General features: G+C 45.3%; 1 protein-coding gene across 2 annotated transcripts; it reads right to left on the bottom strand.

The window, feature by feature from the left end:
* Nucleotides 1-14,457: 14,457 nt before the first annotated feature.
* LOC139929651 (signal-induced proliferation-associated 1-like protein 2) lies at nucleotides 14,458-63,498 on the bottom strand. Of its 2 annotated transcripts, XM_078288719.1 has the most exons (21): nucleotides 62,046-63,498; nucleotides 58,958-59,091; nucleotides 57,004-57,192; nucleotides 52,568-52,742; nucleotides 52,211-52,314; nucleotides 50,447-50,604; nucleotides 49,149-49,725; nucleotides 42,842-43,116; nucleotides 36,213-36,467; nucleotides 32,765-32,911; nucleotides 30,995-31,098; nucleotides 30,771-30,859; nucleotides 29,082-29,455; nucleotides 26,894-27,151; nucleotides 25,650-25,703; nucleotides 23,927-24,065; nucleotides 20,193-20,412; nucleotides 18,498-18,629; nucleotides 15,846-15,963; nucleotides 15,565-15,643; nucleotides 14,458-14,604 (listed from the first exon to the last, which is right to left on the bottom strand). In XM_078288719.1, the coding sequence occupies exons 1-21, from the start codon at nucleotides 63,481-63,483 to the stop codon at nucleotides 14,458-14,460; spliced, it is 5,166 nt and encodes a 1,721-aa protein (XP_078144845.1). In that variant the 5' UTR covers nucleotides 63,484-63,498. The 2 variants fall into 2 exon arrangements, with proteins under 2 accessions (XP_078144845.1, XP_078144846.1); XM_078288720.1 differs by lacking the exon at nucleotides 25,650-25,703 and having other exon boundaries at nucleotides 62,046-63,483.
* Between the last annotated feature and the right edge of the window lie 8,591 nt (nucleotides 63,499-72,089).

Genomic DNA, 72,089 nt, shown 5'->3' with positions numbered 1-72,089 from the left:
GTATGGCTGCAGCATTTAAGACCTGAATAAGTCAACAAATGATGGCCACATATAGGTTTGCGCTGACAGATAGATAAGCTGCCTTCAGCATGGAAAACAGGGGGGGGCTTTCCTTTCAAATATTTCCTTGATCAACAGCATGATGATGATGTCATGCTTCTGGATATTCAGCTTCCACCACTGACTGAACTGAATTTAATTGTCAGTTTCATATTTAATAAGAACAGCTCCCCTGAAGCAGACAAAACAGTGCTGTATATTAAAAACAGAAAATGTCTGAATAACACAATAGAGCCCTAAGGCTTATTTCCATTGTGGTCCTCTCAGAAGGGGCGGGGCCCTTTGTCAGCTCCAGTTGCCTAGCAGTACCAACTATTTAGATACTAGAGAGATACTAGATAGATAACAGTGGGCGTGGATATGAATAAGTAACAACTTTGTTTTCCCTCACAAGGTGGCCAACGCAGACACATGCACATACACACACCCAGAGGATGTTCTTTTGTTCGTGGCTACTGACCTGATGTGCTGATGCGTCTCCTGAACCTTTCCAACCTAAATGAGAAGTGACAGAAAGGTGAGTGCACCGTACCTGTGGGCCTCTTCTGCCATTTCTGTCTGAAACAAGAAACAACTGACAACTCACAAAAAACAATTTACAAGCAGCATACACACAAAACAACCACTTTGGAGATAGAAACAGCAATAGGATTGTGACAGTGTGATAAATAGGGCAATTTTCCTCTTTTATCTATTTGTTATCCATCAATCACCTCCCTAAATGGTGATAGAAATATTTCTCCCTGCCCTCCTGAACTGCGATACGCATGCTGGGAGATACTTCTCATATAAAGGTTGTCTTTTATTCATCAAGGGCCCGTGGCAAAATGGCTGCCGTCTAGAAATATCACCAACAATAACAGGGCAGGAAGGCTACCTCGAGTGCTATTTACAATTCTCCAACCGACTCGTCTTCCTTCCTTCCGCTCTCTCCATCGCTCTGTTCTCGCTGCTTTGACTTTCCCTCGCTGGTTCAAGAGCGCACAAGACCCGGGGTCCTTGTGTTTGTGCAGACATCAGCTGATTTCTGCTTCGCCTCGGGCAGGGAAAGGAACTAGGAGAGAGAGAAAGACGCGGAGAGACAAAGAGAGCAAAGTCATCCACCTAAAACTAAACTGGAGGAGAGTTTGAATGCTTCCCCCCTCTTCCTAGCGTCCTTGAGTGGATGTCCGCTCCCTCTCCCTCTCCCTCTCCTCTCCTCTTCTCTCCCTCCTCCGCCGCCTCTGTCAGGCTCTTTGTGGGATTCGGCTGTGGAGGAGAAGTGCCTGTGATGCCTGATCACAACATGACACTGCCGAACATCGACTGCTCTTTCCAACTGTCTGCACGAGTTATTCTTGCTCTCCTCCTCCCTCGTTCTGCAGACCCGGTAGTGTCCGAGACGGCCGACTCCAAAGTCATTTAAAAAGGAGTTTGAGATGGGTGGACCGCTTTATCGGCCGCCCACCCTCCATTTTTGATCTCATTAGATCATGGTAACTATTATGTCAACTCATTATGTCAGTACGGAGAAATGGAGGCCTACTCATTTATTGAGGAATTATCTCTCAGAGGATCGTCAAACAAAAAACCCTGACAATCTCTTTTAATAGTTTGACCAATTTTACTGAGCAGCAGTCATGATAATCCCATCATCTTTTATTCGATTTTTTTTTTATTAGATTCTGTACTAATTCTAGTCCCTGTTACTGAGGTGCAATTACCAAACATAACCATCTAAATAGTTAGTGTCCAAGGCCTCATGTCTTTCATCAAACTAAGCTAAGGAATGTAACTTTCCCTGTAACTTTAATCTGTTTTATCTCATCATAGTGCGCTGGTTAGTTGCGAGTTCAATAAAGAAAAGACCGCACAGCTCTCAAATTCCTCCATTTGCCTTGATTTGAAAGGTTTGACAGAGAGAGAGAGAGAGAGAGAGACTGAGTTCTCCAGCTGAAATCAGATCAGTTACATAGTAATGCAGGCTAATTCTCTTGCCTTCACACAGATGCTTAAAATGTAACAAAGCCCCCATGAGAAACCTGCACCAAATAGATAGCAAGATATAATGTTAATCAGCCAACCACAATTAAATCAGGATTATCCTGGCAGAGGTATATAGCTTACACACTAATATTTTGCTGAACGTATTTGGAAAAATGCCCAAATATGAGCAATCACCTCTAAACCCATTGCTCAGAAGTGACGTTAAGCCAGCAGAAGAATTTGCTAATAGGTCTGCGTGGAAGGGCTCAGACTTACTGCAAAGCAGCTGCCAGAGACCAAGAAGTCAGGACAACTCATGTAACCATAACCACATTTAATCAGCAGCAGGCTCTTACACAAAGACAATAAGCAGTTCATTAGAGCCACTGTTGAGCCAGCGGTTTGAAAACAAAAACAGTGCCACACCCATGAGAGGGAGCAAGTAAACGATGAGATTTCTGTTCGTTGTTTCTATTACTGGACTTCAGTTAGAGTTGGTTCAAAATTGTCACTTGTGTTGTAAAGCATAGATAGAATCTGTATACATGCTGCAGAATATATACATACGGTAAGATATAATATGAGAGAGAGAGAGAAAGCCCATGTTCACTTTGTATTCCTGCTGTGAGATAATGCTAACACTGATAGCACTACCTCAACTACTACAACTATTAATAGTTATAACAGCAATCACAATAATACCAATAATAATCAGCGTCATCCTAATCACACTGATCATAATTCTTATAATCACAATGGTGATTATGATGATCGTCATAACACTTACAATCACGATAATGATCATAATCGTTAGGATGATGATACTGTAATGATCATCCTCTTAGAGTTGAGATGTACAAAGCTTTTCCAAATGCCACACACATCCAATGCCACAAAGTGCTTTAGAGTCAACATGGAAGTGAAAATTAGAACGGATATAAAAAGAAATACAAAGAATAAATATAAAAACGTCAAATAAAACATACAAAATTAGGGATTTTAAGATGATGCTGACTGAATCTGGCTGCTTCAAAAACTGAGGATCCGTGATGCTGATGACCCTTCCACCTTTAGTTTTCAGTCTATACTTTGGAAAGACTAAAAGGGCCTGAGGAGCGGTGGAGGCTGTGCTCCGGCTTGTAGGAATCTACAACATGGATGAGTGTGTGTGTGTGTGTGCCAGAGTGTATTGATTTGTATGGTGTTGCTAGCCAGACATGCCTCTCTGTACGGACAGAAGACAAAGAAATACGAAACAGAATGGCCACTCGTACTGTACAGCCTGACTAGCGGGCACATTTCACACCTCGGTCGCCGTGGAAACCCAGCATCGGCTGAGCCTGCAGGGTGGCAACAAACCCATATCAGAGACGGGAGTTCGTTTACGCCCTGGCAGCAGGGTAGGTAGACAAAAAGAGACCTTTCCATTCTGCCGCCACAAAAACCTCCCACTACAGTAATTCTTCAGCTGACAGCTCTCTCAGTGTGAAAGTCCGAATAAAACAAGCACGAATAGTCTGGATCAGAAGATTATTTGCCTCTCTGCGCTTGTTTTTTAATGAGAGATGCCATTCACATGCCATTCACACCTTTCAATTGCTATTCATTTCTGCTATCGCTCACATCTCCTCTCCACAATGCGCTGTCTTTGTGTGCTGAATTAGACCCATTGTATGTGCAAACCTTCAGCAGCCCGTATCATGATCTCTCATCGCTCTGCCTTTATGCACACAGAGAAATTCATTTCAGTTCTTTTATTAGGGTACAGCCAGGCATTGCCATTACCTGCCCCTTTTGATACAGCAGAATGGAATAAATGAGCATTTAGTAGCACCATAAATATGACACAAGACAAACATAAGCCCTTGATTGGAAACACTCCTGTTTTGTAGCAGCAACACCGGGCTTGTGTTTGATTTCCCAGACAAATAACTTGATAGTAACTCATAGATTAAAACAATATTGGATGTAACTCTTTAAAGCTGTGCTGAGAGCCAGCATTTGAAACCTAGCACTTATTGCCATTGCGAATATGTATTTTGGTGGTAATGCCACTTGGGAGCTTGTTTCTCTGAGTTGCCCGTGCGGAGCAGAAGCCCAGGTCTGTTGTAGCGCCAGATGGTGGTTCATTAGATCCTGTGTGTGTTGTGTGTTTGGTGTGAAGCGTAGGAGGAGCAGGGCGGATGTTTGTTCCCATCCACAACCAGACTTTAAGTCTGGCTTCGTCCTCAGAGTGTCTGAGTGCCTGGCGAGGAAAGTGTTACTGGACTGGAGTCTCACAAGAGGAGACGTGCATGGAAGCATCTCCTCGCCTCGTGTTTTGTTCTCGCTTCTTGCTCATTTAAAGAGGAATAACTTTTAATTCAAGAATTTATATGTTTAAATCCTTCGACCCAGGATAGATAGTGCAGTCAGTATAGGTAAACATGAGCAAAGCTGCAAGCCGCAGACCTGGGAGCATAATCTGACATTAAAGTATAGAGCCTGGATGTACGCCATTGACAATAAACAGAAGACTCAATTTGTGGACTTGTGAATGTTTGTTTGAGTGTTTCCACTATGTAAACTTTAATCTATAGAAGAGTTATGTGAACTAAATGAGAAATGCGCTCTTATCCTCCCAAAGCTGTCCTGGGAAATTCACATCAAAACACCTTTTCCAGCTCTGCCAGTTGTCAGTACAGCTGTAAATTAGCATGACCTCAAAGATTAGGAAAGAAAACAAACACTGTTCTCTTGTTATGGCTGTAGAAGACAGTGGAGGATGTTTTTTTTTTTAGAATTATCTACGCTGATAAGAATATATTCTTTAACAGCTGATATTTCATGGTATTTTCATTAAAGCTGAGTTCAGATAACAGACATGTTTTTTATCTACATAGCCTTGTATTCCAGCAACATGATACGAAAAGAGTGGATACAGAAGGCGTGACTGCCAATGCTCTCAAGGTAAAAATATTTACAGAAAACTTGGCATAAAGCGAAGTGATAGAATGTTTCTGGAAGTTGAATCTTGGCTTCACCGCAGCCATCTTTACAGGGCCATGGGACATATGGTATATATAGAAATTGGTGTAGAGGAAAATAAGAATAATTAAAGCAACACAGAAATAATTCCTCATCCACATTTCCCCTCACTAAACCAAGCAAAAGCACACTAAACTGACCTGTGCTGTTAGCTGTGCAATACACCAGAGAAAGAGACTGACAGGAAGAAATATGATGGGAAACAACAGGATGATTCTTATACATGCTCATAAATATTACTGCCTTTCTGCTCTGCTGTAGTATCTCAAATAAACGGAACATATTCATCAAAGCACAGTATACAGTATACAGTATACAGTATACAGTATACAGTATGCAGACTCAAAAGCAGGCAATCTGAACTTTTAGAAAAGAGTTCTGGACTAGGATGAACATGACCTGCAATAGAGTAAGGTCTCCCAAAATAGGGCATGTGGGCCGTATTTGGTCCTCCACAGAGTTAGGAAACTAGTTACATATCTAAATACTTTGTGTCACATAGTTTGACCCGTGGCCCAGCCGCCTCGTTACATTCAAGCCATTGGCCCTCCACGACTCCGGCATTGTGCAACCCTGCATCAGTGTGTTGTGATGCTGGGGGTTGGTGTGACAGAAACCTGACCTCACCCCTTACAGATGTTATTGTGGTTTGAGCCCCTCCAGCTGCGCACCAGCATACAAACTGCCATGAGGTTCACACACTAACATCGGGCTGTAATATGAGTCTGTAATGTGACACATTGTCATATGGTCTGCAGACGGAGGGGGGTGATTAGAAGCTGCACGAGGAAGGGAACAATTACAGGAACCATGAGATGAGAAAAAAACGGTAGTACCAGAAAAAAGAAGTTGATCACATGAAGCTAGTTTTTATCTCTGCTTGTCAGCGTGTGTGCTTGGCTGGAGAGTACATAACATTCAGTGCAGTTTGTCCAGGCGAGATGCCGCTCACAGAGGAATGCAGCGGGAGGGAGGCAGACTGGTACCCGGCTTTGTTGATAAGCCCAGCATTACAAGGGAGGGAGGAACAAAAAAAACCTCTCTCTCCAACCCCATCCCCTCTCAATCCCTTTCTCTCCTGTTTCTCACATCATGGTAGGTTATCTGAAAAGCCGCCCCCCGCTCCTGTCTTTGCACAAAAGGTAGCCTTACATCCACAAACGCCAAAGGCTCTGTTAGTGTGTTTTTACAAGGTTTTTTTACAGTACCTTAAAAAAAAAGACCAATACAACTGCAGTCCTCAGCCCTTCAGCTGCACCTGAATAAGTGCTCAGACTGGCAATCAGAAAGACTGGGTTCTTTCTGCATCATGTCATTCTCTTGATAGCGCATGACATATTCTGATTGTAAGCGTTTTGTTGAGAACAACTGAACACTGTGAATATGCCATGCCAGGTTTGTGCAAAATGCAACCCGAAATACTCTCCAAAAAACATGCTTTCCAAAGTTTGATCTCCAAATAGCACATTCCATCTAGCAATGTGAACTGGAGTGAGATACAAACATTGTATTGAGACAAAGAGAAAAGGCAATACAGTGCAGCACAGAGATGAAACTGAATAGAACAGATGAAGGGTGGTATGAAAAAAAGATGATGAGCGAAGATGCTAATATGATGGAAGCAACAGCGCTGTATAAATGAAGGAGATGAGAGCATCTCTCCAGCTGAGGGTCATCTCTCATACCTTAGGGACCTGCAGGGCTGAAGCTTTACTGTTCACTGGCTTCTCTTTGAGGTATAGATCACCAGTGGGTTGCGCTTCTGTTATTACATACATAAATTACACACGCAGCTGTACATCTGAGAATTCGAGCTCATTGTGATTTTATTTTTTAAGAGATCAGAGGTCCTCCATTTTGAGAGAAGTCATTACAAAGTCTATTTTATGCAAATACATTCAACTTTATTATGCCGTAGATTATACCGTCCCGCCCAACCTTAAACGTCTTGCCCATAAATGTAATAACCACTCCACTTACTTCTGTTCAGCTGAAGATTTCTGCAAATGAAGCACTTCACAATGAATAGGAAAAAAAAGTAATGAATTCACCGGATATCTCATCATCTTGTCTTGCAGATTAGTAGCTTTACATTTAATCAAGACTGGAGTACATTTTCCCCTCCCTCTGTCTCTCATACTAATTTGTATACTACAAAGTTTCCATGTGTGAGGACACATCATGCATTCAATAGAAGATTTACAATTTATTCATATTATATTACTACTACTAAATATAGTTATAGGAGAGTGTACAAATGAATGCTCTTGAGGTTGGACAGGTTGACATGGTAAAGATGTTGTAGTTTTGGACAATGAGTTAAAATACTAGTTCCAAAATGTGCTGTCAATACAAAATGGGACCATATGGCGGAAGGATCGATTTCACCACCATCCTGCAGCATTCAGCATAATTGTAAACAAACAATCTGTTAGAAGCCATTCCCATTCATGCTGAAAGGTATTAGCTTCTCTGGGTTTATCTGGGCTTTATCAGTGATCTGCTAAATACCATGTATCAACTTGCTTTTATTTGGAAAGAGTGGAGGGGACATGGCCACATCTCATACTGATGGCAAATTCAGCTGTGTAAAATAAGCCAAACTATCATTTTACTGATAAACTGATCCTTCATTATTATGGGATGTAATGATGGAGATTTGTTCGCAGATCATAAACAAAGATGTCACTGAGGAAAGAAGATGTGAACATTCATTTGTATTTATTGAACCAGTTAATGAACTATTCAGGAAAATACCAATATTCTCTGTTTGCTCCATTGCTCCTGGTGAATATAAAGCCACACTATAAAGTAGGCTAATTAAAATCACAAATCAAAGTCTTATGGTTTTTAATTTTTATTAGGGTTCATAGATGAGCCTTTATTACTTTTGCTGACGCGAAAAGAAGACAGAAGCCCGCGCCGCTGAATAAAGATGCGTGAATGTCAACATCTGGCACATGAAGCAGGAGACACTTCAAACAAACAAGCCACTAATCACTGATCAGCTTCGCTGTGAGGCGACAATGGCACCCAGACACAAACACACTGAAACCACAAATGAGGAATAAGGCTTTGTCATGTGAGACTCACAAGACAAGCGGTTGGAAATAAACACTCATGCAAAAAAATGTAGATAAACACTGACAGTTGACTTTAATGCAGAGGAGTTTCTGACCAGTGTTAATGTGTATGGGAAGGGGGGAAATGGATCAGGGGCAGAAAGATAGCGGCCTCCCAGTTTGATATCAGTCCCTCAGTGCAAAGTGTCCAAACATCGACATCTGCTCTTCCCACTCTATATGGAGAGCTGGAGAAAAAGCTGGGTGTGAATTGCATTATGGGATGGCTAGAAAACCAGAATGTCATGAATTTAGTTTTCTGCCTCCTCTATGTACCTGATCCACATTTCAGGCACATTTCAAAAGATCACCCATATTTTACTGCTGAAAATAAGCTAAAATCATGTGCAAATTACCCCAAAAATAAAAATGGGATTTACCAAGATGGATAAGAAGCAGATTTTCAACCATGAATGACAGCTGCTGACAGGAGCTCTGCTGTTTATCTGTTGCATATGGACACAGCATGCAGTTTCTGAAGGCTTTGAAGTGAGCGTGGCAGGCTGAAGGTAAACGCACTCCAGCATGGCTCATTCCTGAGCTCGCCGGGCCAGGGATAAAGGCTGCAACACAGTTTGTGTTTGACCTTCCAGTGTCTGTGTATCTCCTCCTCTCACACAGAGAATCGATCGCGGCTCCAGTTAAGCTTTTATTGCTGATGATGGGTCAGTGGGGGTTGTTTGTGATTCGGTGCTATACACCCCCCACACACACACCTACCATCCACCCTCCAGACATCAATATTCCCATGACCCCTCTGCAACGACCCCTCCACTCAGCTACACAGGCCAGGCCAGACTAATACAATTCTGCATAATCAATATCTTTTTTTTTCTTTCTTTTTTTCCTGATAAGTCCAAATCGCCGTACAGATCTGGGTCTGAACACCTCCCAGCCACCACCCACCCGCCCACCCACCCGCTTTGCCCCTTGAATGCCTCCTCACAGCCGGAGGTGTTTACACTGGTAGCAGCCCATTGAGAATCGATAGCAGCGCTCATTGCTCCGAGGCTGAAAAGGACAACAGACAAGGACATCTTGGCAAATGAAGATAATTCGGCAGCCTTGTCTTATCTATTTGTTCCTGTCTCTGTATCTAATTTGGCAGTGATACAATACCCAGGGAATACAAGGGACCGGTCTGCTTTTATTCCCACACCTACAGTAGAATAGCTTTTCTAGAGTTTTTTTTTGTTTTTCCCCCTGGATGTTGTGAGCCTTCAAAAACCTGGAGCTTCTCTGCCTGCACTGACCTTTATGAAAAAGCATCTTTTTACTTTTTTTTTTTTTTTTCATTTCTGTTGAGGCCAGGCAGGCAAGCGACTTATGAGATGCTGCCCTTCACTAGGCTTCGCTAAGAGGGTGGTCACCTGTGACTTGACTGACAGATAGTGACGGCCCATGGGGACTGGGGAGGGAGTTGGGAGGGGAACGGCGGTCTGCTGGGTTGGAGGGCCTTCCCTTCCCCTGTCCCCACCCCACCCCCCCACCCCTCTCCCCTGCTCTTTGTGTTGTGCGTGAGATGCAGCTCCCCAGTGTGCGAGAGGGAATTTCAAAGCGCCTGCGGTGGAGAGATGAGCTCCACAGATAAACAGTCCAGGTGAGAGAGCTAATCCTGCCGTCACGCCTCGCAGGCACACCGCACAATTGAGATTTCTTAACTGTCTGGCAAGACAGAAGGCAAGACTGTTAACTTATAGTTTTCCATCAGCCTCCAGGTTTAATAACTCTCTAGCGGTCCAAAATATGCTGTTTATATACATCTACTTTTCCAGTAAAAGTGGAATATTGAGATTATATGAGATAGCTAAATTTGACTATTGCATGGACTGAACTGTCTATGTTGTGTGAATCATTTCATGCTATCCTAAAGTTTTTTTTTTACAGTAATCATTGAAAGTCCAACAGAAAAATAATCTCATCATTCTTACTAAGGAAGCAAATTCCATTACTGATATTTGATATTATGCAAGCAAAAAAATAGAACTGTTGCGTGAAAATGGGAGAATAACAATAACCCATATCTGCTAGAGCCTGACCCACACACAGTACACACACAGTACACACACACACACACACACACACAGGTCTCCCTCCCTCTTCCTGGGCCTGTGTGCCAGCTGTGCTTTGGGCACGCTGAGCCCTATTCTGGGTAACATGATCCTGGCTAGGGTGGCATCCACAGCAGGGGAGCATCTGGTCTGGGACTGTGCAGGCAGGACAACTGTGTTCCAGTCACATGCTATTATATGTGATGAACAGCCAATCTCTGTTGCGGCGGATCGCCCTCACTCCCGAGCAAAGGAGAAACACCGAGTCTTCATATCCAGCCGGCCTCGTTCCTTTATCTGCTGACACAATCAAATACTTGACGGAAATCGATATGGTCTGTGTGACTGGAAGCCACAGCATCTGGTTAGAGTGGATTTTCAACCTACTGGGCTGCGGCTAACTTAACACTCGTCAGCATATTTTGCAAGATAATAAACCGCGCCAATGTGGCTTCGGCTTGGCCCGGTGCATCTTTAGTGAAATGCTGCAGCTTTCAGTTCCTGCTGCTGACCTGTCGCCCACACTGGGCCTCTGTCCACCCATTGTCCTGACGCCAAAGCCATTTGGCACCTTGTCTTTTAGACGCTGGTCAAACTCCTGATCTTTCTCTCCACTACACACCCTGGAAGCCGCCCCTCTCTCTGAAACAGGCAACACTTGCGCCTTTTCCCAGTGTGAGCGCCCATCTGCTGTTCTGGCACTGCCCACGCACACGGAGATTAGCTACTTCATCTCACTGCATGCTGCTCCTGGCCAAACTCAGAGCTAGCAACCCCCCCCCTCCCTCTGCACACACACACACACACACATTACTGTCCAGGCATGTTTATAGGCTGCTCTGGTGTGGATCGGCCTGCTGGGAAGGTCCGACAGAGAGACGGAGAGAGAGAGAGAGAGAGAGTGGCAAGACATACACAAATGACCAGAGTCCAATTACAATTTACTGAGATAAATAGACACTTCAACACTACATACTGCGCATCCCAGATCTCTCACACAGACCTGCATGAAACCAAAGTAAGTTGTAGAGAAACAGTCAGAGTGCATGATTTATGACTATCTCTGCTAATCACCATACAGAAAGAACTGAGCCTTCCTAGTGTGTCTGTGGGGTCAAAGGTCAGTATGCAGGGAGGAAACCAAACAATTGGCAATGGGTGTGTTGGGTGTAATATTCCACCTCCATCCATTAAGTGGTCAGACTGTTTTGACAAAGATGAAACTATTTCCTTCTACGGCACCTTCTTTATAAACTCAGGCTCTGCTGTTCACTTTCGCTGACACCAGGCATTGCCTATAATAAACGTTCCATTTCAAATATAGTAGCCACAATTGGCTCCAGGTCTCTCACAGGTGAGCTTAATGAAAAAAAGTTATCCAGATATCCACAAATGGCACGCCACAGTCCTGCTCTACCCATCATGCAATGCAGCTGCTTACCCACCAGTCCCTACAGGGCATGATAGATTGGACCACACTCCGCCAGCTGGGATGGAGGTTTTTGTAGGAAGTAGCAAACAAATTTAATTGTTTTTTCTCTCCCCCCCCCCCCACTATAAAAAGACTCATAATTAATTATTCAGTGACTTTTTTTTTTGCCGTCCCCGTGGTGAAAGCAACATCTGTCATTTAGTTAAAGCACACAAACTCATGGAGAATCAAGTCACAAACGCATTACTGTTTTATGTTTTCGTTCTGAAGTCTCAAGACACCTGCTGTATATAAAATACAGCATGAACGTTCGCATAGAAAAGTTTATTATCTTAGTATTCAAATGCCCCTTCGTCCCTTCACCCAAGCCTAGACAATGGATATTAAATAGCTGGACAGGATCACGAAAATTATGCTTATAAACCATCTCACCTTCAGTAAAGAGGTTTGACATTTTAGTGCCTCTCAGTGACATACAATCATCTTCGCTGATCATGGCAAAAAAGTCCTAGATGTCGGCTAGTGGGAACATACTGCTCTCCTACACAGCGAGCTCTCGGTGCATCTTGCTGCCACATGTGCTGGAGGGAAGCGCTTCCATACCATTCCCACCAGCAGATCAGGGTTTTTCTCTGGAAGGCTTCCTCTCCAGACACAACTGCTTCCTCGCACTCCTCTGGCTCGTCTTTCTAGCCGCACTTCACTTAACAAGCAGCCTTAGATGTTGATGCATTTTATTTATGAAGTGTTTAAATGGAATCTTATATTTCGTCCGATTCTGGTTCTTCCGTTGACGCACTTGCAAATATATTTTTCTCTGTTGTCATCATCCTACAGTGTCATGCACATGAATGGTAGATGTATGTGATAATGGCAATGTGCAGACTAATGTACAGAAAGCTAAACATGAGCAGAAAATCCTTCTGTAAGATTTCATGTCAGTGCTTTGGGTTAGAAATGCTGGCCACAGAAGCCATAATGAAAACCAGAGAAAACACTTCTTTTTAGAACTACATTTATTTAAAAAAAAAAAAAAAAAAAAAAAAAACATAACAAAAACAAAAAGCAACCAATGCCCCATCTGGGATGAGACAGTTTACGGAGAGAGACATTTTGTAAAAGCATACAAACCAGCAAACTGTAATCTAGCAGCATCCAAATGTTGGAATCTCCAAAACAAATCATCATTTATATATTTAAATATATAGTTTTGCCCTGGCAAGCTACGCACTTTACAACATACACAGAGCTTTTCCTCTCCTTAGTGCAGAAAAAAAACGAAAAAAAAAAACAAAAAAACAAAAAAAACAAATACCCTTAATAAAATAAACAACTTTAGGTTAAATAAGCTTAAATAATGGTGTTAAATACAAGACACTTCTGTGGCAGATCTGTACAGAAATAAACACATTTGGCATTGTAAGTGTGGTTCACTGGCGCTTGCTCTAATGCTCTAGAAACCACTGCATAAGAACACATTTTGCTGTGATAAACTACACACACACACACACACACACACACACACGCACGCACACACACACACAGACACATGCACACACACACACACACACGGTTTGTATATCAGTGAGCCACAGACAAGGCATGTGTTTATGAAAGAGAACTAAAAGCAAAGAGAAACAATCCATTTACACCCAAGAGTTTTTAGGCACAGTCTCTTCCTGTTTTATAAATACATGTCAAATACAACTGCGTCTTGACAGGAACTGTTCACGTTTGTGCTAAACTTATTTTTTATTTTTTATTTTTAAAACACAGTTTCATAACTACCACTTCGTTATTGCTAGGACATTGTGACGGTGAATAGAAACTACTGACAAACATTTTTTTTCATGTGTGTAGGGAAAGCACCTTTCAACATCAAAATTACTGCCATGTGACCCTACATTACGACACTGAGGAAAAGAAAAGTGGAATTAAAAAAAGGAAGGAGAAAAAAAACAAAAAAAAAGAAAAACCGCTGGGCTCAATTGAACATCAAGCCTCGAAACCTTTGTGTGACTTTGGGAACCAGAATGTCCAGCAAAAAAAAAAAATAGGTCTCAGTTGAGCTACATTCATTTCCCCCCACCCCCGCTCCCCTCCACTGTACTCTTCAAGACCGCCACATGTGGATTCCTCTCGGTGCAGGCAGACAGTAAGTACCACTTCATTATGTCCAGTACATTCCTCCCCTCCGTCCCCTTCACCTCCTCCCCCTCTCTGCCGACCCTCTGCTTTTCAGAAACAGTGTGCGCAGTACAGTACAGTACGGTACAGTACGGCCGAGTATACAGTACAGTAGACCGACGTGACATAGGTAGATTATATGTAGACTACAGTAAAATGAGCTCTACGGCTTTACATTCCACTACTGTAAGGGTATCCCAGGGGTGCAGGCAGGGCCCGGGGTTGCTTTTCTTAAATGCTCTCCGGCAGCCGGAGATGAGGAGGTTTTTCCCAAGAGTCTCGTTTGCCGGTATGGAGAAACCGTTGACTTCAGAAACGCCCCTGCGCCGCAGACACAGGAGCTTTTCCAAACTAAGGTCCAGATAAGGGTTTCGGGTGTCTCCACACGGGGCCGGGCTGCAAGTCTCCCAAGCAGGGGCTTTATTTTAAAGAGTTTTCATTGCTCTTGGGACCCTTAACATATTGGTGTGATTTAAAGTTTGGATCATTTGGCGGGGGGGTGGGGGGTGGGGTGGGTGTGCTCAGGAGTTGATCGGGTGCCCAGGAGCAGTGAAGGCCGTCTCTCTCTCTCCATCTCTCCATCTCTCCATCTCTCTCTCTCTCTCTCTCTCTCTCAGGGTTTCTTGTCGATGGTGTGGAAGAACCACTCGGTGAACTTCCTGAGCTGAGCTGCCGCAGTCTGGCTCTCCTCCTGCAGACGCATGTTGTCCTGTCTCAGGTGTTGCACCTCCTCCTGCAAAATTGCCTTGTCCTCTTTCTCCTGATAACAACAATAGCAAAACACACACACACACACACACGGTCAACCCCGGGCCATGAGGCAAAAGTAAATGGACAGAAAAGAGGTGTGGGTAAAAGCCCTGCCATTACAAGAACATCCGTCTTTCGTCAGCGCGGCGTAAATGGGAGGCATTAGCATGGCGAGGCAGCCTGCGCTCCGTTCCAGTAAAAGTGCATTTCCCTTCTCCATTTTAAGCGCATTAGAGGAGGTGGGGAAACGCCGGGCCGGGACACAATAAGGACAGGAAGCAGGATATTGAATTAAGTGGACGAGGTGGTAATTCAGAGACCTCGGGGCACCCATTACTCAATGTCTATTCTCCTGAACTGAACTGTGTGACACAGACTGCCGCTTTACGCCCGCCTTTAGAAAATATCACACATGTCTACTATTTAGTGACTTTTACCTCGAACCTGACAAAACAGAAACTGGCAAGCAAAAAGAAGACAAAATCGCTCAATACCCACATTTGAACTAAACATGTTCAAGTCTTACCCAGAATAGTGACTTATTAAAGATCCAGTGCAATGATTTCAACTCTGTCAGGCAAAGTTTGATGTTGATTTCTAACACAGTGAGCAACAATATCCTGTGTTGGAACTTCAGCACCCAACAACAATGGAGGCACGGAGATTTTGGCTAGTTTGGGACACCTGTAACTATGCATATGTCGACCAATCAGAGCATTCATTAAAACCTGGGTGTAGGTGACATCATTTACACCAGGAAGTAGAGTGGAATTCTAAATCTGTTTGGTTCTGTTGACAACCAGAGGGAGAGTTTATCAAAGGATGTTAGTCAAATTTCCACAATGCTGACTGTTATAATAATTTGGGTAGCTTTACATTAACAGGTCCTTTGTTAAATTATACCATGAAATTGAGATTCTCATTGCACTGGACCTTTAAGGGGCTTGTTGTGTGAAGTGTGTGAACTCACCTTTCTGAGGTCGTACTGCAGCTGCCTGAGGATCACCTCCAACTGGTTGACTTTCCCAGTCAGCGTGGAGGGAGAGCCGCTGCAGAGACACAGACACATTAACATATCATAGGTTTCTTTTAACACTCAAGAAAGACTGTATTTATCAAATTAATCAAGCACGACGACGGCTTCTGCTATGACACAGAAACTGATTATTATTATTAATTGTCAGTTGCTCCAGGAGCATTCGTGCATGCGCGTGTTTGTAATGAGGCAGTAAACGGCGTGGTAAAGCCTACCCCGCCTCCAGGGCTGCTCCCTCTGCCGCCGCCACCCGCCGGGTCAGCTCTCTGGAGATCTGCAGCGCCTCGGCCCGCTGCATGTCCGTCATCGTGCAGAAAGACGCCACGCGCTGGTCTGCGGAGGGCACAGGTCACACACACAGGATCACGCTCGGCTCCCAACACCGAAAACAGGAAATGTGTCCAGCAACGCGCTAAGTGGCGTCGACATGCATTTGCACTGGAACTGAACATCCCGCCCGCATGCACACTTCTCAGAATGGATGGAGCGTTTCATTCATGCGTGGTATGAATGAAAGTATCTGGTGTAAGCACTGTTGCAAGGCCATCAATAGGTAGTCCTCCCACACTGAGTCATCTCTAACCAGACAATATGGAGACAAGGTGGCAAACAGAGCATTTCTAGAAAATCAGAGATAAAACAAGTCCCTTGGGCGTCCCCTCCGGTGCCCTCACCCCTCTGTGTGTCCTCTGACAGCTGTTCGGCTCATAATGGGCCGGACCCCAGAGAGCTGTCAGGCACCAGTCATGCTTGTTTTACCCTATCAGGCCCTTAAGCTTGCTCAAAGCCCCATGGAAACCCCAAACTTGGCATGTTACGCTTGGGGACCGCTCAGTTTGAGGCGTAATGCTCTTTTCTTTAGAAGCTCTCTCCCTCTCAAGCCCTTGGTCTGAGACGAAAGATAGGAGGATCTGCATATTCATAGAAAAGATTAAGGAAACCCTTCCATTAATTTAGCCGCAAATGAAAGCTAATCCACTCCAAGACAAAAGCTGATCTAGCTCGGAGTTGGATGTTCAGATGAGGCAGGAAAAGGAGACCAGGCTTTGATTTACATATGAATGGACGTTTTCCCCATGTTCGATGGCTGCATCAGAAAGATTAAAGACTTCTAGGAAAGCAGAGCGAGGCACAGAAAAGCAGCTTGCCATTTTAACATGACCCAATGTCCAGATTGCTGAAAATCAAACAAAAAAATTATTACACTCAAGAGAAAGTATTGAAATCTTTGCGCGTGGGAACATCCCATATTTATTTGGGAGGGAATATTGAAAATGTCCAATTATTATGACAGAAAGAGCTTTTTCAATGATTACATCAAAAGCCTTTTGTTGCTGAAATTTGCCAGAATCCATTTGAATGCCATCTGCTCCTACCTGCGAAAGTCAGGAGTGCATAGCGCTTTCTGGGGACGCCGCAAGCCATTCCCACCTGTTTTTTTCACGTTTTGAATGTGAACGGTCCAAACAGCCTCGCAGGATTCACATGACCTGGCTCATAAATGCTACACTTACTTACAGGCTGATGAAACAGCAACTTGAGACCGTCATAAAAAATAGCTGCCTTGCATCTCAGCTACAGCCAATCTCTGTTCCCCCTCTGGCTTTAATCAGAGCTGGTTAGACAAACACGGCACAAAGGCAGCTTTGAGCCACTTTCTGCTCGGCAACAGACTTCCACTTTACCCATCGTTCTCTGGGGCAGCAAAATGCCAGCATGGCTGCCGTGACAACTGCCTTCTTGCTGCCAAGCAGGCTCTGCATCATCTCCGCTGATGCCACTCATGTTAAATGCTATGCTGGGGGCTGTGCGACAAGAAACAGATCAAAGGGGGAAACGCTACAGAGCATTCATGAATCATGACAAATGAATGGTCACATGCTACGCTGCCTGCTCACTCGTCTCGGGGTCAGACAGAGTTCAAGTGACAAAACTTATGGCATGTTAGCGTTTTCATAATAGATGAGAAATATACTGGCATGTGAGAAGAAGAATTAAAATTAGACAAAAAGAGCAAAGGTGATGATGCAGATGAAGTGGCCGAGACATGTTGATGCTCATTTACTGAAAACAGTGTGGTTGAATGAAAAGACAGCTTTCAGTTTCACATGTTGTCTGGGAAGACAACAACTTGTGTACAGAATCTCCTTATCAAGGCAAATCCTCAACAATTTGAGTCTGTATTCCATTTGCCAGATCACTCGTCCCAGGGCCGGGTGCCACCAAAAACCACAAACACTCTCTGAAACAACTTTTTAGTCAATTTACAAGAAACCACACTCAACCTTTTTAAAAAGACAAACCATTATAATTTCTAAGAATAGATTTGGACTACATGCATCCAGATGAGATGTCTGTCATCATTGTCTAGAGGAAAGAATCCAGCCCATCCAGCGTACCATATTCAGACTTTAATGGACACAGGGCCAGAGAGGAGCTGCAATTACCCCAAACTATCAACCCAAGAGCTTAATTGTAAAAGGCAGCGGTTAGGGCACTCTCCCTGAGTGGCGTCTTGCTGGCTTTATAGTGTGAAAATTGGCTCCATGTCTGTGCTGAGAAATGATGGCTCATTTTTCCAAGTTAGTGCTTGACGGGAATCACAATGGGGCTCAAAGCAGAGGCATAAATAGCAACAGGATTGCCAAAAGTCACCTCCTACAGCACTTAAGATAGACACCAAGAGGAACACACACACACACACACACACACACACACACACACACACACACCTCAAGCACACCGACACAAGCAAGCAAGCACTTGCAGATTACATACTTACAGATACGCACACACGCAAACACACACGCTAAGCAGCCAGGAGGTGGGTTACACAAGGCGCCAGCAGCGTAGGCCAGGCTGGTTACCTTCAAAGGCCCGTGCTGCATCAACCAGGTGAGACCAGTCCAGGCCCGAGGCAGTGTCTGGGAGGGGCATGAGGCCCGGGTCGCTGAACTTGGACCTGTCCGCCAAGGAGCCGTCAGAGAACCAAAACTCATCTGCAGAGACAGGCAGGCACGCCGATCAGTGTCTAGGCGCGGCCTGAGTTTAGGGCTGGCTCTGAGTCGCCCGTCAACTCGCATCAAAGCAGACAGAGGGGCTGGGAGGGGAATGGAGGGGCATAGAGGAAGGAGGAGGAGGAGGAGGGAAGGTTCAAATTGACCTGGAATCTCACTAGTTATCGCTGCCAAAACTTCACTAGGATGATATCTATCTAACTCCGGCCCTGCACATCAAAAGCGCCTGTCATGAGCCCATGCTCAGTGAAGTAGCTCACTTGAAAGGCCTATTCCATGCCTTCACCTAACTCAAATATCAACCAAATATCAAATCCTCATTAAGGTTGCAACTTAATTTTGTAAAAATGCTTCTCTGTGCATGTGGGAATGCATGATAGCCCAGAGTGGCATTATGTCACCTTCTCTGCATAGCACTCACAAATGCAGTGTCTAAGGGGCAATAAACGACTTGTCTGAGTGAATGTCTTCATGTTTCAATCAATGCCGCCTTTCCTTCTCTCTCTCTCTCTCTCCCCCTCCTTCTTAACCCTGAAAGACAGGGAATGCAATAAACAAGCTCCCATTTCACAGAGAGGCATTTAGAAAAGCATGAGTGGAGAAGCAGAGCAAGTGAGAGTGAGAGAAAAAGAAAGAGAGAGAGAGAGAGAGAGAGAGAGCTGGAGGTGATGCTGACACTCTCCTTTCAATTTACCCGGCATCTTGGAGCTTGAGTGATTCACTGTTTACCAAATTGGGCTGTTTCAGTGGGGGGAAAGAGAGAGCCTGTATTCTCAACTACCCTTCAAAACAATCAGGAATCCATCAGGTTGACAGCCAGAAGAGGCTAAAGAGAGAAACATCTTTCCAAAAGCCATTTTCTGTCTAACCACACCAGCTGGAGATGGGCGAGGAGCGGCATGGAAATGAGACAGGGTGGGGTGGGGGGGGGGGACAGAAAGGAAGGCAGGCAGGGACTGATGAGTGAATGGAACATTATGTATGACAGACAGTGTGACACTCCTGATGGAAAAATAGGCATGTTCATGTCACAGATCTTAAAGACCCACAGCGGTGCAGGCAGGACACATCACACCTCGCATCACTAATACATATTCAGCGGACGCTAGGAGAACAGTAGAGAGGGGAATACTAGCCGGCAGTGACAGGTGTCTGCTTAATGCAGGCGGAGCGGCAGCCCTCGCGAGTGGCACACCACCTCACCCAGTTCCAATTAGTTGACTATATTGGGGAGCGCCGCTGAAGTGTGCACCAGTTGTGCTAATGATATCGGTAGGGAGGGACACAAGTGGCTCTTCAAACAAGTATCTATATCCTGGCTCTTATCTGGTGCCAGAGAAGAGGAATGATAATCCAAGAGCAACATGCAGAGAAATTCAACATTAACCCCCCCTGTTCCCTAAGTGGCATTTAAAGGGACAGCGCGTAGTTCAGTTAGTTTCCTTCAGAAGAGCTTCTCTACAGTAATATTTTTAGGTGTTGTCTTAGTCCAGAATCCAACTGGACCTGGCCTTGTTTCTCTGCCTGTGCAGGATGTGTACTTACTCCTCAGGTTGGAGGCTCCCTGGTTGTGGATCATGCGAGGCGGCAGCGTGCTGTGGTAGGGCGGGGTGGTGCTGAACAGGATGTCGTTGGGCATGGCTTGGTCCAGCATGGAGCTATGTGAGCTGGCGTAGGATGAGCCCTTACGGTTGCTACACACGCTCTCGTCCGACAGCGTCCGGTAGAGGGAGCGTCGCGGTGACAAGCTGCCCGCTGCTGACATCTGAGAGAGGACAGAAAGTAGGGAGAGAGAGAGAGAGAGAGAGAGAGAGAAAACAATATGTCAGCAGGTCTTCACAACAACAACAACATGACGAATGGAGCCGAATGGCCTCCAAACCCCCGCTATGCCCTCCTGTCTGCGCCTTCGCTGTGCTTTGCTTTTTCCCCAGCACAGCGGGTTTACATGAGCTGACGGCTGGGTGGGGACGGAGGAAACGTCAGGGAAGAGTGTCAGGAATCAATTACAGTCTTTCTGCTCTCAGGAAAATGCAGATGGAGCGAGCACAGCTGGAGAGTGTCTGACAGAGTGGGGAAAAACCAGAGGACAGGGCCAGTGTATGTGGTGACAGAGGTCACGGCGCTGTGGCAGTTAATAATCATACTTTGAACCAAGGCTGTGCACACAATGTGAGGCTAGAGAAGAGAAGCAGAGAGAAGCTAGATGGAAAAGAAGCTATGAATTGATAGACTAGGCAGAGAAGTATAAGCATGGAAATAAGGATGCACTTAACATGGAACAGTCACACACAAACATGCAAGTACAAACACAAAGGACAGAGTGGGGACTAAAATAAGCTCCAGCCTGTGCCTTTATCCAGGAATTGTCAGATAAGTGGAATACAGTGAACTCCAGGATATGTCCATCTAATGCAGGAGTCTATTAATAACTCACTCTGATGAACGAGCCAAGCACATGTTTTCTTGTGTTCCCTTGTTTAGAGAACAGACAAAGACCAATGGGTATGGTCCAGTGAATCAGTGGCTGCAGCCTGTGTGTATGTGCAGGCCGCTGTGAAAGTATGTTTACCTTGCCAGCATAGGATTCTTGTTTTCAAAGAATCTCAAGACTTTTAGCAGCCAATGCAAAGCAAAGTGGAAGTCAAAAGGGAACAAGAGGTCAGGATGAACATTCATAAAGGCTGTGGGGCTTTGAAAAGCAGCTCCATCCTGAAGCGTTGCGTTGTGCTGTGCAGACACAGGGTAGCACCAGAGAGATACTTGAGTTTCATGAGCGTGGCCAGAGTTTTGACAGAGGATCCCCTGTTTAAACACACATAACCACAAAGCTCTCTCCCATCCATCAGTGTCCCTTTAGCCTACATAACTACTGTACAAATGACATCAAAAGTAGCCACAATTGATATGCAGGGCAGTCGGCCAGATCAGTAAATGTCTGCCTTTGGTTTCCCAGCTGTAACTAACACTAGACTGGTATCTCCCACAAGCCAACACCCAACCATCTCCATTTCAAACACAGATCTCCCACAAATCCCATGGTGTGAATTTAACAAACAGAATCTATTACGCCTTTAAAGCAGAGATATATATTGGAATCAAAAGTAGCATACATATCGGTTCCAAAGCACATCTTAGGGGTTTCGACTTTAGAAGGTTGCCCCTCGTTGCCATTTTCCCACCCAACTTTACAAGATTAGACCCCATATGGTCTTCTCTCATCAAAACAACTTGAAACAGGATTTGCCGCTCTCTCATATAAAGCAAAAATAGCACCCAGATTTAGTGTTCCCATAAATGGAGTCACGGCAAATAAAACCATTTGCAATAGAGCTTAATGTTTTTTCAGAGGCCATCTCTATTTATTACATCTAGAGCATCACACCAGTCTCTCTGCACATATCTCAGAGCGCCGGTTGACTGAACCTGCTGAGCACTTTCTGCATGAAATATTGCATTCATCAAACCTGTGAGGTTATCGGCACTTTCATATGAGGTGTGTCTAAATCTGTCTAAATCCACCTCAGTTGGCAATGGTTCTCAGCCTGGCTTGGGCTGTAATGTATTCTAATGCTATTCTACAACACAGCAAAGCCAATATCAGTTTCAGGTACCAGCGACACAACCGCCTAGATTTTGTACTGATTTCCAGATTTTTCCCTTGCTGCCCACACTGAACAGCGACAACAACAGACATTCAGAGCCCATTGACGTACAACTTAGCAGGATGTCACGAACAACCACCTATTCAGCTTTTTTCTCTTTCCCACGGGAGGTTCAAAAGAGGAACGGTGCGGGAGAATAAGCTGTGAGCGGCCTTTCCTTTACGTCAAACACACAATAGTCTGCCTGTCTCTGGAAGGGCGTCCCAACGGACATCTTGGCTGGCAAGGAAAATCTCTCTGCACCTGCTCACCCACACAAAACAGTGGCATCGCGTGACGGCTGGAAGTGACACACGCATTAACCTTTGCCGTCTTCCGCGCTTGATTACTTAGGAGATTAAACAAGTCAGACTGTATTGAATTAGAAATAAATCAACGATATTTCCGACATTGTCATTACTGTAATTTGATTCCTTTACGTGCCAGCTGATGATTGAAAACATGCCGTCCCGGCGTAGCGGCTCCCAGAAAAGAACAGTACGTGTTCATTGGGATCAGATGTGTATATGGGAGGAGTGTCTGGCTCTGTGCCCTCTCTCATGCATCTCTCTCCCAGATTGCTTTTCCACACACTACATTATCCCACTGCATCAGACTGGAGAATGAGATTACAACAAAGGCCATAGTGCTCTTTGCATTCAACAAGCAGTACTATGTACCCCTTGTACTGATTACAGAGCTTTTCTTCTCTGTGGGAAACATAGAATGGAATCAAATGAGGGGAAATCACAGCTCAGGGCTGATACACCTGCTTTCATTTTAGACAGGCACTGAGGTTGCCTGCTCTCTTGTAAGCAATGGACTTTATATAAGCCGAGCACATAACGGCAAGACGAACTTATCAGTGCACTGAACAACAAAAGTGAGCTGTCTTATCTGAGGGACGAGGCCTCCCTGTGCCAGAAGCCATGGCTATGTCTGCCTCTCTCTCTCCTCTAGGGATGCAGTGCATTTGTATTAGAATTGAGCGGCATCCAAAAATAACCCATTTGTACGTCTCCAGGGTCCCTTCCTGGTAGATAATGGATGGGGGATGAGGGAAGGCAGTGGGGGGGGGGGGGGGGGAGACTCAAGATGCAATTAATAGAGTCTGCAGGACCCAGGGACATCAAACATGGACGCACTCTCTGCAACTTCCTGCCTTTAATCCATGACATCCCGGCTGAGCAAACTCAGGCCCCATTATAAATTAAATTAAGCAAACAGTCTGTGCCTGTCCAATGGGGACTGAAAGGGCCTTGTGTTGGGAGAGAGCAGCCTATCAACTGTGGTGCTGAGCAGCACCAGCTGATAGGCAGCAGATGTTTGTCCTGCTCTCTCTTGCTTCCCAACAAGAGGTTATCTGCTCTGGTTCTGGCCTCGTCTGTCTTGTGTACATGCCTGTTAGTCAGCAGGGTGAAACAGCCTGGGGTTACAGATTTTATCTACATCTGCACTCCAGCCTTACAATGTACTGCAGTCATGCTATTAGATATTGTGACAAATCATTGCTTCACATTGTCAACAGGTTTCATGTGTCTGTGTGTGTCTGTGTGTGTGTGTGACACAGTACATGACAGTTAGCGGGTAATTAATTGGTTAGTTGGTGAATCAGTGACAATGACTGAGCCTCACCTTTCTACTCCTGTCCTCTCCTGGAGGACTGTCCGGCAGCATCATTTTAAGGTATTCCTCTTTGGAGAGTCCCTGCATTGTTTTGCTGTCCCGGTCCGCAGCCTGCAGCCGACAGGCGGCCTCCTGTGCGTACAGCTGCCTGTAGAAGATATATAGAGCAGAGAACAGCAGAGCTCATCAGGAGAAGAGTCACACCAGCCTCATCCTGCCAGGGAGGCCTCAGGCCATCAGAGCTTGGATTCAAAGGTAGCTGAGCCGTTTAGAAAATTACATCAGCGTCATTCAGGTGCATCAGGTGGATCCATCTTAGCATGCCAACATCGGGTGCCTCTCTGCCTCATGCTTTAGGTGCTAGTCGGGTGAAGTTGGGGTAAGAGGGGTTGGAGAGGGAGCAAGGGAGGGACTTTTTCCTGTCCTGCCCCCGTCCCATCTCCCTTTGCCAAACCCATGATTAAGGACAGTGTGAGGAACGCAGTCAAGCACTGTGAGAGGTAGAGAGCAAGGGAAAAAAAGACGGTTTTGTGACACAGATTAAAGACAGAGAGGGGAACCAACCGTGGACTCTCGAGTGGTGCTCAGACAATAACAGAGAAAGACATGCGGGAGCTGTTAGACAGGAGATGGACCCAGGAGAGGTGACACAGTGGAGAGGCCAAGGGGATGAGGGAACCACCTTTGGAGGAATGGAGGGTATTTTCAGAAAGCTTTTAAATCATTTTGAGGGGTATTGAGGGTGTCTTGAAGGGGACATAGTGCAGCGGGGACGAGATCGACCTGGCTGGTGCGGTTATGTGGCTGTGAGACCTCCGTCTGCTTAAAGTGAGCAGCCTGTGAGCATGACACACTGAGTGCTGTTGGCAGGGTGTTAGATAGCCACAGGGGATATGCTAGACGGCTAGACGGTGGGACAGCCTGGCTGCTGGTTAGCTAGAGACACTATTCCTCAGAGTTGCCCTGTTTTAAGCTGCTGGCACCATGGCAACCGAGCTCCTGAATACATAGACCGTTATTGCAAATGTCCATGTGTGATTGCCAGATGCATTCTGACGGATCCATGGGATCACTGGGTCAGAAACAATAGCGCTATTTTTAAGGCTGCCTCCAGAAAAAAGAGATGCAATTAATGGAGCTGTGTATATTGGTGGCTTTCTGCTAAGACTGGTGAGAGAAATCCCTTATATCCCCTCTATCTCTCTCCTTAGCTCTTGTTCTATTCCTTTTCCTACCACTTCGCTCTTACATGATCGATGTATGGTCCTGCACTGCTTTGCACTCCTTACTTATGGTTGCTTGAAATTTTAGGGGATATAGGAATTGAAGCTTATTCTATTATTGCACTTATGTCGCTCTGGATAAGAGCATCAGCTAAATGCCTAAAATGTAAAGTAAATGTAATCCTGCACAGCTGACCCTGACCTGGATATGTATGTGTGTGTGTGTGTGTGTGTGTGTGTCTCTGTCTGTGTGGCTCAAATAGGGGGCTGACAGGAGGACACACTGGGTGGGGAGTACGCGGCAGAGGGAGTCGGCAGGAGATACAGCAGAAATGTCACAACCAGTGATGCACAGCAGGATGCCCTCCACTCCCAGCGCGGCCCATGGCAGGGCCAGCACTTCAGACCTGCCATGAGAGAGGAGCGGGGCGGTGGTCTGGGACAGAAGGGGGGGGGGGGGGGGTCATACAGATCAGGGCCACGGGGGTTGACTTTGACTGACTGTGTACCTTGAACGCTCAGACAGCATTTTGAGGAGGAAGGCTAACAAGCTCTCCGCTCCTCTGGAACAAGAAGCAGAAGCAGAAGCAGAAGCAAGAGAGAAAAGAACAGCCTGGGGTTAGGAGCATTGTTACACAGCTTGCATTACATACAGTGTTAGAGCAAATGAGAAAACTTTTCAGAATCGGGGGGGAAAGAAACTTCATTATGTTAGAACAATATCTGTGAGTAATATTAGGCCATTTATCAGGAGGCATCGTTATGTAAGATGAAATAAAACCGCAGGAATATATAAACAAACACTGGGGAGGGTAACTGAATTACAGAGATTTTTCATAACTCGGCAGAAGATGACTTCAGTGCATGCTATCAATCACACAGCCCTTAAGTGGCAAATTTCACAGCCTAAATCAGATTACTTGGGAGCTAGAGCAGGGGGATTTTCTTCCAGTGCAAATCTCCCATTCTCTCTTCCAAAATATGCCCTCACGCAAACAACCTTCAGACAACACACATACACACAAGCACGCTCGCACCATCAAAGCTGCGTTTCAATTTCACCAACAACATCTCTCTGTTCTCCACAGCTAACCATTTAATCATCAGACAGACACAGTCACTCGTCACTGCTCGTATATCGCCTGTGGAGAGTGTACGTTCTCATCCTGGCTGAGCGACTGCATACGTTCATCTTCCTTTGTAATGTTTCTAGGAGGCTATTCTGTGGCAGGCATCCTCAGGCTGTGTGTGTGTGTGTGCGATTGCGGTGTGTGCTGTTGTGGATCGCTGCCCGGCTCCCAGCGGAGATGCTGATGTAGTAGAGCCTCAGCCTGCCAGTCCGCGGGGACCTGGCTTCACAGGAATGATCAATAACCACAAGTGACATGTGCCAAGTGTATTATGTCTGTGGCTTCATCGAGCTTATTTATTTTGTGGCTGTCGGCTTCAATCAAGGCCAGTTTATGTACACTGGGTGGGCTGAAGGGAGGACACCGCTATTGGAAAGGACCTGACTCAAGAACAACAGCAGGTCTGGGGAATACAGCTCTACAATGAGACTATGCAGGGAAAGTGATGAGACTTAAGAAAAAAGTGTCATCTAGCTTTGCATTTAATCTGCACTGAGAACCAGCCACCAAACTATACTAACTTTTTTTAATGATTTTGTCGCACAAGAGTATGTTTGTTGACGTTTTTCTCACACATGCACATAAGCTCATCCTCACACACACACACACACACACACACTCACCCACACTCTGAAATGTTGGGAGGTCCCTCAGTGCTTTGGGCTTCGTCAGCCTTCTTCATGCCCACTGGGTGTTTGCAGTCAGGCTGTGGGCGTGTCTGTCCACAGGCCTCTGAGCTGGGCCCCGGCCCCGGCCCCGCCCCCGGCCCAGGCCCCGCCCCCGAGCTGCTGGTCTGGGGGATGGTGTACACCTTGGAGGAGTCGGCTGACATACAGTACCTGGCACCGCGCGCCAGGGGACTGCCAGAGTGGTGCGAGCCACTGGCCGGAGTGCAAAAATAAAGCATAATGTAACTCAAAAGTGACCAAAAAAAATAAACAAAGAAACCATGAAATTATAATGAAAGCATAAAAACCAAGAAAAATGCCGAAAAGGGCCACTGGGCAAGAAACCTCGGTCTGGACGAATGTTGGGAGATAACCTACTAGGATGAGTTTGAATTCAAAATCCCTCTTTCCATAATGTGAAATAAACGCTCAGTTGGCTCAGACAGGATGACATCATATCCTCCACATACATTCCATGGCAAGTTAGTTCACCTCTAGCTTGACTTGGAAGATAGACTGACCACCTAAATATAGTCGAGTGTATGCTTCTTCCCACTAAACAAATAACATTTGATGTAGTAGATTAAATTACAATCAAAAAGCACGTAAAAGAATGCTCTATTCTTTAAATACACATTTTAATGCGTTCTCACATCATTAGTGACAAATCGTTTAGTGATATTTCAGCTACTGTGCCTAATAAGAAGTGATGGCTTTTGATGTAAATACAGTTATGTGCCATTTGCTTGTTTGTGATAATTGTGTGTTTTGAGGGAAGAGATTTTAACTTTGTGAAGAGGGGCATTCCCATTATATCCTCACTCATTTCCAAGTAAGCCATCTACCAATCAAGTGAAGAACACTCAGCTGCAATTACTCTAAGAGTAACACATTGGCATTTTGTGTTGATGGACATTTTGTCTTTTATCGCTCCTGCCTGGTAAGGATTCATCTGTCAGCTGCTCAGCTGGACTCAGATTTGGATAAACTGCCCAGGTTGACAAAGATGCCAGATTTTGGATACAGAAATTCTGAGCTCTAACATCTCGTCGGTTGCTGGAAAACTTTCAGCAAACACAAAACATTTCCCTAAAATACCCTGAGAGAGTTGGCTTTAGCTTGAGGCACCGCATCCACCGTTTCCATATTCATGACCATCTGGGCCACACCCTGCAAAACGTGTTCCTGCTGTTTCACTGTTTGTTCAGATGACACTCGGGTGTCATAGACCATTATATCAGAGGTGGGAAGTAGCGGAGTAGTCAAGGTGATGGCATGGGCTCTTTCCTCTTCTCTGAATGATATGCTGGGGTAGACAGATCTGACACCCTCCAAACAGGTCAATGATCTGAACAGATTGTGGTAACATAATCCTGTATTGCATAAACAAATAGATACCCATTCTATTTCAAAGAGACAGACTGTGAGTGGCTCCAGGGCCAACCCTCTCTGACACCCCTCCTCCTTCCCAGCTGGGCCCCAGTCTGGTGGGGAGGACTTGGATGATGGTGTGATGAAACCCCCCATGTTGCTCCAGCCTGACCGCCACCCCACCTATCAGCCACAGCACAGCTGGATGGTGCAGGCTGCAGGTCAGGAGAGAGGGAGCGCGGCTGGGTGAAAAGGTCAGCTAACAGCCAGCAACCAGCCCTTTGTGTGTGTGTTTGTGTTGGTGTGTTGATGTGTGTTTAGCAGAACACACAAGATATGTTGACTGAATAAATAGCGTGGTGGTTGTGGTGTATGTGTGCATGTATGTTTATATGTCTGTACGTAATGGATTGTGCTCCGAGCCATATACCATGGAAAGGGTGTGATTTTCCCCCATGAGCAAATCAATGACATGACGCACTAGAATTAAGCCACATTGGAATAAAGCCCTTGCCCATAGAGAGGTAAAAACGCATAGAGGAGATTCACCATTGACATCAGCCGGCCTTTATCTTAGCCAAAGGTCAAATCTTTGTTCACCCAAACACACAGTGTAGTACTGGAACCTCCCCGGGAGCAAGATAGTAGACATTTGAAGTGAAAAATGGTTGAAAATACCACATCTGAACCATCCTTTACGGTCAAAAATGTTATTTCAACACGCAAGAAAATCCTAGGGTCAAAAATAAAACATCTGTCTTATGCACCGTACCTTGAGTGGGAGGAGATCTCGCTCAGGTCCCCGATGCTGCCCTCCGTCACGTGACTAGACATGATGGCGGAGGCGTAACCCTGCGGCAGGTAGAGTTTCCCATGGTCCTCTTCTGACGCCCCGTCTTCGTGGTGCTCCGACGCCCAGGGGTGCCCCTGCTCCCCCACCCTGCCCTGCAGCAGCACCCGGGCCCCGGGGGGCACGCAGGGGTTGGTGTCGATGCCGCTGTCTGTGGACGCCCCTTTGATGTAGGTGAGGCCCAGCATCTCTGGGTCCATCAAGTCCCCGGAGCCAAAGTGCTTGTCGTCGCTGTTGCTGGAGGCGTTGCTTGAGAGGGTGTTGCTACTTGAGTGGCTTGAGTTCTTGTCTCCCGTCTGGTGGAGAGAAGGGTGGAGGGAGGGCACAGTAAATACAGTAAATCATTCTTGGGGCTTTTTTAATATGCTTGGAGCACCAGATGGAAGGGGTTTACTCATCAGGCCAAATCACATGTTTGTGGATCCCCATTAGCTGGCACTGAGGCGACAGTGACTTTTCTTGCGGTCCACAATACTGTCAGCCAAGTTGACAATCACAGAAAATAATACAAATAGAATAAACTGAATGTCAAATAGTTTCCAAGTGACCTCTTTAACTCTGGCATTGTATTGGTCTATGTGGCAAACCCATCCCATCTGTCACCTTAATAGGTTTAAAAAGCGTGAAAAGGTATTCTCATATACTATTTTACTCTGGTCTGACCAGAAAGCCAGAGCTGTTCATCATCAACGAGCACAAAGAAATCAAAGAGATACAAGGTCAGGCCAACATGACCTCAATCTATCCACCATTTAAGTAAATGCTGCATTTACAGTAGATGACCTTAATGATGTAGATGACAGTAGATGACAATGACCTTACAGATCAATTTGATGACTATATAGGCAGGCCTCTCTAATGAAAGGGGCAATAGTAATGCTAAATGGGAGCAGAGGAATAATGAGGCTTCAACATTAAGACCTGCCATGTTTTCTTTATTATGCTATGCTAAGGACTGCTAAATCATGGATGGAGCACGAATCACACCACATCCAAAACAGCCACTCTGGTTTGAAAAAAGGCTCAGTGCATTAGGGACATACAGTGCCAAGAGAATCGTTTAAATTTTCATCCACTGGCCTGGGTTAATGCAACACCGGCTGAAAGCACCAAAAGAAGTTGTTAGCGCTACGCACCAGCCTCCAGCATGAAAGGAAAAAGCAAAGAGAGAGACAGGAGGAGACGGCGTAAGGGAGAAAAGGGGAAAGAAAAGAGAAGGAGAGAGAGAGGGGGGATGAGAGGCTCCAGCACTTAACGTATTCAACCTTCGAGGAAAATGTGTCCTAGAAAAGTGCGTGAGACTACCAGAATGGTGATGAGCAGGAAAGCCTGTTAGCATGCTGATGAAGTGAAAGTGATAGGAGATTAGAAGTGCAAAGAGTGCGCACAGGGGGAGACTCAAAGTGGGACACCCCGATTCAGCTGCTGAGGGTAACAAAGCCCACCGACGAGGACGATCTGACCTCATCCACCTTTCAACACCACACACACACACACTCACACAGGTTGTATGAAACTCGATCCCAGCACTCTCGTACCACCGTACCCCTTCAAAGCAACTTGCCAAAGAACCTCTCTTGCACAGGTCATCAAAGTCAGTCAGACACTCACCCTGGACAGCTTGTTGGGCGAGTCTTTGCCTCCCTCTCTCTGCTTGAGCGAGTTCAGGATCTTGGTGGAGGGGATGTGCCACTTGGCCTCTGCGGACGGGGGAAGACGAAGGTGAGCGGCGAGATGTTCCAGGTACCAAAGAGCCACTTGGAAACGCTGGATCACAGGCGTTTGACGTGAAACTTTACATGCAGCAGAATCGTGACTACTTGAAAGAGACTCACCTGCGGACCTGGTCCTCTCCAGGGTGGGCTCCCTCTCCCTGTGGCTCTCCCCCTCGCCCCCCGGGATGTCCCCTGAACGCTCATGGAGGACAGGGGAGGGGCATCTGCAGAAAGAACAGGAGGTGAGGGCTATATGGGCTATTAACTTTTCTATCCACAGAGTGAGCTCTGTATGCTAGAAGGAGCGCTGCTTCATTAGATTCACCGCAGACGTACAGCAATTAGCTCAAGATCATTTAAGGTCAAATCACTTGAGCTTATAATAGAATAAAGACGCTGCCAGCCGATGCTGACAAGAGACCTCTTTCTGATACAACCAGGCACGCCAGGCACTCTCTTGCTCTTGACAAGGGGAAAAGAGCAGCACATTTTTCAATACGGATCTTAATTAAACCTTAAGAGCTGGGAGGGGTTACGACAGATGAACTCAAGTTGCGGCGTCTCATCTGATCTTTAACACGGACTCGACGAAAGCTCCAACCGGAGATCAATTGGCTAATCAACATGTCGGCTGCTCTGTATCGTGGCAGCTCTGACAGGGCACCGTGATCCTTGAGAGTTCAGTGCTCTTCTGAGGCCTCTGACAGAAAGTCTAGGCAGTAGCGTAGAGCTAAGCCTCTTGTCACGGTCTGTAAGCGCTTACAGACACACGGCAGCCTCTGATGGATTCTGCTCAAGTACAAGACTCAGCCTGTCAGACCTTCAGCCTGTACAGTCGGCGGGCCCCGCTGCCCTGTGAACCAAGGTCATTATATGATTGAAAATGTGAAAAGAGCAGCATTTTTAGGACAGATCTATATTGGAACGCCGTACATTGACTGGAGAGAATTCCAGTATACGCTATTTAAAGGTTTATGGGAACAAAAAGTACAAAATGGAATGTTTTGATGACCAAAAGAATAGCTCCACTTCAAATTGTGGCAGTTGCTATAATCAGTGTTGACAGAAGCTCCCAAGTCACTCTGCTCCAGCTTCTCCCTCTTACTCCCTTATACAGTCCCTCCGCGGTTTCAGTTTTTTGGGGGATTATTGTGACCAAAAATGTTTGATTCTGCAACAGATTTTCTCAAAAATTGTGATGCAATTTGCTAAAGTGGCACTTAAGTGGCACTATAGAGATTCCAAAAAATGGGACCTGGCAAGAAAGGATCCTATATAATCACTTCCTATTATACTTAAGTGCTCATCCTTTAGAAATTTTCTGAACAGAAAAAAAAATGGGCTCAAAATTTCAACAAAGGAAAATACTGTGCTTGGCTTGGATGTTTTATGATTACAAAACTGTATAGTTTCATTTAAAAAGTGCCCATTTATGTTTGAGGTAGACTACAAACCAAGGCCTCAGGATGATTAAATGGAAACTATAACAATGCAGGTTAAATGACAAAAAAAGTGCATCCACCTGTAGAGATGAATAAAACGTATTTGTGAAACTATAACTCATGGTCCTCTGATTCATCCTCCATCTCCTCCCTCTCTAAAGCTCCACTGTGTTATCGTTGGTTGCAGTAGGAGACCACAGTAGGCATATTTTGATTGTTTGATTGAACCACTTTATGCAAAAAAAAGTGTGATGACTGGCCAAAATTACAAGCACTCTGATGATTTGGTCATGTGGAAAAATTGTGGTAAAAAATTTAGCAAAATTGCAAGTTCTCAGAAATATTGCGGGGACTGATTGAAGCTGCATTCATTATAGCAAAATCGCAAATTCCTGGTGGGACTGCTTCTAGATTATTTCAAAAAGGTAACAATACTGCGGTCCCATACCCATCATATCCAGGCTGCTGGGACCAGGTGCCGCTGCCACAGGGTCCTGGATCACTGGAGGACGACTGGTTACTGGGGGAGCTGCGGTAGTGCTGGTCTCCCTTGTTACATGAGGTGACCTGGGGATTCTCCATATCCTGCATTGTCCTGCAGAGACAGAGGGGCACAACGGATGTGAGTGTATAACACACTGACACATGTGGTACATAGGGTCAAAACAAGGCCTGAACCTGACATCGTCCAGATATGCTCCGTCAGAACAGATGTTATGTACAGTAAGTTCACACACAGTGGTAAAGTGACATTTTTTTGACTCTCTCCAGAGGCTGTATTGCACAACAAACAGAAAAAAAGGCTCTCTCCCTCATTATCCTTCTTTGCTGACATTTTCATATTGGCTGTTTCTCCTGGGGATAGTCTCTTACTGGTGAGCGCTGTGGATAATCTCTAGGAAAATACGAGACCTGTCAGTGAGGGAGAAGGTGTCTTGTTCTCTAATGACAGAACAGTACAAACAGAAAGAGAGATTGGCTGTGGGTAATAATAAGCCTCAGTGAGTAAACCAGATGGTGAGGCTCTGTGTTTATATAGAGTGAAGACAGAAGTAGTTTATTAATGTAAAGTGATGCTTGAGATCGCTCCCTTGAAACCCAAACCTGACTCTACTCCTGTGACTGTGACTATTATCTTTGGTTCACCTTATCTGTACTGTGCTGCAGTGTCCTGCAAGCTTGACAAAAAGCCCCGACCTGGCTTGAATTGTGGGGTTTCTCTGCCTGTTTTTGCCTGATCCAGGAAAACCTTGCGGGCTGCGGTCTAGATTGCAAAACAAGCATTGGACTCGGGTTTATGTCTGCTGCCCAGAGGCCTTCCTTTTAACTAATATACCAAAGCAGGATAACATGACTGGGAGGAAATAAGACAGCAATCACATAGGCAAGATGGCTTTCACATTAACTCTCCATCCAGGCTTAGCTACCTATCCCATACTGTTCATCTCCGCTCCTCTTATTGCTTATATATCGTGATTTTGGGATTATAAGCTTCTATCTGGGTGGAGTGCAATTCTGAGATACTCAGCATCAAAGATTTGACATCCCAGCTGGAGAAACTGTTATGTACTTTTTAAATATTTAACGCCAAGATCATGAATATGTGGATAACTCAATTTTGAGAAAAAAGTCAGATAGAAGATTTTAATTCCAGGTCAAATTTTCAAGAATCACCCTTTCACCCAGGTTTCTATTGCCTGGACCTCCATGGGAAACCCAGCAAACTGTCAGTAACTCAATCGCAGCACACATCATCGAACACTTTGGCCCGATCGCTACATTTCCTCCCCAGCCGAGGTGTTAGTCTTCTCAGCCGGGTCCAGGCACTTAATGCGAAACAGCAGCAGCTGCTTTTCGTTCTCCCTCTCTTCCTCCCTCGGCACAATGCAAAGGTCTGAGGGATATTGAACGTCATTTTTCTCTCCGCGCTGCAATAACATTGGCGGCTAGAGAGAATAGCTGTCGGTCTCAGTTGGCCGCATATTAGGTATCATATTTTACGGTGCCAAGTCTGGAGTCAGCTATATGGGGATGGGACACCGCTTTATCTAAGCTATCGGATTCGTGCCTTTCCTATATGGTGCACAGATGTTCAGTTTCGCTTCTGCATGTCCACATAAGATGAAAACAAAACAGGCAGCTGCCGCGTAGCTAAAGATGACAGCTAATCACTCAAAGAGACTAAAGAAATAACGCTATACACTGCATATATCATCAAGGAATTTCTATGTAAATTTATTTCTCTCAGTCTCTCTCTCTCTCTCTCCCTTCCTCTTCAGTCTACAACTCCTTCATTCCCCTCTCAGCCCAACCCCTCCTCTACTCCCACTTCCTCTGGGGGGGGGGCGGCTACATATCGCAGTCCGGGGAAGAGCTTTCTCTTTGTTTCTGCAGTAATTGGATGAGATGAGCCGAGCCGTGTCAGTGTCCCTGTCACCTCCTACTCGGCAGGGTGCAGGAAGAGGGAGGGAGCGGTGAGTTACAGGGATATGGAGAGAGAGGGAAGGAGGAGAGAGAGAGAGAGAGAGAGAGAGAGAGAGAGAGAGAGAGAGAGAGAGAGAGAATGGACTGCCACCACTGCCAGGGACTCTGATTAGGGAGAGAAGGCAGCCATTATCCCAGTATAGTCAGAGCAGGCAACACCAGGGGGAGTGGGAGGGGGAGGAGGAGGAGGGGGGTGACATACAGGAAAGGTTATCATGACTGCAGGGGTTTCATTAGGATGAACAAATCACTGCTTTACATGGCTGGATGGAGATGTCCGAGAGAGACGCTGTCGAGGAGAGGAACAAAGTCTGGCTCTGGCCTTATCATCTACAGGGAGATGAAAGGGAATGTGGTGCATTCGCCGGACTCAAACGCCCCCATTTATATATATGCAAATAACTGAACCCAAAAATAACCCCTCAAAGAGTTACTGTGCCTCGCCGGTTCAAAGATTTTTGAGCATCTTTTGAGCAGCATGATGTCTGATATTAGCGCTGATCGCGGCCCCGTCTCTCTGCCGCATTTTGCCTCTCTTTGCCTCATCTGTTTTTTCCCCCATGTCACGGTCATTGTCCAAGTTCTTGTCACTGTTTGTCCCGGCACCTATTGCACGCTCAGCCGTGCTGGTGGGGGATCCCTCTAAGTCTAAGGCTGGTGGAGCCAGGTAGGTTAGGATATGTAGAATAGGTAGGCTGTTATGTCTTGCTAAAATCTGCTTTTGTGTGTCTTGTGCTTTAACTTGTGCAGTATATATATATACATTTATTCTTATTTTTATTTAATTTATTTATTTATTTTCTCGGTAGGGTGCACATTATGTGGGCTTGAGAGGGAGGGGAATTAAGGGAGGCGGGTTTGTTATGTATCAAAAAAAAAAAAGAAAAAGTGGATGTTTATGTATTGTCTTTTTCATGTATATCTGCTTTCAAATCCCAAATAAAAACACAATTAAAAAAAAAAAATAGGATATGTAGAATAGGTAGGCTGTTGCTAAAATCTGCTTTTGTGTGTCTTGTGCTTTTCCTGATGTGCGTTTGTCCTATATCATTCTGTTGTATGGTTGATTGTTGATCAGTTAGATCTAGTTAGGCTCATTCTCTGTAAAGTCCTTTGAGACATGCTTGTGATAAAGGGCTAGTATAAATAAACAAACTTGACTTGACTTTGACCACAGGCTTTGCTCTAGTTTACTGGAAACCTTGAAAGGAAAACTTGACTTCCAAAAATGTCTGAAATCTGCTTTTTGTGCAGTGTCACGGCCAAAACTTCATGTTTAAGTTATATCTAAAACTGTGGACAGAAGGGGACAGGGGGAGAAGGGCAGAACACAGAGAGAGAGAGAGAGAGAGAGAGAGAGAGAGGAGAGGAGAGAAGAGAGGGGAGAGAGAGCGAGCGGGCCGGTGCGGTACCTGGGCCCATCTGGCAACTTCCTATCGAAGGAGGTGCTTCGTGGGATAGCTGCCTGGTGCTGCTGCAGGATCTGCTGGCACTGGAGGCGGTCAGGGCCCTGCGTGGGCGAGCCTCGGGGTAAAGGTTGGCCGGCAGCTGTGGGCACCCGATGCCAAGTGGTGTTCCTCCTGAAGGGCGTCTTGTACTCGCAGGGTGTGCCCTCGCTGTCGACCTTATACTCCACCATGGGTATGCGGTAGAGCTCGGAGCAGCCCCTAGAAGGGAGGAGGGGTGGGGAAGGGCAACAACAGGAAAGGTAAAAGATCAGTGATGCGCCTGGGGTGAAAAAAACTTATGTCTGTCTGTCTGTACAGTATGTCTCAGTTTCACTGCAGGTATTGTGAAGGAATGGAACAAGGGTTTTAAAGAAGAGTAACTACTATGAAGAAACAGTGCAATAGTTACTTATAGTTAGTTTCTCATCAGCACGTGCCAGCAAAATTGAAAAGTACTGGAGTGTAGAATTATATAATAATTTGTCAAAATAAAAATAAAACGTCACTCCAAACGGGTTAAAAAAGCAATATAACCTGTTAATGCAATAAATTCCCATATAATGTTATATCACATTATTATTGTGTCACATTATTACATTACATAAGACCCACAATTATTAATTAATTAATTAATATCAAGGGTGTAAGATTTTTTATTTGATGATGCAATAATAATACTGACTAATAATGAATTATAATGATAATAATAACTTAAATTATTACACTATGTCATGACATTATTAGTAAATATTATTATTGAATCATCAATTAAAATGGGTTGTGGGTAATGCAATAATGTTACTGTTATTACATTAACATGTATTATTTTATTTTCAGCCCATTTAGAGGGACATTTTATTACATTTTGACAAGCTATTACATTATCCGGCAGGTATTACATTATCAGTTGCTGTTGCCCTCATACTGTGTAATACTGCTGACCCTGAAGTCCTGGGGAGAAGGGGGGGCAGAGTTCATTCTTTGTGTTACCATGACAACACCGTAATGCCGTCAGAAATACTTGGCCACATGCAGACATCTACATATACTGTATGCTTGCAAGAACACACATGGACAAGCATGTAACCCCCATCGACACACACACACACACACACACACACACACACACACACACACGACTTATAGGCACATCAGAAACAGTAAAACAGTCGAAAACACTTTGCGTTAATAGAGCCTAAAATCTCGGCTTGCCACTTAATCTGATACGGGCCTCCGCTGAATAGTTGTACACTGGAGGCATTCCCTCTCTCCATCTCCATCCCATTACTGTTAACAACACTGAGGATGCCTGGGACGGACAGCGCCCGTGATGCCATTTCATGCAACATTAATCTTTGGGGTTGGGGTAAGGGCTGGTGTGTATGTTTGGAGGGAGGGGGGTGGGGGGTGGGGGGTGGGGGGTGGGGGGTGCGGGGTGGTGGGTCAGCGTTAAACAGCCTGGGTGTTCTGCTAGCTCTCCAGAAGCATCTCATGCGTGACCCTAATGATTACACTGCCCAGCCCTCCTCCCACCCCCCCTAAGTCCATTTTCCAGGACCTGCTGGGGGGGGTAGAAAGCTCTGTATACTTTGCTGTGGTCATACATGTACACAGCGGGGCTTGAGTGGGGTGCGCTGGCTGATTGCAGAGGCTGTGGTGGAGGGGCCGGTAATCCCTCTCAGAGAGACCCTTTCATCAAACTGGGCCATGGGTGGCTGGGCTGTTTACAGCTGGTGATATAAGATCTAACTAGAAGATCATCCTCCACTTCCTCCTCCTCCATCCCTCTCTCACATCTGGTCCATGTCAAGGCCAGGCCGGCCTCATCCATGATGAAGGACCGTCAATGGCGTGCCCCACATGCTCCATATCTTCCCGTTTGCATAAATATTTGATGCACATGGCATGCATCGCTGGTTTGATATATGGGACTATGAGAGTAATGAGTGGCATTAAGAGATCAGAGAAGTCTACTTAGTAAAATAGGGCTTCATCTTGTTGAGTGAAGCACATCAGCTAAACTGAGTGACACCATGCTAGGTGTGTGAGAGGGGCTGAGGGATGAGGGATTTTAACGGCACCATTATTATGCTGACAACCGAGTATGTTCAGTTTAACCATGAGGTTTAATTTTTCTTCTTTGCTGACACTCAATAGACGTGTCAAAAGATAAAGGTGCTAACAAGAGTGTTAAATGCTTCAGACTGTTAGTTAATGATGGCAAATTTTTTTTTAACACGGACGCTGACCCAGTCATTACCTTGATTAACTGTGTGTGTCCCTCAAGCCATGTTGCCACACATCATTACTCTCTGAATAGGTTAAACTTAGCTAACAGCTTGTCAACAGGAAAGGTCTCGGCCGTTGTCTCTTGCTGTGCTTTTTGCACCAGGATGCCCAAGAACTGACAAGGTAAATTTCTCTTATGATGCTAATATTCTTCCACAGCGCTGCATGAGCTGAGCTGGAAGTGGAAATACCTATCTGTGTTATGTGGAATGTGCTCCTTGTTTGTAATGTATAGGGGGACTCAGCCTCCCTGTGTATAAATCATGGAGTACCAGCAGGAAACGGGTGTTTGGTCAACAGTTAAACCTGAGCTGGAGGCTGGTGGAGTGGAGGCAGGGATTAGCTGCAGTCTCTGGAGCTGTCAGACCCACCCAGCCAGCCAGAAGGAGAAGAGGAAGCCAGCAACTGGCCAAGATTTACACACTGTCTGCTTCCTCAAGACTCCGCCAAGAACTACTGCTGCACTCTTACAGCTAAATGTGAGGGACTATAAATGATACCACAATAGCCTGTACAAGCTTGTGAAGAAAGACAACATCCACAGCTTGGAACGAAGACCATGTTGTCCACTAGAAACGGTTCTGTCTGATTTATTAGAGGAAATCATTTAATAAAACAGCTGCCACAATTTCAATGTGATGTGAGATTAGTAAAATAAGATTATTGCTCACGTTCTAAAAAATAACGAGTTGTGATGTTTTCACAGTTGAGTTAGAAGCCAGTTGAAATGGAGATGAATAAACTGCTCCCTCAGCCACTGGCCCATAATGAATTACAATAGAGCGGTGTGACAACAGGACCTTAGACCTCAGCCAGAGAGCTGTCAGTCTGATGACAAGGCCGGCGATCGAGGGACATGCTAATCCATTCCCACAGTCAGAGTCCATGTCACAGCAAAGAGCCAGAGAGGTCGTGACCTCCACCAGCCCTCTAAAGACCTTTGTCAAGAAGCTCACTTAATGAGGTGAGCTGAAAAGTGTATAGATGTGCAATTTGGAACCCCCTCCCTCCTCCTCCTCCTCCTCCTCCCAAAGTCTTTTTAATGGTGATCTAAAGGGAAGAACAGCTCCTGTGAAGAATGCGGGGGGATTAAACGGAGCAATTTGTGATTCGTCTTCTCTGAGTTTTCGTTTAGAAGTGCTCTTTTTCACAAGGTGCCGGCATGAGAAGTGAGAATCACGGCTTAACTTCAGTCCAGATGAAAATCCATGATGACAAGTCTGATGACACTTCAAAGGAAAGGTCACAACTGGCCAACTGAATGTCACAGCCAATGCTCATTATCAACAGGGGTCTAGTGCAGGTTAAATCCACTTAAATTCAGTTTGCCCACATTTTCGAGCCAATATTGTGATCAGAACTCATAGTAGGCTATACATTATAGTAAGAAAAATAAATTAATGATATTCTGAAAATACAGTAAGTTTCTGCTGATGGTAGTTCGTCTTGTGGTATTCTATTTGACTGATCCTTTTATTTACCGCTACATCTATGATGATAAACATAGGCTAAAAATACACCGCTGCCATGTTCTGCATAGTGCATTCCGATTTCAAACAGCTAATCTTTTTCTTCTCTCATTAGTTTGATCCAAGACTAACATGCTGAACTTGTTTAAAGCTTTCCAGAGTGATGACGGAAAAGCCTCTGGTATTGCACTGAGCTACAACCACATCCTGCCTCCAGTGTAAATAAATACAGTGCAAGGTAAGGCTAATATTAGAGCCATATCTCCTTTAGCTTGAGACGGAGCAGGGCAAATCCCTTTAAGGCATAAACGGCTTTAGGAGCTCTGATGCTAAATAAAGTGTTGTATGAAAAAAATAGTAAAATCAAAGAAAAGCACAGAGGTTTAAATGTTCCCTTTTCTCTGGTAGAATTCCTGTTAGCATAATTTCTGCGAACAGCTAACATTACGACCCCCGAATCCACCTTGAATCTGGAGAAATCAAAAGATTAAGTAGGCTAAATGATATTCTAATAATAAAAAAAACACAGTAATAAAGTAAGTAGTCAAACATGCCCTTCCTAGTCTTCACATGTGCTTGTGAAAACATTTTTCCTTGTCATAGTAGCAGTTTGGAGCCTGGGTACTTTGTTTGGAGGTCATGAGACTCTTGTCCATTGTTGTTAGACCAGCCAACGTCCCACTGGCCACGGGGGACCGCCAGGGGCCTTCGGGCCCCCGCTGAATTCCTTTCCCTTGAGATAATAGTGGAGAAACTGGAGCACTTATTGTTGACTGCAACACTTCAGCAACTCAAAGAGGCAGCAGCGAAAAGAGTCGAGGGCCCTCAAGATTCTTCACCTGACCTCTCACCTCTTGATTTGTTGGAGCGATGGGAGAAAATTCACAGGGCCTGAAAAGGACCTTTAAGTTCTCATGACACCATGTTGAGCCGCGGTGTTCCAGTAAGAAGGGGAAACGTCCCAGTGGAGCTCAACAGCATCGGATTCCAGTAGGGCCATCTACTGTAACGTCTGCTAATCTGCCCCACACATCTGTTGGTAAACGCCATATATGGGTCAGACTCAGCCCATTATACGCCTCAAGACAGACTATTATGAACGTATAGGATGACTTAATGCATACTTTTGTATGCAATGCTATGTAGCATGACGTATATTTGTAAAAGCATCTTTCACTGCCCACCAGAAGAGCTTTCCCCAGCTTCAGTGGTGTCATTCAAACCCAGCCAGATGTCCCACACAGGCACAGGAACCGAGCCAAGCGCTTCACTCACCGAATCCTCCATCCTGTAAGCGCAGTTCCAGGGAGCTGGACACGCGTTTGTCGACACAGATTGAGTTTTGGAAGATGTTTGTTTTGACTGCTTTCTGCTTCCCTGAACTCCGATTATGATTGTATCATCATGTATCATCACAGATCGCGGTAAGAGGATTAGAAGTCGGTTCTGGCAGAGAGGCTGCTGTGTTGGATTCGCAGACTAGGCGTGTTAGTCCACCATCTGGGGGAGCAAATATGTCAGTCCTCCGCTGCCAGACCAGAACGCAAAGTTGAAACACAGTTACAAGGCCCTACTACGTAGCCTGTGACACAATGACACACACACGCACACACACAACTAACATCTGTTTAAGAGCATACCCATTCAGAATAGTTGGCATGGCTGCGATTTTTATCTTCCAAAAATATACAATCCTATAAACAGATTTGAACTAAAATCTCGTCCAGCACGTTTCACCTACATTTTTCAGACATCAATGCTTTCTTGGCACAAAATGGCTCAGAAATGCACAACTATGCAAAACAAAATATTTATAGGAATGATGTCGCGATTGTTTTTGATTGTTGCGGTCCGCAGATTTTGCAGTTTTTATGACAGGATTAGCTAATAGCATTAGCACTAATTGAAGCATCAAACAAAAACGTGGGATTAAGTAGAGATATATTCTCTGTACACTGGAAAGCCATTCTGCTGTGGGTATTTGCGAGCGAGCGGGACTGGTATTTATTAGTAGACGCAAATCTGTCAGCCTGAAGCAACAGCAAAACAAAGATGTTGAAAATCGGAGTGTGAAAGAGCGATGGATATGCTTTCACAGGATTGTCTGGCTGTCACAGACAAAACAAGCAGATGTGCTTTCGGAGCGAGCCTTTTACACAGACTTTCATCTCTGCACATCACAAAAGATCATTTGAAATATGCTTCTCTCTTTCTATTAGGGGACTGACGGCGTCTCCCCATGGGTGAGCGTCCCTAAAAAGCCAAACACTCCCATCCTAATTGCTGAATAGAAGATGGGGCGAGGTTAGAAAAAAGCAATCTGCAAATGTGAGCTGTCAGACAACGGCAGGAAGAGTTGAGCCATTAATCAAAATGCTCCTCTCATTATCGTTAGTGAGAAACGCTGACTGTCCGTGTCTGCGTGACTCTACAGCCCTGCTGGAGCTTTTTCCCGTAACACAGACACATCAATACAGAGAAATTCTCCTCTCCAGAGAAATCACTGGAGCCTTTAAAGAGAGCAACATCAACCCCATCGTAACAAAAAACAGTATAAGCATTTTTCTATGCAAATCATCCAAAATATGAGAGCGACGGTGAGGCTAATTTCCAGCTGCATCAAAAGATGAGAAAAAGTAGAAAACACTCTTCTGTGATTGGCTACATACACTTTTCTTCTCAGGGAACAACTGCTTCTCTATCTCAATAACATAGAAAGTTCAAAGACAATAGGCAGCCCACAGGTTTTATATGTTTTGTATACATCCTGTGTCTGTAGTGTTGCTCCAAAGTGTTAGGTCAGGTGAAAATAAGAAAATGAGAGTGCGAAGTTACCTTCGGGGGGTGCCGTCTTCATGAGGCTGGATGATAACCACTTTGACAGTGATGGAGGTGCGCAGCAGGTCAATCATCTGCTCATGGGTGAGAGTGGCGACGGCCACCTTGCAGATCTCCACCAGCCGGCTGCCCTGCCTCAGCCCTGCCTTCCAGGCGAAGCCAAAGGGCTCCACATCGGCCACGATGCCCTCAAAATTGACATGGAAACCCAGCTGGCCCAGGCCGTTCCGACGCAAAGTCATCTCTGACGTCTCACAACCTCTGGTGGCGATCTGGAATCACAATTAAGATCACTTTGATCGACAAGTACAATAAATATACAGGAATTGGTCTTGGGCACACTGTTCCAGAGACATGATGGTACAAGGACAACAACGCTTCACAGACAGTGTAGTAGAGAAAAGTGCAAAGTGCAAGACACACTATAGACAGTAGACTGTACATAATCACACTACACAGAAAGTCACACTAGAGAGAAAAAAGAGCAGGCATGAGAGTTTCCACAGATAATGCCAAACACAGGATGAAGGACAGAGAAAGACTGGAAGTTGAGCAATTTGAAAATCCTTTAACAAGAGCTTTCTAAGCTGGTTAAGTCCAATGGTAGCCTTCAACACAGTGTAGAGTACAGTTTGCACATATTATAATGTCTGTGTGTGGTTTGCACTGTACAACATGCACACAAACACACAAAGAATACAATTAGGGTGGCTGAAGCACAGTAAAAATCATATCCTTAGGCAGAGCTGCATGAGTGTGTTTGTTTTGCTACTCCAAAAAACATTTCAAATGGAAGTTAATAAGAGGGTGCATCACAGAGCTAACAGACGTAGCCTAAGAGCTGCACAGTGACAGCTAAAGAACACACACATATTATACACACACACAAATACACACACACACACACAAAAATACACACCTGTCTCTGAGGACACTTTCACCACAGTGCCTCACACGTCACACACTATGTGTATGCTGCATGGGGAATTAAAATCAAACTTGGATACCAAGACATGGAGTGGTCCACACAGCAAGTCTATCAAACCAGTGTTAACTTCAAAGAAGGAATTTGAAGCAGGACATTTATATACTACCACACATCCAGCATCAACTGACAGCTGCTGAGCAAACCTCCATATCCAGCGTGAGCAATTCACCAGCTCCACCATTTCTTTCTTGTGACAGCCATTGGCAGAAAACCTCACACTCCATCCAATCAGCTTTAATCACCCATCAGATTAGTCTTGGGTCACTTGTGGGTGACTGCTTCCATTTGCCTCAGAGTGGCAGCTGGCTTCAGGGACACATTAACTGAGACTATGACCTGTCAACACTCCACCAGATTCTCACACTGGCAGAAATCCTACCCCGCATGTGAGAGGGGACCCTCGTCAACCATGATGGACCATCATGCATCAACTGTGTTTCCTCACAGCAAGACACAGGCCCGGTCTCACGGAGGGAAACCTGGTGATGTTGGTGAGCCAGTTTACAAGCATGGTAATTAACTCACTGAAGGGCTTGTCTCTATAAGACAAGTTAGTGAAATGGGTTGACAGCCAGTTGTGAAGGTAGTGAGTGAGATGGCCATCAACAAAATCTGACCAGCACCATTTTTATAAAAGCAAAAACTTGTCAGCTTATGCTGTGTGCCAAAATTTTAGGCTGATACCACCACATCCACAGTTGTTTTTATACTGTGGCAATGACAAGAGTAGAGGGCATCTACGGTATAGTGGCCAAGTTTTGAGGGAACACAACCTGATTCTGTGATGCACTGTTTTAGATTAAGAGCGGTCTGAGGCCCCAATAATCAGTTTTCTGGCTAGACTAGAGGAGCACTTTGGTAAGATGACCCACAATCTAAAAAAAATATTCTGGATAAAACATCAAGGGCAAGTCAAATTGGAAATGTGAGGTCCAAAAGCTCTCTGGGGGCAAAGCCTGGAGTTAACTGGCCTGGGTATTAGGGAGACATTGGCCTGGGTATTAGGGACTGTTCTGCCATACATGACTCAAACTGCCCTTTGTCAGAAATTCATTAGGCCTAAATAATAGCTTTCTAAATGCCTTCATTGGGGCTCTTTATTCAGTCCATCCAGGAAATTAATGTGCACAAGTTCTCATCAGAATGGCCCACATACATAATGCCTGATCTAACAGGACACTTATCATCTCATAGGAAGGATTTGTGGCCTGTAAAGCTATTATGATAATGGTGGTGACATAATGTCTGGCATGTATGTATGAGTGTGTATGCTGCTGGCTAAAATATTTCCCCAAGTGGAGTCTAAAAATGGGTTCAGATGACCGGTAACAAAAAAAAACCTACAACCCCCAAAACTGCCCTCAAAAAACAGACAATATCAGCCTCAAATCTGCTGTCAAATAAAATGGCATCTAAACCTCCATACTTAGTAGAGTAAGAAGCAGCTTTGACACTGATGACCTTGTCTGTGGCAGCATATATCACAGACCCAACAAAAACCCGTCATTCCTCTCAACTTCAAAGAACACAGGCGCAGCCCCTCTGGACTAAATCTAGGGCCAATCATTTCCTCGGAGCTGTATGTTTGCAATTCCCATTGGAATCATAATAGCTAAAATCTAGCAAATCTAGGACAGTGGCATTTGATGCAAAAAAGTACAATGTTGTTTTTTGGGGCAAGAGTAGAGGCAGAGGGTCTTGTCGGCAGTAACTCATAATGCCTAAAAATGGCACTGATACATTATATAGGACTTAGTTGTTGATGTTAAGATGTAGCCCTAATAAGCCGTGTCCAAACCCCAATCTAGAAAATGTGGCTAGGAGGCAACTACTTTGCTTAATTAGCTCAAGAATGTGCACAAATTAGCATGTGATGCTCCTTTCCATCTTTTATCAGATTCAGGCTGATAGCAGATACTGTCATTCTCTTTTATCTGTAATCCTGATGGTGCCTAAATGAAGAGGAAAAAACACACACAAGGAGGGGAGACTGCTCGCACTTCTTACAGTGAACAAAAACAAAAAAAGAGCATATATCGTACTCTAGCCAGCATGACTGGTCTCATAAAAGCCAAGCACGCGGCCACCCAGCGCAGCAACACCCCGGGGAGCAGGACATTATCACAAAGCTTTTAGTTGTACTCCCACACTGGGCCTCTCTGTGTGTTACAGTGGGCAATCTGTTCACTCTGTCTGCCCTGGTTCACATTACATCACAGGCCCGGCAGCCTGTAAATCCTTCCAATGAAACATGATTCTAGTCAACCTCTGGGACGGTCAGGAAAACACAGACACCTCTGGGACGAAGTCTGCATGGTCAGCTCATACTCTCATACCTAATGTGCCTACTGCTGCTCTCCAAGTAACACAAATAGCCACCCACTTATTAATACTTAGGTTTGACGCCTCAGCAGCTTTATATACTCTTGAGCTTCTCTTGGATAATATGCCTCCCAAATCCCGTGGGGGAGTGGACATTAAATGTGAAAGGAGATTAGCATAGTGAATGAGGAAGTGATGTCCTTTGGCTAATCACAAATGCTAATATATCCTGCTCTGTCCTTTCTGATGAAGAGTGTAGCAGACACTGAATGACATTTGTGTCCTTTTAAGATTAAATATGGTAAATACTTTGACAGAATCTTCTGCTATTTCAGGTGGCATTCCAGTGCTGCAGGTCTGCTATTCCCCTAGCCATTCAGACAAATGTGCATATTTGGTCACCCTAATTCAAATGTTTTCACTCTTTTGAAAGTAGCTCATCACAAAAAAGTGATGTGTAACTATCTCTATCAATCATAATCCCAGACAAAATGAAGTTCAGGTGTGCAGTAGGGGAAGAGTTGTGTGTGTGTGTGTGTGTGTGTGGGGGGGATGGGTTGTTACTCCCGTTCTTGGGTTCTTGAAAATTGTGAGATTGTTGATGAGGTCGCTGGAGGCTGATTTAAACCAATAAGTGGAGAGTAGGAAGATGCAGCCAGGCAGGAATAAGGTCAGGCTCAGCCTAGGTTTGGATTTTTGGACTCAACCTCAGTGTAATTTAGAGGAAGCAAAGGGCTGCCTGATTAGAGGTTCAGTAAACAAATGATGGAAACTAGAACAGGAAAAAACAAGCCAATACAAGGAACGGAAACAAGGCATTGGATGTCAGCATCCGGACTAGAGGAACCAGGTGTTTCGACCTATTTATCTAGAAACTGAAGATACCTAGACCCACCTGACCTCACACACAATATAAACAGGGCCACAGAGTTGTACAGATGGCCAAGGCAGAACTGCAGAATGGAGATGAGAGGACTTGGACTAAGTGGGTAGCTCTCCATAGGAGTGAAGCAGTCTGAGGCCAAGTGTTCTCTATTCTTAGTCTGTCAGACCCAAAAATGTGTCTCTGTTTCCTCGCCTCCCCTTCAAAACTGGGTTGGAGCATCATGTGCTGTCCTGTTTTAAGCCTCCTCCTCCTTTACCTGCATCTAGACATTTGGTAATCTAAGGATGGACCAAATCACATTATCCCTAATCTTGCACTCCATTAAATGAGCGACACAAGCATCATTTTTAGATGAAAATTGTGTGATGTTTCATAATGGTCTATCCTAATCGAGAGCAGGAAAACATCTGCAAATCTGCGACCTAAGCCTTTGTCTGTACACCTCAGTTGATTTTGTGTAATGAGCAAAAGAAAACTATCGACAGGATAATCCTCTCTGGACTCTGCTGATTACACCTAACACTCTCGCATTCAGGTGACACTCGTGTCCCTGCACAACCCTGGGAGGACCAGCTGGCCACAGGCTGTCCCGAGGAAGAGGAAGCCAGGAAAACGAGTGGGTTTTGGGTTAACACTGCAAACCACACTCACACGGTGTGGTGGAAAAAATAGTGAAAAAAAGAAAGGAAAGAGAATGAAACAGCGGAAGCTCAGTGCAAAGTTGCAACACAAGAGTCTGACAGGATACATATAGGTTAAGCCAGTGAACAGCTCTGCTGACATAATAATGAAAATAAAATGACAGGGTTTGTGGTCCACAGTAACGCTACAATGGCATGGGTAATATTTGCAGAACATACTCTTTCACCACACAGACCACAGCCATCAGCATCCTCCCAAAGCTGAAATGTCTCGCTGCCCCACTTAAAAGTCAAGGCGGATATTTTCCTTTATATGCCATGCAGATTCCCAACTGTGTCAAACTTTGTCATCATGGCTTTACTTCCATTTCAGACAGAAAACCACCAGGTCACGTTTCAGGAGTCAGAATATTCTGTGTAACACCAACATGTCACTTGCAGGTAAATTGCTTGGGTGGGATAAACTGCTGATCTCCTTTACAAAGCACAGGAAATGTACATGGTCAGAGATCACAGACTGATTTTTTTTTTTTTTCCACCTTTATTTATTCAGGGGGAGTTTCACTGAGAGCAATGCTCTCTTTTTCAGGAACGCCCTGATCACATTCACACACACACACATTCACACCTGAAAGCTGACCAGTACAGCCACAGTCTGATCTGCTGGCCACTGAGCAGCTCCACTAGAGCAGTTGGGGTTAAGGGCCTTGCTCAAGGGCACCTCAGTGGTGGTAATGAGGGAGGGGCAAGCGCTGCTTTTTCACTTTCCCAACCCAGATTTATCCTGCCGGTCCCGGGGATTGAACCGACGACCTTCCGGTCACAAGCTCGCTTCTCTAACCTTTGGGCCACCACTGATTTCTAGCTTTTCAGAAGCTTAGAGAAAGCCAATTAGACAGTGCTTAATGAAGCTGCCAAAAAAGAAGAATGCGACAGCCACGATAGCTGCAGTGTAACTACTGCAAAATACAGTACTAGACCCACGATAAAAATGAATGCCGTCTTTGACATGCCTGAGAACAAAGCATCTGACAGAATCTATACAAACTGGTATGACAACTACATCTTTTTGCTGCTATTTACTCACTATTTATCAGAGGCAAAGTCTTCTTAAACTAAGACAAAACCCCCAATTAGCCACAGAGAGTGCAAACAGATGTCTTCCCCAACCTGAAGAGATGGATTTACTCCCTCTGTGAAGGAGATGTCATGTTTTACAGCAGATTACAAATAACCTGGAATTCAATGAGGAAATCTTTGGGCCTCAATGCAATTCCTCTAATCTGATTCCCTCTCTTGTATTCTCTGAAAACTCTTTGGTATGGCAGGAGTTGAGACCGATACTCAAGACACGGGCTAAAAATATGTTACAAAAGATCAGCCAGTCTTGTCTACGGCCTAATCCGGCAGACATTAAGAATTCTAACATGACAGAGAAAATTACGGTTGTGTCTCGAAGGGTCTTACCTCCAGTCTTTGGACCATCTCCCTGATGTCTTCCCCGCAGTTGTCGTGGGCAGACAGCATGACGCACTCCCCGCGCTCATAGAAGATCTTAATGCTCATAATCCCCGACGTCCAGCCGATGACGTCGCGGCAGGAGCAGTTGAAGACCACGTTCTTCGACTCCTCCTCGATGAGCACGATGAACTCATTGGAGATGCCGAGCAAGCAGTCCACGTCCATGGACTGGCCGAAGTCCCGGGCGCGGACGCTCCAGGTGATGGCGCCCACACTGAACAGGTGCGCGTCCTTCCTGGGCTTGGCCTTCTCCTTCTTCTTGGCTCCGAGGGTGATGAAGCTGAATTTGACAGCAGAGTCAATAGTGGCCGTGCTAACAAAGTTCTCTGCCAGGTCCTTCAGGTACTCCTGCCGCGTGCGCGTCGCCATGGCACGGAACTTCTCCGACTTGTGCGCGGCGTTTTCTCCGTTGATGACCTTGGCGAGCAGGAAGTCCCTGAACACGGCCGACTTGGGGAAGGTCACACTCTTGGGGATGGGGGGGCCGAACGGAGGCACGTCTTTAGATCTAGATACAGCCACGCTGAAAGAGCAAAATGGGATGTAATCAGTGATCTTAGTGCCACTGGAAAAAGTCATAAGTGTAGTGATGATGTAACAGATAAACTGAAAGAAGTGCCATAAAATGCAGAGCATTGAATTGTTTAATCAGTAGTCGTTTGAAGGGGGTTGAAATTATATAGCTTTCAGGGAAATTGTTTCTGGTGGAAACACTGAAAGGAGCTAAGGATCTTTTGCTGCGTTGATTAAAAGCTATGTCATTAACAAGAGCCATCTTGACTTCAAACAACTCTTGAGGAGAGAGTCATAAGTCATAATTTCAAGGTGTCTCTGAAGATAATGACTGTACATTATTGAACAGATCAAAAGAGCTTTGTGATTCCCACACATTACTATAAAGTCATGAAAGCAACCAGAGAAAGCATTCAGCAGACTATTATTATTCCTTCAAATTAAGCTGCTCTAAAACGTTCACGTGGAGCCATTTAGCGTGAGGATATTTATGCGAAAGACACATCAGAAGATAAACACATTCCCTTAAATTGTCTTGAGGGAATTAGTTTACTTCAAGTGTTCTCTTTTCCCATGGTGAAGAGCTTCAATAATTGGTGGCTTGAATCAATGCCATCAATTTTAGATGTTGTGTTTCCACCCTCCCCCTCTTCTCCTGTCTGTTTTCATATGCCTAAGTAGAAATAGCTGTAAGCAAGCCTGGCAGGGCGGTGGCTGCTCGCTCTGTTTACCTGTAGCAGACGTTATCAGTGCAGGGGTTGTGGACTTTGACGATGACAAACACGTGCTGGAAATGAGAGCGGATGTTTTTTGGAGTGAAGGGAAGGGCCCCGGGCTCCTGGAATACTATGGTGACGATATCGTTGCCAATGTGCCTCTTCCTTAATAACTATATAGATAAAAAGAGGGAGAAATAGAGACAAAGACACAGAGAAAATACATCAGAGGTGAATATAAAAAGGCAGTGCAAGAGCACGAGAGTTTAGAGTGAAAGGTGCGTAGGCGACCTTCTAATTTATAGCAGAGAAAAAACAAAACCTTAAATGAATTGCATCTTTTTATGGAAAACATAACATTGGAATTTCATACTAATTCATACTTTCACAGAGATTAAGATCTGCGAAAATGTGTATTCTATAAAAAGCTTTTAGATGCAGTTTTTTTTTTCTTTTTGAGTCTTTTCCCTTTTGTCTTTATGGTTACAAATGTGTTATTTTGAGCATCAGACAGAGCTGAACAAGAACTTTCCAATAATATATAAGACTCATTTTTCCTCCAAAATGTCACTTATGCCCATTTTGCACCAAACCCTCAAATAATAGTGTATAGCAACAGACAAATCAAGTTTTTGCAGGAGCTAAAGACAGTACAGCTTATTCCTCCCTGGTTTGAAAGCCTAGCAGAGCGCCAGTCGAGGAAATTAGTAGTCTCTCTAAGATTTCAATCTCAAAACAAGCAAACTGAAATGAACTGTCACTGGCATCAATACTGGCACCGCCAGCGGGACACCGAGTCATTTAGAGAGCAATGACTGCAGTTCTAGTCATTGACGACTATCCAGCTCCATGCTGTGATCCTGATATCCATTCCCAGGTGTCAGACATCAGGATAAAAGGGTTTCGAGTGATAGAAATGTGACACAAACACAATTTAGACTCCACATTTTTGTACGGTTGGACTGTGCGGGTAGTTAACCTCATTCCCGGGTTGCTATGGAGAGGTATAAAGGGGCAAGAAGGGCCTGTAAACAAACAGGATTAGAGGGTGCAGTGGTGAATTGGAGAGGATGAAGGGGTGAGCGGGGTGAGCTCTGCTTGGGCCTACTGGAAGATTACCACCAGGGATTAAATGACAGTCCCACTCAATTAAATACAGCTGGAGGAGGGGAAAGGAAAAAGAGAAAGAAAAGCCCTGAATCCTGCCAATCAGGAGCCTTTGGATCCACGGGAGAGAACAGGTCTAGAATAGGTCTCTCCAGAGCTTAGCTATGGACCCTGTCCTACTCCAAACACCCTCCTCCACTTACCAACTCCTTCAGTATGTTCACTGGTAATATCTCTGTGGGGTTGTAGCCACAGGGCTCAAAAAGAAAGTACTTCTCCATACCAGCAGTGCAGGGACTAAGATGGTGAACCTCTGTAATCAGGGTTTTATCGGGCCATCACTCGCCGGCCCGCCACTGGATCCAATTAATCCCACTTGTTAGCGCAGACAGACACAGAGACCTGTCTAATACCACGCCAGGTCCGGCCCCTGGGGACTCACTGATTAAAATCCTACTATGGGGTGCCGTTGCCATGGCAACGCTCAAGGTTTCAACTGATAGGTCATTACCGTGACGAAATGAGGCTCTGGGGAAGATTGGCAGGAGCTGGGATTGAAGATATCCTAAAAGGAAGCTGCTCGGGGACTTATTACCGCCGTCAGCCACCGGCTCACCGCACACTAAAGCTAAGATGCGGTCTGCTGGAAGGGACGGAGAGGGGTTTACTGACCTGCTGTCTGTTGTTGGGGGTGTAGGGAAGCAGGGTGGACACATGAAACATCAGCTCGTAGTCCTTATAGGTGGTGTAGAGGGAGTGGGTGCCTGTGGAGTCGGCTGTAACAGAGAGAAAAGGGCAGTCAAGGTCTCAGACTTCATGAAAAGCAGCCATTATGTTAGATAAGGTGATGATGTAATGGTACATGAACTAAGAGCCTGATGTTCACAGTAAGATCAAGCATTCAGGGGCTTACAAAACATTAAGGCCACAAAAAAAAAGCAATACGAAATAGAGCTGGACATCTGTACTCAGCAGGATTAGGAGTGAGTGGGCTTTTGTTGGCGTGTGTGAAGTTTTTTTTTATCTTACTCTTGTTGTCCAGCTGAGCTCTGTACTTGGCGAAGCCTTTGAGGCGCACCCTCTGGCCCAGCAGGTCCAGGAACTCGTCGAGGGCCGGTCCGGCGCTCTCGTTGTTGTACATCTCCTCTTCGGTGCTCTGGCCCGCCTTGCAGTACAGCACTCCCACCTTGTGCTGGAAGCTCAGCTGCAATCAGGCACATTACACAGACAGTACAGTAAGTAGCCTATTCTGGAGCTGATATGGATCACACGCTGCAATCGCACATACATCAGACACTCGCAGCAGAGAAGTACTTACTTTCCATCCTGTCACGGTTAATGTGAAGGCCTTCATAACCCCTCTGCCAGTGCACTGAAATCCCCCCCTTTTGTATGGCCAGGCTATGAACTCTCTAGTGCGCTGAGCAGAGCATAAATCAACCCAAGCTAATAGCTGCTATTGAGGAGCAGCTGTGGAGCAACTAGGGAGTGAATTACAGACATATAGCAGGATCACCCTGCTTTACTGCAGAACACTCGATGGCATTTTAATCCTTTCCAATAGGACTGATGTAAACAATGCCTTTAATTTGTCATTGAGTCTTCCACTGTCAGCTGAACAGAAGTGAGATACTGTGCAGAGTGCATGAGACGGTAACAACAGTGAACTTCCACACACCACAAATAATACAACCTTGATTCATCCCACAATGTTAGTCTGAGGACAGTGAATTAACCATCACTCAAGGCAGAACGCCTCAATAACAATGGATCTTATTTATGATCAGGAGTTTTCCTATCACCCAGAAACAACAGGTCCAATATGATCTTGTGTTAAGCGGAGTCATGTAGAAATAAAACATCAGTGAGACAGCGGTTTTCCTTGCACAGTGAGTGCCTTCTCCACCCGCTGAACTATAGAGTCATGAATCTTTTATGGCTTACAGCTCCCCGATGCCGGCCAGGGAAGAGGGTAAAAGAAAAAAAAACAAAAGACTCCTGCTTTCGGCACCTGTTGCCCTATGTTCTCGACTGAGGACAGCATCCTGACACGGGGTCAATGTGGCAAGACAAAAAGGTTCTGCGAGTGTGAAAGCCAAGAAATGATCTATATACTGAAACAAATTAGAATCGTCTTTTTCCTCCCTTACAGGTTATCAGTTCCCAGTGTGCCTCTGACACTGTTGTCATGGTGACTTCCTCTATCAGGCAGACGGCTCTGTACTAAAGCTCCTGCGGTGACTGAAAGCTATTATACCATCAAGCCCAGTGGAAATGGCATGATGTGCTGTGATGTGGTCTTCATTTCTGTCCTGCATTATATGGACTCGCTTAACCTCGTGCTCCTCTTAACAGACCGGCCAATGGCAAGGGCAATCACATTGCCCTTCGCTGCAAATTTGTCACAGCCTGAAAAGCGCAGACACACCTGCGGACAAATATATATATATATATGAATGAGTAATACTCCTGAGATGTAGCTCACTCTGTCATCTCTTCCTGCCTCTGATGTGCTTTTTGGCGGCATCAGCTTCTGATGAGAAAGAGAGAAGTGGCCGTGTATCATAAAAAAAAGCAGAGATATCCCATTTAATGGACCTGATATTAGCTAAAATGTTCTGCTTGCTGTGCAGTCCTTTCTCCTCTATAAATATCTCTTCACTCACTCTCCCTCGCTTCACTTTTCTCCCTCTGTCCAGTGCTGGAGGCTGTTGAAACCTGTTAGCCCTCCTCCTTCACAAAAAGAAATGGAGTGGGAAAAAAAAACGGGGATGGAAAGAGACTTAATGAGGGGAGAGAGAAATGGGGACAACAGTCCCTCTGGAGATTTGAGAGACACACCTGAGGGATACAGCAGTGTCCTGAGAGCCAAGTGCGTTACACAACATCACTGTGACATCTGTCTGCACTGCAGTACAAACCCTCAGGCCAAAATATGGCTCCCAAAACCTGGCTACAATCGTGACACACATTTGCACAAACACCTATCATGATGCCTTTACTATCACTTCTGCACCAATGCGACAAAATCTAAATATGTACATAAGAGGACATCAAAATGAATGGGAAATGTGGATGTGGGGCACAGGCAAGCTATGTACACAATGTCACCAAGTTAATCCTCATGTTCCAATGCCATGACAGGGAATTGATTTACTTTAAGGAGGGCTGAGCGCTTGGCCCTGCAATAACAGCCTCAGTGGGTGATCGGGACTAATCTCTTGAACCTGTGGAACAGAATCACACTGATCTTGATCTTTCATTCCCCTCCTCTACTGATCTCATTTCATCATCAAGAAGCAAAAAGTAAAATCTGACAGCTGAATATGACAGCTTTAACTCAGACATCTTAGCTGGTGAAATGTGTTTCTATTCAGGTGACAATCATTCTGTCATTTTCCAGCTTTAAAATGGTCTTCAGCTGGGAACAACAGAAAGACATTTTGCATCAATGGCTTCGTTTGAAAAAAGTTACCATTATGATTTCTATCAGACATCACCTAACATCAGCTCACATCTCAAAATCTGATTAAGTGCCTAATGGTTTTCCCAGTCCATCTGCTCACAGTCAATTCACTGTGATCTAAAATGTGATCTAAAACACATTCACATATGCCATGTTCTCTTCTTACAGCTAAGGCCATTACAGCGCAGTCTACAACACGGCTTTCAGGGATCTTCTTTCTGCAGAGCGGATCATGAGGACAGTTTTGTGAAGGATATTGTGGAGGCTGTCTTGCTCGAGGACAGCCTCCCTCAGCAGGCGTCCTTTCTCCTCGCAGCACAAGGAGAAGCCTGTTCGCACACACTCACAAAAACAGAGGACTAATATGTCTTTAGAAGCGCGCATACACACAAAATTCCTCAGATAAGGCTCTCTATGTGTGGTAGAAAAGAATTACACACTCAAACAAAACCGGCCTGCCAGAGCACTCTCATGCTCTCAGCTCATCACAAGATGTGAGCTGCAATTCTTCCTGTCCAATCTCAGCTTCCTCACACAAACACATTAGAGGGGCGTTGAAAGTCCGGCTCGGCCAAAAAGTAGATTATGGGGTGCTTGACATATTAAACATTTGCACGGCAAGCATCAACATTAATGATTAAAACAGAAGTGTACAAAAATACCGATGTCCAAATATAAAACTGGCCTCAACTGGGCTTTTGGTTTGAGGTCTGTGAGGAGGAGTGCCAGTTGGAAGAGCGTCAAGCCCCACTTAGTCTGGGCTCTCCTCCTCTGAAAGTGGTTTCAGAGCAGGTTTCTTAGATGACTTCCGTTTGTTCATTTGTCTCTCTGATGCTTCCAGTTTCCACTTTATATCCCAGCGTCTGTCTGCAGACAGTCTCTCGTACCAAAGGCATGGGGAGTGCTGTTAGCATGGCAGGTTGTGATGGACAAACTCCCACATGTGATACCAACCGCTTGGGATCTGGCAGGAGGAAACTTGCTCAAGCACTTATAAAGTTGATTGATGAAGATGATTGGCTTTGGGATAGTTGGCGATGGAAAGTCTGTCATCCGCTTAATTGCAATGAACTTGCTTTACAGAGTACACTACACTACTCTTGTTTGTGTGTGGAAGTGTGTGTGTGTGTCTCGCAAAATTTCAGTGTACAAGAGGGACATGGTTGACACATTCTATTATCAGAGCCTGTCCCTTGTCAACTGGAAGGATGGGCTCATGCTAACGAATGCAATTACGCTAATAAGCAGGCGATTCTCTGATAGTTAGACAAGCACTACATCAGTAGCTACTCCCCCAACACTCCACTTTCCATCTTACTGATTCATTAGAAGAGATATTAAAGGCCTTAAGATCACACAATGAATCCCTTTCTTCCATACCTGCGAATATAGATGGCCTGCATCACTAATAGCCATTTCACTCAAACAGAGATAATGCAAGATGACATCCTCTGCCATCCAGGCGGAATACCAAATCACCCACTCTCGGATGAAATAAGTTGTCAAAAGTGTATTACTTTAGCCCGTGACTGAGTATCCTCTCAGCAGAAAAAGCGTGTCAAAGAAATCGATGCAGGACACTGTGAGTCTGGGATTCATATTGATTCTATTTAAGTGTGATATTGGTTGTCTTTTGCCTCCACGTGGGAGCCAGTGGACATCTTAAATAGTGCTGACAGGCTACGGCAGACAGCACAAAGGTGCCATTTGAACTTAATCCCTCCCCAGTTTCATTCTATAGGTGATACAGACAAAAATACTCCATCAATAAACAGCTTCATTCAGTATTCCATAATATCGACATGTGGCAGCGGGGGCTTAAAAGTCAAGACAATTGGAAAATCTTGGTTTGGAGACACTCTTCCCTTCTTTAACAGCTACAGTCGACGGGCCTTAAAGCAAGGCCCTTAACCCCCAGTTGCTGCAGCACTGCTCAGTGGCCAACAGTGGAAGTCTGCGGTTGTGCTTGCAAAATTAAGAAAAAGGGATTTTTACTCACCCCCTGCTCGTCCAGCTTGAGGAGCTGCTCGGGGACCTTGGGGGAGTTGAGGGCCAGCCTCAGGCATTGGATATTGAGCTCAGGGATCACATACTCCAGCACCTCCTTCAGTGGCAGCCCGCGGGCCGTCCCATGCCTTGCCGTGGACGGAACAGCATCCTCCAGGATGGCCCCACGCAGCGTGGTCAGCTGGCAGTACAGACAGAGGGCGAGGATTAATTCAGTTAATTAGCTCTACTGTCTATTGTATGTCTTGTGCTGTACGTGAAGTACTTCTACAATGTGTCATTATGTAGTCTGTTACTCTGTAGGCTGTCAATATGTCTCTGCACCAATGACTTGGCAAATGAAGTTATTCTGATTAATTTAAATCTCAGCCAGGGCTTTGCTTGGGTTAAGGCGTACATTGCATTTCCAAAATACTGGAAAGTGAGAACAAGACTGATATGTTGGCTGCTGTGTAAGGCAGTAATAATATCGTCTTGTATCTCCAAAATGTCACCTTTTCAGGAACTAAGAAAAAAAAGCCTTTTTCAGTGTGATGACAATGTATTTTTAACTTTATCTAATTGGTTTTGAAAGGGTTTCATAATACCAAAAGGCTGGAGAGGACCATGTAATCCCTCGACAGAGGAGCATGTAATCCTTCAGTTGAAATGAATACATGAATATCTCCAAAATTGGAGCTACAAGGTTTTCACACAACAACAGTGATATTTATGCCATTATTATTTAGGCCAGTGGCTCCATTACTGGCTCCGGTGGGCAACATTAGGAACTCGCATGCTAAATAATTGAGACGGGCTAACTGAACACTGGATGTTAAGTGGTGTTTTACTGTTCAGACCATTAAATGTGCCAGTAAAAGTTGACCCAAACAGCCTCAACACCCACTGTAACTGTCTGGTGTGGTTTAGCACATGGCAGACACATTTACACAAATAAATCCCATTTTGTAGTCCATCTGCAAAGCTTACGGACACGAATGTTAGCAGTCAATGGCTGTCTGACAGAGAGGCAGATTACTTTACAGTCTTAGGGAGGAAGGGATAGTGAGACAGGGAGCGAGAAAGAGAGAGAAAGAGAGAGAGAGGTGAGGCTAAATGATAAGAGTACATGCAAATAGACCTTCTAGTGATTGGGGAGTTAAAACATCATCTGCGTGCTACTTGCAGGGCTAGCATGACCCAGATACATTGTTTTATCTGGGGAGTGGTGCTTCAAACCAAGAATGGCATTTGATATCAGTGACATTTCCCTGCCTGATGCATCTGTTGCACCTGAATTATTCAGAGGATGAGACCACCCAGCATCAATCAATGAGAGCTTTCCGTACCACGAGGGACTGTGTGGTGGTGTGCTGAGACTGTCAGATTTACTCCCATTGTATTTGTGGGTGAATTATTTGTGTGTATAGGTGTGTGTGTGTGTGTGTGTGTGTGTGTGTGTGTGTGTGTGTGTGTGTGTGTGTGTGCGCGCCGTGTCTGTGAATGTGATCGCACTGACTCTCTGATAGACTGCATCAGTGTTTGCATGACTGACTAACTGAGTCACCACTGGCACAAAGTCACTGGCCACATTAGGGTGCTTGGGGCAGATTTAGGAATAGAGAAGGGAGAGGAAGTCTCCACTTGTTGTTTGCAGGGCTATTGAAGCATTTCCGCACTCTTGCATTGCTTGACTGAGCTCTCTAGTGAGTGACCTAAACCTCTCCCGCTGAATGCAAAATATGAGAAATATGAGAAATGAGAACTATCCTTTAAAAGCTTATTCTCTGGCTGGTAGTCGATAGGATGATAGAAATCACGCAGGTTTCCCCCTACCATGCATTAATAATGACAATGAACCTAATTTATCAAACCATCATTTATCAAGACATTTGTTGTTTGTTGCTTTTTAAACATACAATACTCAACACAGAGCAGACTGAGTGCACACTGGTGTATGAAGTTACCTGGCTGGTTCTGAAGGTGACCCGGTAGTTGTACTGCATTCCATCTTTCTCCTTCCCATCCTCCAGCTTCTCCCTGCGGATGCTGACTGCCACAGGGCCCAGATTGTCGTCTACCCCAAAATAGTTTTGATGCTCTGGAGGTGGAGCGAGACAGGCCAGCATTAAACACACATGAAGCGTCAAATTAATGAGTGGTCTTCAACAAAATGTGATGTGACATCGTAACTCCAATGAGTTGGGAAAAAAAAGTTCAAAACAATCTTCTGAAGCTGTGAAAAATAGTGAAGTTTATAAAATCACTGCCTCTGAAATGCTGCTTCATAGAATATTCATTTTATATCATTGACTCCATATGCTAATCATGCAAAAATGCTTATGGTTTGACAAGGGCCGGGCATTTCCTCTGGCATATTCAGGAGATCCCCGATTACGGAGAACAGCAGGGGTCCACTAGAGATTTGAAGCCCCCCTCTGAGACCGATTTAACCCCATTCTCTTTGTTATGGCAACAGGATCTAAAAGACCATCTTTACAATATTGTTTCTTCAAGAGAAAAGAGGTTCATGTCATTTAGAACTCGGGATTTGTAACAGTTTTAAGCATAACAAGATTCAATGCTAATTTCTGTGTCAACATGAAAGCACTCTATTTGACATTAGTTATGCACTGCCTTAATAAGGCACTCAATAAAATATCATACAATTCTGCCTTATGATTTATAATACCATCAAGATATTTGTTTTACCTAAAAATGCTGTGTGCAATATCAATCTAATAAAAGTCATGTGATGTTTTTCAGGACTTCTCCTTTCTCACTAATGATTCAAGAGTGAGAAAGGTGGAGTGTGTGTCTGTATCTCTGTGTGTGTGTGTGTGTTTTGGGTGAGGAGGGTGGGGTGGGGGGCTGGGTGTACATGGACACAGGAACAGGGCTTTGCACACGCACAGCAGTGCCTTGAGCAAACAGTCCCTAATCCCGGCTAAAGCCAGGGAGAAAGACCGGGATTGAGCGGACAACAAAGGAAAAACCTCACCGGGGACTCGAAGCACAGACACTCTCAAAGCAGGAGATTTCTGCAGAAGGTTACACACCGCAACCATCCGGAGCACGCCGCGTAAATACGCCGGCTCTTATCGCCGTGACGTCAATTTTAGGTACAGAGAGCATATGAGCACGAATAATAGATGAACTGTAGGAAGGGAATATGGGCAAACTATTTGAGGAATGCAAGGCTCGTCAGGGACACTGGAGTGCGGGGAAATGCTCTGTGAGGCATGAGGTCAAACGGCGGTAGGAGGCTCGTCTATGCGTAGGGGCCTCTAGGCATCCTAGTACCGGTGGCACTGTGAGGCAGGCAGCGCAGACTGCAGAGGAATGCCTTTTGTCAACACATTTCTCCAGCATGTCACTGGTACACATCACTTGGTCTAAAGGGCAATTTGCCAAAAGTTGCCAAATGGATGACATTTGCTTTAATTGACTGTCATGTCAAATGCCGCCTCTCTCCTGTCTTGCCTGTCACTCTCCACTGCACAAATGGCTCCAAAATCCTTAAAGAATCGACTTGTATGTGTCTCTACTCTCTACATTATCAGCTCCAACAGAGGTCTATGTGAGGTCAAATATCCATATATAAGGCATGATTTTTACACCCGCCTCTATATCACTATGTCCACCCACGCAGTTGATATGGGAACATGACCTGTATGTGACAAGGCTTGGCTCGTGGGTGTGGATGTTGCATTGTCTCCATTAGGGCAGCCCAGGGAGAGCCACTCCTGCTGCTACGGGAAAGAGGGCTTTACGCAATCAATAGGATCAATGTTCAGCCCAGGGTGATAAAAGCTTGCCCTAAAGTGGTGACACACTGTCATGTTTGTGTGTGTGTGTGTTTTTGTATGTGTGTGTGTAGTGCAGCAGAGGTGACGACAGACTTGTCTCTTCAATAAAACACCCAGATGAAAAAAGGGTCAAGGGGTAAATCCACATTTCTGCTGTGAAAAAAACATCTTCTAAAAAAAAGTTACGAAATAAAAGGAAACCGACAACAACATGGAGTATTTCAATTATACACTGGCCTGCGTTACCACAGAGAGATTAAATATGTAATGTAAATATGTCATCACAGACAGCAGAGCTCACTGAAAGTAGTTGTTAGATTTTTATGTGAAGTGGAAAACAGTTTTGTTTTGGGATGAATAATAAGTGAGGCAACATTTCACGGCAGATGAGCATCATTGCCCCAACAGAATAAGCTCACTTGCACAGTCTAATATAAGCAAGGCAGATCTGTAATTGTCTCATTCTCCTTGACTGGAGACATCAAGCCTCAAGTGAGTTTCCACACAGTCACGCTGACGCATATTTTAATACAGAGGAGCAGTTCTGAGGAAGTTCAGGCATCTCTCAAAATGTGAAAGGTGAAGCAGCTGTTTTCTGGGGGGGCTTAAGAATGGGTAATCCAATATGCTGAGAGCGGCAGAGCACAGAGACGCACAGACAGCGGGAAAAACAGACATGTATAATGCAGTGATGGGTTCGGGGGCTGGCGTGGTATTTCCAGAGTCGGTCACCTAGGTGTTTTAATGAGGAGCGTTGGGACCTTGGCGTGGTTTTGCTGACCCCATAGTTTCATGTGAGGCGTGCTCACACCCCTCCGGCCCCCTTGGGGAACAGCTGCAACACACCCTCTAGCTCACCTCTCTCTTCTCACATGACTAATCACAGCTTCTCCGCAGGGTTGAGGGCAATATCACAAGGAGAACATGACCGCTCCTCTCCCGAGGAAGTGTAACACACACCCTCACACCCAACACAAGCCTGCTATTGTTCTGGCCCCTTATATCATCTGGCCCTACAAAAATAACTGGGCCGTGAAGATATCTGACCCTATGAGCGGAGGCTGTTCCATTCTGGATGAACTCGCCTTCACACACAGCATTGTTCGTAGTCTTGTTTCTATGAAGTGGATTTGGCCTGGAAACTATCCTCATCCTCAACAATGTGTCATTCATATCCTCTTTTATCACCACTGTATCATCTCTGTGAATGCACAAACAAGACACATTTGCTGTCAACACGCCTTACCTCTCCCATAGAAGTACTTGTGGTAGTAGTACGCTCCCAGGTCGATATGCTCAATGATGTAGCGTTTGACCTTCTCCCTGTGGATAGGCTGGTTTTCTCGAGGCACCTCCAGTACAGAGACTCCGGCATTGGTGCAGTGGGAACTTAGCGAGGATTCAAAGGAGCAGCTCTCTCCTCCACCGCTGTAGTTGGCACTGTTGGCTCTGGAGAGGGAGATCCTCCTCTCGCCCTCACCACCAATCTCGTTGCGGAAGTGCGGGCAGGTCAGCACCAAGCTGTTGCTCTTCCCGTCCCCCTCATCGGCATCCAGGTTCTCCTTAGGGTTCAAGTCCTCCCTGCTGCCTAGCGGCGACTCGAACATGGGGACGTTTCCACCGCTACATCCTGCTACTCCTCCTTCGGCCCCAGCACCAGGCAAGGGCACCGCTCCACCTCCAGGCCCTATACCGGCTCCGAGCCCGGCTCCGGCCGAGGCAGCCGAAGCCCCGGTGGTGGTGTTCTTCCTCTGGCTCAGGTTCGCTCTGCTGGCCACTGCCTCGCTGATGTTGAAGAGAACGCTCTGGACGTCGTAGTGGGCGAAGCACTTCTGGAAGCTGAGCGGCCGCCGGTCCTCTTCCATAGAGAGCCGCAGGGCGTCGCTCTCGCTCTTTATGGTCCGCAGTTTCCTGAACAGAGACGTTTCGGACGACTCTGACTTGAGACGCCTCATGAAGGACTTCTCCCTCTCCCGGCTATAGAGGAGAGCGCTGTCTATGTAGTCGTAGCCTGCAATGTGGACTATCTCGCCCCGGGCGATCTGGGCGGCTGTCTGCAGGCTGGGGGAGAGGGAGGTGTCGTAGCGCAGCAGTTCGGGGAAACCCAGTGGGGGCACGCTGCGGTGGTCCAGGGTCTCCACCCGGTAGCCCCTGAGCATGGTGAAGAAGCCGTCCCCGCTCAGGCCCTGACGGTCGATGGAGGACGTGCTGCCGTACTCTCGGTGCAGCGAGGCCCCGGTGTTTGGGTTGACGGCGTTCTGGTCCATGATGTCCTCCGAGTCGATGTCGCTTATGGTGACATCACTGTTGCTGCGTTGCCGGATAGGGTGGAGACCCTTCAGCGGGGAGTGGCTGAGGAGGTCGCTCAGTGTATACTTATTGTCAGAGTAGTCTGCGTCCAGAGGGACCGGTTCGTCTTGCTCCAGGATTTCCGTGGTCTGGTCCTGCTGGCCATTCTGAAAGACTGGTATCACGCTCTGGTAGTTAGGTGAAGGCCGGCCGTCCCATCCATCTTTCCTCGGTGGCCATTCTGTCACCCTGGCCCTGACGCCCATTTTAGGCATGGCTGGAGTGCCGTTTGTTTTGCCTCCGCCCTCAGGCTTCCCCTGGGTGCTGGGGGCTGGTGGTCCCATGCTCCCATTCAGGGCTTTCAGTTTCCTGCTGAACAGCTCCTCCGACTGCATGGCTCTGGGGTAGTCTTCTGGGCCTCCCACAATTCCCACAAGGTTTGATTTGCTGTCTGTCACAGGGCTCAAAATACTCATATCCTGCTGGCAGACTCTTGGTAGAGCAGACACTCAGGACCCCTCTTCATTACATCATATGATTTGCCCATTTGTGTGCAGGGGAGGAGCCTCCTTCCTGAGTCAATGAACCAACCATCGTCACAACTCACAGAGGGCGGCTGGCACTGCGATAGACACACAGCATTTGGACGTCAAGGACAAGTGTCTAAGACGCGTTGAGGCACAGCGGAGTGTGTTCTCCTTTCACAGTGCGCCGCTAATTCAGAACGACAGCTGGAAGAGTTGAATCTATGGGACAAAAACAGAAAGAGAGAAGAAAATGTTAGCGCACAGCGAGCGAGTTAGACTGCAACTGAGACTTTTATATACAACACATAGGAAGCAGCAGTTTGTATTCTTCAAAATGACCCTGAAACACGGCACATTCAGTTCAGCTATAAAAATGAGCATATTGCTGACCTAAATTATTTGTACTCTGTTATCTTGTAATAAACTCCCACCAAGGGGTATGGAAGGCTGTATTCGTTTTAGAAGTATCTAGAGCATGGCATCGAATACAGCTAATTAGTGTATTTGAGAGGAGTCGGTGCCATTATGGCTTTATAATGAGATAGATGTATATCTTTGTTGGTACTTCCAGCCAATGCCTAACAGATGGTGGTGGAGCAAGTTACAGCAACAAGAGGCAGATGTTCAGCTAAATGTTCAGATGTACCAATATCTGATCCAACTGCTTGTAGCATCATCAAGCCTGCAAATTATACAGGGAGGATAGTTGATGCATATTCAACTAAAATTCCAGTGTGCCTGATTCTCTTTATCTGCTCTAGCTGGTTAGGAGGAAAATTAACAAGACACCTGACGAGGTAAACCAGCTATAACAAATTGAAATGGAAAAGTCCCTTCTTCCCATAATACAGTTGTGCAAGAACAAAAAACATTCTGTAGCTGAACTACAGGGCAATTAGTAATAAATCACCAAAATCCAATGAAATGTGCATTCGCAGTCCATAGCACTCCAGTAATTTCACAGGAGGAAAAGTTTACAAGCTTCCCTTCCCCCACTTGTTCAACTGGGGAATGCAAATAATAACAGCCAGCTCCTCATGACAAAAGGCTGATATCAGCAGCTACATTCATTAACCTGAAGCACTGAGGACACGGGGAGGGAGAGAGAAAACACTGGTGGGCTTGTCCTTGAAAAGCAGCCTCATTCCCTCGTGGGGATTTCAGATGTCAAACACACAGGCAACAAACTCACATGGTTTCCATTTTTATCCATAAGTAATGTCCCTGCAGATCAGCCATCTGGAGACTTTTGTTTAAAAAAGTGCAGAATTGGTTATATAGCCTAGTTCAACCGTGGAAAACCGTTTGACATCTAGGCAATATAAAAAACAACAACCTACAGTGTATGTCAACAAAGGGTGGTAGAGGACTGTATACTGGAACTGAATGCAGCAAGGATTTGAACTCCAACAGGCACAAACAGATTCCTGTATCCTCTATCCCATGCCACACTCTGTAGCCTGGAGCAGATCCAGTGGGGGCTGCTGAGGTGTTACACTCAGCCCATCTCACTGCACAGATCTCCTCAACCACTATCACTCTTTTGCACGGAGGATCACACTACACCATGCCACACTGGAGACCGGCAGCCTTCCTACCCTGACCTAAATGGCTTTCTCTTGTTCTTCGGGGCCGGTGGTGTGCCTCATCTATCCTGGTACTGCAATCATGTGAAAACCTCAGTTATCAAGGAAACCCTCCACGTCACAGAAAACAGGGCGCAGAATTGCTACGTTTGTTTTCGTCATTCCCGCTAACTGTATTCTCTTTGTAAGGCTTCACTGTGAACATGAGGGCTGGAGATGAGCATGGGCTTAGGCCGGCCTCCGTCCGCTGGCCGGCAGAATGATGGCCTCTGTTCCCAGACAACTGCGCACTGTGTTTACATTTCTCAGTCATTTACTGTTAGGGAGGAGGATAAACAATGTTGGGATGAAAATGTGGGCCACATCAAGATTAGCAACAGGCCAGACTAGACCAAATACACACGGGACAAGTCTGAAACATTGCAATAATAAAGTATCAGCCTCTGCCTGGGCCAAATACAGGTCAAGGACGGTATAGGTTGCATGACCTAAATGTGTTGCAGAAGAATGATAATAATACCATCTCAATTAAGTCTACTGGCAAACTATCCTCTAGTCCTCCCTCTTTCTTCTTCATTCAGAGACTATATACGATGATACAAGGTCTTAAGTTTCGTTGTCTCCTATTACTGAATGGTCTGGTTATGAAGATGGCTTCATATTCACAAGAGGGAACTGTCTGTAGTGTCATGGTATTTAACACCAGGCTTAGATAGGACAGCAAGAGATAGTGTTGTGCCATGTGAATGTATAATGTAGCGATGAGAATTGCTCTGGGAAACCCTATCTATTTGTCTGTTATAGTGGGCAAATGATGAATAATGGAGCATCTGACTGGCTGCAGTGTAATGAAGAATGTCAAAGCTGCTCAATTTCAATACAGAGGACCTCTGTGTCTGAAAAGGCCAAAATGAAGGTTTTGGTTACAGAGTTGTCTGCCATTTGAGCCCTACTACATTATTAGTATTATACTAGTATTAGTATTATTTATATTCAATATTCATTTCTTGAAAGACCTTTTTATTTTTCAACCTGATTGAAAGTTAAAAGCTCTGATTTGAGGATTACCAGCTAAGTATTAATTTTACATGTGTATTATGAAACGGTACATTATTTGTTTTTGTTTTTATTGTTTGTAAACATGGGCCTGAATGCTGAGTTAGGGTGAGGTCCGAAAGTTGTGATGAAGTTCTACCTATACAACGTGTATGTATAAGCACTGATCAAATAAAAAATCCTAGATTGGAGCTTTATTCATTACACACTGGCATACTGACTACTATATGAAGCAAGTGCAAATCTGGTTATGCTTTTAGAATGGACAACTTTGTCATTATTACAGTTTAAAAATGGGAACCTTTATGGTCTACTAAGAACAATCTTAATTTATGATTTATGAATTTACTTCACCAAGCAGTGCCTTCCACTGAATCACACTGCCTCAAACACTAAGTATCCATCAAATACGACACCATGTGAGATATCCTGCTGCCAGAACTCAACCTTTACAAGAAATCTTTGCAGAATGACTCAGAAATGGTTTTCCAATGCCTATGATGATTTTGGACTTTTATTCCTGCTGCTAGCCTTTTAATCTAGGCTTCTCTAATAAAACCTAATCCATCTCAGATCTCTTTCCCAGGCATGTCACAGAGCAGAGGGGGACTACGGCAGCCTGCTGACTGACACCCATGTGTCGAGCCATGACCGAACCCTGTCCTTTCACACCCAGAATTAGAGCAAGGCCTCAATGCAGTGCCAGCAAAATGTGCCACCTGTGCAAATAACTTTATCAGTGGTGAGGTGACACTGTGACACAGGCTTTTACAGATGACTGAGAACAGAAACAACAAAGCAATTGACATAATCCCAATGCATGACAACAAAAACATCTTCAGTGACTTCTCACAGCAGCACCTTATGCTGAGCAAATTACCTTAAGGGCAATAATGCTCTCTGACCAGACATTCAGAACGATACTCAAAGCTTAAACCTACAGAAAATATAGTGTGGGGTCATTTCTAAGACAATTCCCCTTAAATGAGTCCTTTCACAGAGATCCAAGTGTCTAATTGTGTTATAGTTCCTCTGGTCTTGCTTCCAATCTCTCCCCCACAGATAGCAAATTCATAGTCTAAAAAAAAGGATTGAGGAGGACGAGGCTAGTCTCTGTTTATGTTCATACTGTCTACCCTCCCCTGTTAGTGTTGCTACACAGGGTCAGAGAAGGGTGAGTTGCCCCTTATTTCACGTCGGGACAGGCCAGGATAAACCAGTGAACATGGTGGTCTGTGTTCCCCCTTCCTTCATTCTATTAGGCTACTTTCACTGCGACAGTGATTAATGAACACAGTTGTACTATGTCTCTCTCCATAGTCCCCCCCCCGCCCCCCCGACGGAGAGCGCCACAGGCTACTTGGTCAGCAGAATCTATCTTCTCTGTGACCTGAAGGAGGCTGTTTTCTGTCCTTTCCTTTGTGGCTGTGTGTACAAGGGAGGCAGCAGATGGAGGGTGGGCGGTCTGCTTTGCTAACAGCCCTTTATTACTGGAGTAATGCATAGCCATTATGGGTGTTTAAGACGCAAGGCCTAGTGAACAGGGGGATGGGATACAGAAGGAGAGATGGAAGAGAAAGAGAGAGGCCTAATTACAGTAATGAACTCATTTTCTGTCTCTGCATGTCGGATCGTCTGGCTTTCATCTCAGTTCATCCAGAGAGGAGTGGCCCAGAGGTTCTGGCAGGTCTTAAAATAATCCTCTGACATTGTGGCCTGATTAAAGGCCCAGCAGATATTAATACGCTGTCAGAAAAGTGAAGATGTGTTGTCCACCATCCTGAGATTAATGCTGTACTATCAGTGATCGGCCAGTTCACCGGAGCAGGACAGACAGCGTGATCTCAGCCCACTCTGACAGCCTCGCTAGACTGGCTGAATTTTCATTAGTCACTCCAGCAACCTCAATTGTCACTCGGATAATGGAAGGAAAGTCCCTCCAGACAAAGCTGCGGACCGTCTTTTTGTTGGGTTTTGGTTACAGCTCTCTTCCAATTGGCCACATGATAATCATCTATGCCTACAGTTCATAGTTTCTGATTCAGTAGGACTGTGTTGTATGGGCAAATTGTGCTCAGTTGCTTGAGCTATTAGTGAAAAAGATGGAAATTCTGTGAAAACAAATCCATGCAAATTAAGTCATGATGCAAGCATGCTCCACAAAACAGCACTGCACACACAGACACTGTGGCTCTATTCGATCGCCAGTTGCAAGCACACTTTGTGCACAACATCGTTAAGACTAATCCACTAAGACCTGGCAGCAACTCAAGAAATCAGGCACACATGCTCAAACAGCAGAGTTTGCCATTATAGTGCCCTTTAAAACATGTTCTTGGAAGGAATGCCCATCCCTTACTTGCCAGATTTTTTGGCAGTGAAGCCTGTGTCTGGTAGCAATGATAGTCTGAAAGCTAAACTTATTACACAATGACAACTCTTTGGACTTTAGGCCACCTTTCAAAACAGCTTAATTGTCCTGCAAAATATTGTAGGGGTTGATGTTGCAAAGGTTCAGCAAATTGGGATTGCATGAACTCACCTAGAAGTCATTGTTTGTTTCATGTGTGCAAAATATCAAGATTTACATATGCATGACCATCACAGGTGCAATTTAGCTGTATTCTTCTGCCAGTGCTATTGGGTGCACTCTCCACTCATTGTGCATGATTAATGACTAACATGGTATTATAATTTGGAGGTATACCCGGCGCTCTTTGCAACCCAGACCCTTAGTGAATCAGGGCCTGAGTGCTTGTTGCTGCACCAATATGCACTGCTTGTGCTTCTGAAGCCACTGGCACGGCTGGAGCAAGAACATGCTGCAGGTAAAACAAAGCACATGGCCGTGAAATGAGACAATTAGATTGCAGGCATGTTTTTGTTTCCCCTCCTTGAATTTTCACATTCTGTGTTAAAAGGTGGTGTCCTCCATAGTGTCCTGCCTCTTGCGCCTCAGGCCAAAGTCAAACATGTTTGCTTAGCCCCCACCAAGCTGTTGGGCAACTCTGAGCCTTGGGGTGAACACAGACCTGTGATTATGGCCAATTATCTTTAATAAAGCCTTGTGTAATTGACCGATATTAATGCTCCTCTGTGTTAGGCAAGCAGGAAGTAGTAGCTGGCCTCGTCCCTGAGGAGCTTTGACCTCCAGAAGCGATGCAGTCATCTTCCCCTCCCTCAGCCAAACTAAATTAGGGTCTAATAGGTTAGAGGCCAAGATGATTGCTCCAATTTTCCAGCTCATGGACTTCATCATATAGTGAGTCAGATAGCATTTCAAATGGATGTTTGTAAGTAAAGCAAACTTACAAGTCCTTTTCAATGCCTTAGTTACTTTTATCTTCAGTTATTTTGGTTCCATGCTACCCGACTTCTACCGTTTTACGTTGCGATGGTCCAGCCACTCAGAGATTTGGATGTATCGCACAGTGTTGCTCATTAACACGCAGAGGAAGGAAAACAGCCAAGCGGAAAGCAAACAAACCTGGAGGCACATTGTTTATCCTTCACTGCCCACCATTTGATTCCTCAATAAACTCGCAATGAAAACAATGAATCACATTCCATGTCACTCTACACTCAAATATGATCAAATTTGCACTGCAGACAATGTCAGTATTTCGCTCTGAGGAGTTGTGATTAAAAACAACATGGGAGCTCTGTTTTCAATCCTCTTTTGTGAGCAGCTGTTGTAACCTTGAGGTGGGAATGGGAGGGGTGTATGTGATGGTTTTGGGCAGGACAGATATTAAATTCCTCACACTTGCGGTCAGAGAGGGAGGGGTGTGGGGGGGGGGTGAATGACTGCAACCAGACACGGGCATCTCCAATTTGACAAAAACACTTGTGTTTCTGCTCCACTGGAGCAATTCTTTACCTTAACTGGGTTACTGCAAAGGAGAATGGGAGGTTAAGAAGAGAAGTGAAAGTGATGGAGTGGGAAGAAACAGCAGAATGGGAGTTTTGCCAAACCTTGCTCAAAGAGATTCACGCAATTAAACCACAGAACCAATTAATTGGGCGATCTTATCCTTGAGAGTTCATTACTGGGGCCTGGGAAACCATGCGTTCCATCTTCCCCAAGTCCCTCCATAACCAGAAAGGGCACTTGTAAAAGGGTGTTAGCGTGTGTGTGTGTGTGTGTGTGTGTGTGTGTGGCTGGCTGTCTGTGAAGGTATGGACCAAAGAAAACCAAAATGCCCCATTCTCCTTCATCTTCTTTCATCTGCTGGTCCCACAATTCAACCCCTCAACAGGGAGGGATCTCCCACCAGCTGATACTCAAATTAGCACCGATGCTATAGCTCTGCCATTAATGGCCAGCCCGCCCCTTCCTGGACACAGCTATAACTCAGCCGGTAAGAACCCAATCATCCAACCCCACCCCCTCTTATTGTGGTCAGACCACCAACCGAACACCCCGATGTGCCAATATTGCCTGCAGGGAGTAATGCTGAGATTTTAATGGCTAGTGTGAATGGAGGGTCACACCCTCAGTGGGAGGTAAGGAAACCAATGAAATGAGTTCTAGACAGCTGCCTTATCGAGCCTGGCATGTAGCAACTAACAACAAACCATATCCAGCCTAGTTATCCTTTGAAAATACTCACAGTGATGTGAATTTAACAAGCACCGAAGCTTAGCATTTGTTTAGGTTAAGTGGGGTTGGCTCATTCATGAAGCACAGAATTAAAAAAAATACTTCACTACTGATGGATGGCAATTTCACAGTATCATCCACTGGAGAGGATGTAGGGATGTGATGGGCTGCTAAACAGACAGACAGCCAATGAGTCAAACTCAGCCACCATTTGCCAATTGGTCCCTCTGTGTAGCACCCTCTCTCTCATCACCCTCTTTCCATCTTTTACTCTCTCTTTTCCATCTTTTACTCCCTGTCTTACATCTTTTCTCCCATCCCATCTAATTTTTTCTCTCTCTCTTTCTCCCTCTCTCTCTCTCTCTCTCTCTCTCTGGCTGTGTTCTCCATCTTTCACAGTTGAAACTCTTCCAGTGAATGCTTAATGGTGTTTTGTCAACACCACTGACCATTCTGACATGATCCACTTTACCTGGCAAGGCCCACACACGCACACACAACAGTGAGCTGATCCCAGCGATGGGCAAGCGAGCAGCAGGGGAGGCTGAGAGAGAATGGTGTGGAAAAACAGGAGAGGGAGAAAAGAGTGTGTGTGTGTGTGTGTGTGTGTGTGTGTGTGTGTAAAGAGAGAGAGACTGAACACGGGCAGACGATTAGAGGGTTTTTGTTTACATCTCGGCGCACACAGTCCTGAGGTGACCCAACAGCAGAAGAACAAGAGATAAAAAAAAAAAAAGGAGGTCAGACAGCAGAGAGTAAATGCATACTCTCACTGTCTCTTGTTTCCCCCCAGGCCTGGGCCTGTGCACACTGTGGGAGATGCCCACTTTCACTAATGCCCAGTCAGAGCCCCAGGTGTGCAGCGCTGTGGAGAACACAGCCTGGATCAAACAAGCACTTCAGTGTCTCTAGAAACACAACCTCTAGCATTTGTGCTGCTTCAAAACAGCCTCTGTACGCTCTCTCTGCATTTTGACCTGTACAGAACTCTGAGATAAAATCCTTCCACCTGTATCACTACTGAATCAACCAGACTATACAGTATTGTCAACGTGTGCAAAATGGATGTTGCTTCACCCCAGAGCGAGACTTAAATACCTCCAGAATAGTCTGAGAAACTTGACCAGCAGCTCTCCACAGATTTGAGACAGGCAGTAGCCGGCATACAAGAGGTCGAAGAGATACAGCTGAGGCCTGAGCGGCGTTGTCTGATATCCGTTCCTGTGGCT

Source organism: Centroberyx gerrardi, chromosome 15 (assembly GCF_048128805.1).
Source record: "Centroberyx gerrardi isolate f3 chromosome 15, fCenGer3.hap1.cur.20231027, whole genome shotgun sequence".
NCBI lineage: Eukaryota > Metazoa > Chordata > Actinopteri > Beryciformes > Berycidae > Centroberyx > Centroberyx gerrardi.
Note: the sequence above shows the minus strand (reverse complement) of the source record. Positions and strands in the feature narration are given on the sequence as shown.

What these genes read in the sequence shown, in the direction of transcription:
- LOC139929651 (XM_078288719.1), bottom strand. Translation starts at nt 63,483, where the DNA reads ATGCAGTCGGAGGAGCTGTTCAGCAGGAAACTGAAAGCCCTGAATGGG. An exon ending in AAGTTGCCAGATGGGCCCAG is followed by an intron (nt 32,912 to 36,212) that starts GTACCGCACCGG and finishes CTGTCTCTGCAG; the next exon opens with GACAATGCAGGATATGGAGA. An exon ending in TGCAGTACGACCTCAGAAAG is followed by an intron (nt 14,605 to 15,564) that starts GTGAGTTCACAC and finishes TGTTGTTATCAG; the next exon opens with GAGAAAGAGGACAAGGCAAT.